General features: G+C 45.0%; 2 protein-coding genes across 2 annotated transcripts; one reads left to right on the top strand and one right to left on the bottom strand.

The window, feature by feature from the left end:
- The first annotated feature begins 38,598 nt into the window (after positions 1-38,598).
- On the top strand, positions 38,599-48,497 carry LOC142585447 (lysozyme-like). The gene is made up of 5 exons (XM_075696218.1): positions 38,599-38,774; positions 42,458-42,546; positions 44,661-44,721; positions 47,685-47,760; positions 48,393-48,497. Exons 1-5 carry the CDS (start codon positions 38,648-38,650, stop codon positions 48,457-48,459), a joined length of 420 nt encoding a protein of 139 aa, XP_075552333.1. The 5' UTR covers positions 38,599-38,647; the 3' UTR covers positions 48,460-48,497.
- A 1,254-nt stretch (positions 48,498-49,751) lies between these two features.
- LOC142585442 (solute carrier organic anion transporter family member 74D-like) lies at positions 49,752-71,724 on the bottom strand. Its single transcript, XM_075696213.1, has 9 exons — positions 70,330-71,724; positions 66,144-66,230; positions 62,971-63,156; positions 60,689-60,853; positions 58,376-58,571; positions 57,539-57,692; positions 53,191-53,366; positions 50,822-50,886; positions 49,752-50,267 (listed from the first exon to the last, which is right to left on the bottom strand). The coding sequence occupies exons 1-9, from the start codon at positions 70,979-70,981 to the stop codon at positions 49,933-49,935; spliced, it is 2,016 nt and encodes a 671-aa protein (XP_075552328.1). The 5' UTR covers positions 70,982-71,724; the 3' UTR covers positions 49,752-49,932.
- Between the last annotated feature and the right edge of the window lie 219 nt (positions 71,725-71,943).

Raw genomic sequence — 71,943 nt, 5'->3', positions numbered from 1 at the left:
CGTGGAGAGTGGTGCAGGTAGAGAACGAGCGATTTAGAGCGAACTTTTCGAACCTGGCTGAGACGATATTTCCCTGGGCTATAGGCTTGGCGTTTTTCCAATTTTTCCGATACAATTATTCTTAGCCTATTTGTTTATTTATCCCCTAATTTGGCATCTACGCATGTGTGGGGAGTGCTGTAGGCTAAGAACTAGCGATTTAGAGCGAACTTTTCGAACCTCGCTGAGACGATATTTCCCTGGGCCATAGGCTTGGTGTTTTTCCAATTTTTCCGATAGAATGATTCTTCGCGTATTCGTTTATTTATCGCCTAATTTGGCATGTATGCATGCGTGGGGAGTGGTGCAGGTAGAGGACGAGCGATTTAGAAAGAACTTTTCGAACCTGGCTGATGCGATATTTCCCTGGGCTACAGGCTTGGTGTTTTTCCAATTTTTCCGATAGAATTATTCTTCGCCTATTTGTTTATTTATCCCCTAATTTGGCATCTACGCATGTGTGGGGAGTGCTGTAGGCACAGAACTAGCGATTTAGAGCGAACTTTTCGAACCTGGCTGAGACGATATTTCCCTGGGCCATAGGCTTGGTGTTTTTCCAATTTATCCGATGGAATTATTCTTCACCTACTCGTTTATTTATCGCCTAATTTGGCATCTACGCATGCGTGGGGAGTGCTGTAGGCAGAGAACGAGCGATTTAGAGCGAACTTTTCGAATCTGGCTGCGACGATATTTCCCTGGGCTATAGGCTTGGTGTTTTTCCAATTTTTTCGATAGAATTATTCTTCGCCAATTCGTTTATTTAGCGCCTAATTTGCCATCTACGCATGCGTGGGGAGCGCTGTAGGCTGAGAACGAGCGATTTAGAGCGAACTTTTCGAACCTGGCTGAGAGATATTTCCCTGGGCTATAGGCTTGGTGTTTTTCCAATTTTTCCGATAGAATTATTCTTCGCCTATTTGTTTATTTATCGCCTAATTTGGCATCTACGCATGCGTGGGGAGTGCTGTAGGCAGAGAACGAGCGATTTAGAGCGAACTTTTCGAACCTGGCTGAGACGATATTTCCCTGAGCTATAGGCTTGGTGTTTTTCCAATTTTTCCGATAGAATTATTCTTCGCCTATTTGTTTATTTATCGCCTAATTTGGCATCTACGGATGCGTGGGGAGTGCTGTAGGCAGAGAACGAGCGTTTTAGAGCGAACTTTTCGAACCTGGCTGAGATGATATTTCCCTGGGCTATATAGGCTTAGTGTTTTTCCAATTTTTCCGATAGAATTATTCTTCGCCTATTCATTCATTTATCGCCTAATTTGGCATCTACGTAAGCGTGGGGAGTGATGTAGGCAGAGAACGAGCGATTTAGAGCGAACTTTTCGAACCTGGCTGAGACGATATTTCTCTGGGCTATAGGCATAGTGTTTTTCCAATTTTTCCGATAGAATTATTCTTCGCCTATTTGTTTATTTATCGCCTAATTTGGCATCTACGCATGCGTGGGGAGTGCTGTAGGCAGAGAACGAGCGATTTAGAGCGAACTTTTCGAACCTGGCTGAGACGATATTTCCCTGGGCTATAGGCTTGGTGTTTTTCCAATTTTTCCGAAAGAACTATTCTTCGCCGTTTCGTTTATTTATCGCCTAATTTGGCATCTACGCATGTGTGGGGAGCGCTGTAGGCTGAGAACGAGCGATTTAGAGCGAACTTTTCGAACCTGGCTAAAACGATATTTCCCTGGGCTATAGGCTTAGTGTTTTCCAATTTTTCCGATACAATTATTCTTCGCCGTTTCGTTTATTTATCGCCTAATTTGGCATCTACGCATGTGTGGGGAGCGCTGTAGGCTGAGAACGAGCGATTTAGAGCGAAGTTTTCGAACCTGGGTAAAACGATATTTCCCTGGGCTATAGTCTTAGTGTTTTTCCAATTTTCCGATATAAGTATACATCTATGCATGCGTGGGGAGTGGTGCAGGTAGAGAACGAGCGATTTAGAGCGAACTTTTCGAACCTGGCTGAGACGATATTTCCCTGGGCTATAGGCTTGGTGTTTTTCCAATTTTTCCGATACATTTATTCTTAGCCTATTCGTTTATTTATCGCCTAATTTGGCATCTACGCATGCGTGGGGAGTGGTGCAGGTAGAGAAAGAGCGAATTAGAGCGAACTTTTCGAACCTGGCTGAGACGATATTTCCCTGGGCTATAGGCTTGGTGTTTTTCCAATTTTTCCGATACAATTATTCTTCGCCTATTCGATTATTTATCGCCTAATTTGGCATCTACGCATGCGTGGGGAGTGCTGTAGGCAGAGAACGAGCGATTTAGAGCGAACTTTTCGATCCTGGCTGAGGCGATATTTCCCTGGGCTATAGGCTTGGTGTTTTTCCAATTTTTCCGAAAGAACTATTCTTCGCCGTTTCGTTTATTTATCGCCTAATTTGGCATCTACGCATGTGTGGGGAGCGCTGTAGGCTGAGAACGAGCGATTTAGAGCGAACTTTTCGAACCTGGCTAAAACGATATTTCCCTGGGCTATAGACTTAGTGTTTTTCCAATTTTCCGATATAATTATGCATCTATGCATGCGTGGAGAGTGGTGCAGGTAGAGAACGAGCGATTTAGAGCGAACTTTTCGAACCTGGCTGAGACGATATTTCCCTGGGCTATAGGCTTGGTGTTTTTCCAATTTTTCCGATACAATTATTCTTAGCCTATTTGTTTATTTATCCCCTAATTTGGCATCTACGCATGTGTGGGGAGTGCTGTAGGCTAAGAACTAGCGATTTAGAGCGAACTTTTCGAACCTGGCTGAGACGATATTTCCCTGGGCCATAGGCTTGGTGTTTTTCCAATTTTTCCGATAGAATGATTCTTCGCGTATTCGTTTATTTATCGCCTAATTTGGCATGTATGCATGCGTGGGGAGTGGTGCAGGTAGAGGACGAGCGATTTAGAAAGAACTTTTCGAACCTGGCTGATGCGATATTTCCCTGGGCTACAGGCTTGGTGTTTTTCCAATTTTTCCGATAGAATTATTCTTCGCCTATTTGTTTATTTATCCCCTAATTTGGCATCTACGCATGTGTGGGGAGTGCTGTAGGCACAGAACTAGCGATTTAGAGCGAACTTTTCGAACCTGGCTGTAACGATATTTCCCTGGGCCATAGGCTTGGTGTTTTTCCAATTTATCCGATGGAATTATTCTTCACCTACTCGTTTATTTATCGCCTAATTTGGCATCTACGCATGCGTGGGGAGTGCTGTAGGCTGCGAACGAGTGATTTAGAGCGAACTTTTCGAATCTGGCTGCGACGATATTTCCCTGGGCTATAGGCTTGGTGTTTTTCCAATTTTTTCGATAGAATTATTCTTCGCCAATTCGTTTATTTACCGCCTAATTTGCCATCTACGCATGCGTGGGGAGCGCTGTAGGCTGAGAACGAGCGATTTAGAGCGAACTTTTCGAACCTGGCTGAGAGATATTTCCCTGGGCTATAGGCTTGGTGTTTTTCCAATTTTTCCGATAGAATTATTCTTCGCCTATTTGTTTATTTATCGCCTAATTTGGCATCTACGCATGCGTGGGGAGTGCTGTAGGCAGAGAACGAGCGATTTAGAGCGAACTTTTCGAACCTGGCTGAGACGATATTTCCCTGAGCTATAGGCTTGGTGTTTTTCCAATTTTTCCGATAGAATTATTCTTCGCCTATTTGTTTATTTATCGCCTAATTTGGCATCTACGGATGCGTGGGGAGTGCTGTAGGCAGAGAACGAGCGTTTTAGAGCGAACTTTTCGAACCTGGCTGAGATGATATTTCCCTGGGCTATATAGGCTTAGTGTTTTTCCAATTTTTCCGATAGAATTATTCTTCGCCTATTCATTTATTTATCGCCTAATTTGGCATCTACGTAAGCGTGGGGAGTGATGTAGGCAGAGAACGAGCGATTTAGAGCGAACTTTTCGAACCTGGCTGAGACGATATTTCTCTGGGCTATAGGCATAGTGTTTTTCCAATTTTTCCGATAGAATTATTCTTCGCCTATTTGTTTATTTATCGCCTAATTTGGCATCTACGCATGCGTGGGGAGTGCTGTAGGCCGAGAACGAGCGATTTAGAGCGAACTTTTCGAACCTGGCTGAGACGATATTTCCCTGGGCTATAGGCTTGGTGTTTTTCCAATTTTTCCGATACAATTATTCTTAGCCTATTCGTTTATTTATCGCCTAATTTGGCATCTACGCATGCGTGGGGAGTGCTGTAGGCAGAGAACGAGCGATTTAGAGCGAACATTTCGAACCTGGCTGAGACGATATTTCAATGGGCTATAGGCTTAGTGTTTTTCCAATTTTTCCGATAGAATTATTCTTCGCCTATTTGTTTATTTATCGCCTAATTTGGCATCTACGCATGCGTGGGGAGTGCCGTAGGCAGAGAACGAGCGATTTAGAGCGAACTTTTCGAACCTGGCTGAGAAGAGATTTCCCTGGGCTATAGGCTTAGTGTTTTTCCAATTTTTCCGATAGAATTATTCTTCGCCTATTCGTATATTTATCGCCTAATTTGGCATCTACGCATGCGTGGGGAGTGCTGTAGGCAGAGAACGAGCGATTTAGAGCGAACTTTTCGAACCTGGCTGAGAAGATATTTCCCTGGGCTATAGGCTTGGTGTTTTTCCAATTTTTCCGATAGAATTATTCTTCGCCTATTTGTTTATTTATCGCCTAATTTGGCATCTACGCATGCGTGGGGAGTGCTGTAGGCAGAGAACACGCGATTTAGAGCGAACTTTTCGAACCTGGCTGAGACGATATTTCCCTGGGCTATAGGCTTAATATTTTTTCAATTTTTCCGATAGAATTATTCTTCCCCTATTCGTTTATTTACCGCCTAAGTTGGCATCTAACCATGCGTGGGGAGTGCTGTAGGCAGAGAACGAGCGATTGAGAGCGAACTTTTCGAACCTTGCTGAGGCGATATTTCCCTGGTATAGGCTTGGTGTTTTTCCAATTTTTCCGATGGAATTATTCTTCGCCAATTCGTTTATTTATCGCCTAGTTTGTCATCTACGCACGCGTGGGGAGTGCTGTAGGCAGAGAACGAGCGATTTAGAGCGACCTTTTCGAACCTGGCTGAGAAGATATTTCCCTGGGCTATAGGCTTGGTATATTTCCAATTTTTCCGATAGAATTATTCTTCTCCTATTTGTTTATTTATCGCCTAATTGGCATCTACGCATGCGTGGGGAGTGCTGTAGGCAGAGAACACGCGATTAAGAGCGAACTTTTCGAAACTGGCTGAGACGATATTTCCCTGGGCTATAGGCTTGGTGTTTTTCCAATTTTTCCGATAGAATTATTCTTCGCCTATTTGTTTATTTATCGCCTAATTTGGCATCTACGCATGCGTGGGGAGTGCTGTAGGCAGAGAACGAACGATTTAGAGCGAACTTTTCGAACCTGGCTGAGACGATATTTCCCTGGGCTATAGGCTTAGTATTTTTTCAATTTTACCGATTGAATTATTCTTCCCCTATTCGTTTATTTATCGCCTAATTTGGCATCTAACCATGCGCGGGGAGTGCTGTAGGCTGAGAACGAGCAATTTAGAACGAACTTTTCGAAACTGGCTGAGACGATATTTCCCTGGGCTATAGACTTAGTGTTTTTCCAATTTTCCGATATAATTATGCATCTATGCATACGTGGAGAGTGGTGCAGGTAGAGAACGAGCGATTTAGAGCGAACTTTTCGAACCTGGCTGAGACGATATTTCCCTGGGCTATAGGCTTGGTGTTTTTCCAATTTTTCCGATACAATTATTCTTAGCCTATTTGTTTATTTATCCCCTAATTTGGCATCTACGCATGTGTGGGGAGTGCTGTAGGCTAAGAACTAGCGATTTAGAGCGAACTTTTCGAACCTCGCTGAGACGATATTTCCCTGGGCCATAGGCTTGGTGTTTTTCCAATTTTTCCGATAGAATGATTCTTCGCGTATTCGTTTATTTATCGCCCAATTTGGCATGTATGCATGCGTGGGGAGTGGTGCAGGTAGAGGACGAGCGATTTAGAAAGAACTTTTCGAACCTGGCTGATGCGATATTTCCCTGGGCTACAGGCTTGGTGTTTTTCCAATTTTTCCGATAGAATTATTCTTCGCCTATTTGTTTATTTATCCCCTAATTTGGCATCTACGCATGTGTGGGGAGCGCTGTAGGCTGAGAACGAGCGATTTAGAGCGAACTTTTCGAACCTGGCTGAGAGATATTTCCCTGGGCTATAGGCTTGGTGTTTTTCCAATTTTTCCGATAGAATTATTCTTCGCCTATTTGTTTATTTATCGCCTAATTTGGCATCTACGCATGCGTGGGGAGTGCTGTAGGCAGAGAACGAGCGATTTAGAGCGAACTTTTCGAACCTGGCTGAGACGATATTTCCCTGAGCTATAGGCTTGGTGTTTTTCCAATTTTTCCGATAGAATTATTCTTCGCCTATTTGTTTATTTATCGCCTAATTTGGCATCTACGGATGCGTGGGGAGTGCTGTAGGCAGAGAACGAGCGTTTTAGAGCGAACTTTTCGAACCTGGCTGAGATGATATTTCCCTGGGCTATATAGGCTTAGTGTTTTTCCAATTTTTCCGATAGAATTATTCTTCGCCTATTCATTTATTTATCGCCTAATTTGGCATCTACGTAAGCGTGGGGAGTGATGTAGGCAGAGAACGAGCGATTTAGAGCGAACTTTTCGAACCTGGCTGAGACGATATTTCTCTGGGCTATAGGCATAGTGTTTTTCCAATTTTTCCGATAGAATTATTCTTCGCCTATTTGTTTATTTATCGCCTAATTTGGCATCTAGGCATGCGTGGGGAGTGCTGTAGGCAGAGAACGAGCGATTTAGAGCGAACTTTTCGAACCTGGCTGAGACGATATTTCCCTGGGCTATAGGCTTGGTGTTTTTCCAATTTTTCCGATACAATTATTCTTAGCCTATTCGTTTATTTATCGCCTAATTTGGCATCTACGCATGCGTGGGGAGTGCTGTAGGCAGAGAACGTGCGATTTAGAGCGAACATTTCGAACCTGGCTGAGACGATATTTCAATGGGCTATAGGCTTAGTGTTTTTCCAATTTTTCCGATAGAATTATTCTTCGCCTATTTGTTTATTTATCGCCTAATTTGGCATCTACGCATGCGTGGGGAGTGCCGTAGGCAGAGAACGAGCGATTTAGAGCGAACTTTTCGAACCTGGCTGAGAAGAGATTTCCCTGGGCTATAGGCTTAGTGTTTTTCCAATTTTTCCGATAGAATTATTCTTCGCCTATTCGTTTATTTATCGCCTAATTTGGCATCTACGCATGCGTGGGGAGTGCTGTAGGCAGAGAACGAGCGATTTAGAGCGAACTTTTCGAACCTGGCTGAGAAGATATTTCCCTGGGCTATAGGCTTGGTGTTTTTCCAATTTTTCCGATAGAATTATTCTTCGCCTATTTGTTTATTTATCGCCTAATTTGGCATCTACGCATGCGTGGGGAGTGCTGTAGGCAGAGAACACGCGATTTAGAGCGAACTTTTCGAACCTGGCTGAGACGATATTTCCCTGGGCTATAGGCTTAGTATTTTTTCAATTTTTCCGATAGAATTATTCTTCCCCTATTCGTTTATTTACCGCCTAAGTTGGCATCTAACCATGCGTGGGGAGTGCTGTAGGCAGAGAACGAGCGATTGAGAGCGAACTTTTCGAACCTTGCTGAGGCGATATTTCCCTGGTATAGGCTTGGTGTTTTTCCAATTTTTCCGATGGAATTATTCTTCGCCAATTCGTTTATTTATCGCCTAGTTTGTCATCTACGCACGCGTGGGGAGTGCTGTAGGCAGAGAACGAGCGATTTAGAGCGACCTTTTCGAACCTGGCTGAGAAGATATTTCCCTGGGCTATAGGCTTAGTATTTTTTCAATTTTACCGATTGAATTATTCTTCCCCTATTCGTTTATTTATCGCCTAATTTGGCATCTAACCATGCGCGGGGAGTGCTGTAGGCTGAGAACGAGCAATTTAGAACGAACTTTTCGAAACTGGCTGAGACGATATTTCCCTGGGCTATAGGCTTCGTGTTTTTCCAATTTTTCCGATAGAATTATTCTTCGCCTATTCGTTTATGTATCGCCTAATTTGGCATCTACGCATGCGTGGGGAGTGCTGTAGGCAGAGAACGAGCGATTTAGAGCGAACTTTTCGAACCTGGCTGAGACGATATTTCCCTGGGCTATAGGCTTAGTGTTTTCAATATTTTCCGATACAATTATTCTTCGCCGTTTCGTTTATTTATCGCCTAATTTGGCATCTACGCATGCTTGGGGAGTGCTGTAGGCCGAGAACGAGCGATTTAGAGCGAACTTTTCGAACCTGGCTGAGACGATATTTCCCTGGGCTATAGGCTTAGTGTTTTCAATTTTTCCGATAGAATTATTCTTCGCCTATTTGTTTATTTATCGCCTAATTTGGCATCTACGGATGCGTGGGGAGTGCTGTAGGCAGAGAACGAGCGTTTTAGAGCGAACTTTTCGAACCTGGCTGAGATGATATTTCCCTGGGCTATATAGGCTTAGTGTTTTTCCAATTTTTCCGATAGAATTATTCTTCGCCTATTCATTTATTTATCGCCTAATTTGGCATCTACGTAAGCGTGGGGAGTGATGTAGGCAGAGAACGAGCGATTTAGAGCGAACTTTTCGAACCTGGCTGAGACGATATTTCTCTGGGCTATAGGCATAGTGTTTTTCCAATTTTTCCGATAGAATTATTCTTCGCCTATTTGTTTATTTATCGCCTAATTTGGCATCTACGCATGCGTGGGGAGTGCTGTAGGCAGAGAACGAGCGATTTAGAGCGAACTTTTCGAACCTGGCTGAGACGATATTTCCCTGGGCTATAGGCTTGGTGTTTTTCCAATTTTTCCGATACAATTATTCTTAGCCTATTCGTTTATTTATCGCCTAATTTGGCATCTACGCATGCGTGGGGAGTGCTGTAGGCAGAGAACGAGCGATTTAGAGCGAACTTTTCGAACCTGGCTGAGAAGATATTTCCCTGGGCTATAGGCTTAGTGTTTTTCCAATTTTTCCGATAGAATTATTCTTCGCCTATTCGTTTATTTATCGCCTAATTTGGCATCTACGCATGCGTGGGGAGTGCTGTAGGCAGAGAACGAGCGATTTAGAGCGAACTTTTCGAACCTGGCTGAGACGATATTTCCCTGGGCTATAGGCTTGGTGTTTTTCCAATTTTTCCGATACAATTATTCTTAGCCTATTCGTTTATTTATCGCCTAATTTGGCATCTACGCATGCGTGGGGAGTGCTGTAGGCAGAGAACGAGCGATTTAGAGCGAACTTTTCGAACCTGGCTGAGAAGATATTTCCCTGGGCTATAGGCTTGGTGTTTTTCCAATTTTTCCGATAGAATTATTCTTCGCCTATTTGTTTATTTATCGCCTAATTTGGCATCTACGCATGCGTGGGGAGTGCTGTAGGCTGAGAACGAGCAATTTAGAACGAACTTTTCGAAACTGGCTAAGACGATATTTCCCTGGGCTATAGGCTTAGTGTTTTTCCAATTTTTCCGATAGAATTATTCTTCGCCTATTCGTTTATGTATCGCCTAATTTGGCATCTACGCATGCGTGGGGAGTGCTGTAGGCAGAGAACGAGCGATTTAGAGCGAACTTTTCGAACCTGGCTGAGACGATATTTCCCTGGGCTATAGGCTTAGTGTTTTCAATATTTTCCGATACAATTATTCTTCGCCGTTTCGTTTATTTATCGCCTAATCTGGCATCTACGCACGCGTGGGGAGTGCTGTAGGCAAAGAACGAGCGATTTAGAGCGAATTATTCGAACCTGGCTGAGACGATATTTCCCTGGGCTATAGGCTTAGTGTTTTTCCAATTTTTCCGATAGAATTATTCTTCGCCCATTCGTTTATTTATCGCCTAATTTGTCATCTACGCATGCGTGGCGAGTGCTGTTGGCTGAGAACGAGCGATTTAGAGCGAACTTTTCGAATCTGGCTGAGACGATATTTCCCTGAGCTATAGGCTTAGTGTTTTTCCAATTTTTCCGATAGAATTATTCTTCGCCTATTCGTTTATTTATCGCCTAATTTGGCATCTACGCATGCTTGGGGAGTGCTGTAGGCAGAGAACGAGCGATTTAGAGCGAACTTTTCGAACCTGGCTGAGACGATATTTCCCTGGGCTATAGGCTTGGTGTTTTTCCAATTTTTCCGATAGAATTATTCTTCGCCTATTTGTTTATTTATCGGATAATTTGGCATCTACGCATGCGTGGGGAGTGCTGCAGGCAGAGAACGAACGATTTAGAGCGAACTTTTCGAATCTGGCTGAGACGATATTTCCCTGAGCTATAGGCTTAGTGTTTTTCCAATTTTTCCGATAGAATTATTCTTCGCCGTTTCGTTTATTTATCGCCTAATCTGGCATCTACGCATGCGTGGGGAGTGCTGTAGGCAAAGAACGAGCGATTTAGAGCGAACTTTTCGAACCTGGCTGAGACGATATTTCCCTAGGCTATAGGCTTAGTGTTTTTCAATTTTTCCGATAGAATTATTCTTCGCCAATTCGTTTATTTATCGCCTAATTTGTGATCTACGCATGCGGGGGGAGTGCTGTAGGCTGCGAACGAGCGATTTAGAGCGAACTTTTCGAATCTGGCTGCGACGATATTTCCCTGGGCTATAGGCTTGGTGTTTTTCCAATTTTTCCGATAGAATTATTCTTCGCCTATTTGTTTATTTATCGCCTAATTTGGCATCTACGCATGCGTGGGGAGTGCTGTAGGCAGAGAACGAGCGATATAGAGCGAACTTTTCGAACCTGGCTGAGACGATATTTCTCTGGGCTATAGGCTTGGTGTTTTTCCAATTTTTCCGATAGAATTATTCTTCGCCTATTTGTTTATTTATCGCATAATTTGGCATCTACGCATGCGTGGGGAGTGGTGTAGGCTGAGAACGAGCAATTTAGAGCGAATTTTTCGAAACTGGCTGAGACGATATTTCCCTGGGCTATAGGCTTAGTGTTTTTCCAATTTTTCCGATAGAATTATTCTTCGCCCATTCGTTTATTTATCGCCTAATTTGTCATCTACGCATGCTTGGGGAGTGCTGTAGGCAGAGAACGAGCGATTTAGAGCGAAATTTACGAACCTGGCTGAGACGATATTTCCCTGGGCTATAGGCTTAGTGTTTTCAATTTTTCCGGATACAATTATTCTTCGCCGTTTCGTTTATTTATCGCCTAATTTGGCATCTACGTATGCGTGGGGAGTGCTGTAGGCAAAGAACGAGCGATTTAGAGCGAACTTTTCGAACCTGGCTGAGACGATATTTCCCTGGGCTATAGGCTTGGTGTTTTTCCAATTTTTCCGATAGAATTATTCTTCGCCTATTCATTTATTTATCGCCTAATTTGGCATCTACGCATGCGTGGGGAGTGCTGTAGGCAGAGAACGAGCGATTTAGAGCGAACTTTGCGAACCTGGCTGAGACTATATTTCCCTGGGCTATAGGCTTGGTGTTTTTCCAATTTTTCCGATAGAATTATTCTTCGCCTATTTGTTTATTTATCGCCTAATTTGGCATCTACGGATGCGTGGGGAGTGCTGTAGGCAGAGAACGAGCGTTTCAGAGCGAACTTTTCGAACCTGGCTGAGATGATATTTCCCTGGGCTATAGGCTTAGTGTTTTTCCAATTTTTCCGATAGAATTATTCTTCGCCTATTCATTTATTTATCGCCTAATTTGGCATCTACGTATGCGTGGGGAGTGATGTAGGCAGAGAACGAGCGATATAGAGCGAACTTTTCGAACCTGGCTGAGACGATATTTCTCTGGGCTATAGGCTTAGTGTTTTTCCAATTTTTCCGATAGAATTATTCTTCGCCTATTTGTTTATTTATCGCCTAATTTGGCATCTACGCATGCGTGGGGAGTGCTGTAGGCTGAGAACGAGAAATTTAGAGCGAACTTTTCGAAACTGGCTGAGACGATATTTCCCTGGGCTATAGGCTTAGTGTTTTTCCAATTTTTCCGATAGAATTATTCTTCGCCTATTTGTTTATTTATCGCCTAATTTGGCATCTACGCATGCGTGGGGAATGCTGTAGGCAGAGAACGAGCGATTTAGAGCGAACTTTTCGAACCTGGCTGAGAAGATATTTCCCTGGGCTATAGGCTTAGTGTTTTTCCAATTTTTCCGATAGAATTATTCTTCGCCTATTCGTTTATTTATCGCCTAATTTGGCATCTACGCATGCGTGGGGAGTGCTGTAGGCAGAGAACGAGCGATTTAGAGCGAACTTTTCGAACCTGGCTGAAAAGATATTTCCCTGGGCTATATTATAGGCTTGCTGTTTTTCCAATTTTTCCGATAGAATTATTCTTCGCCTATTTGTTTATTTATCGCCTAATTTGGCATCTACGCATGCGTGGGGAGTGCTGCAGGCAGAGAACGAACGATTTAGAGCGAACTTTTCGAACCTGGCTGAGACGATATTTCCCTGGGCTATAGGCTTAGTGTTTTCAATTTTTCCGGATACAATTATTCTTCGCCGTTTCGTTTATTTATCGCCTAATTTGGCATCTACGGATGCGTGGGGAGTGCTGTAGGCAGAGAACGAGCGTTTCAAGCGAACTTTTCGAACCTGGCTAAGATGATATTTCCCTGGGCTATTGGCTTAGTGTTTTTCCAATTTTTCCGATAGAATTATTCTTCGCCTATTCATTTATTTATCGCCTAATTTGGCATCTACGTATGCGTGGGGAGTGCTGTAGGCAGAGAACGAGCGATTTAGAGCGAACTTTTCGAACCTGGCTGAGACGATATTTCCCTGGGCTATAGGCTTGGTGTTTTTCCAATTTTTCCGATAGAATTATTCTTCGCCAATTCGTTTATTTACCGCCTCATTTGTCATCTACGCATGCGTGGGGAGTGCTGTAGGCTGCGAACGAGCGATTTAGAGCGAACTTTTCGAATCTGGCTGCGACGATATTTCCCTGGGCTATAGGCTTGGTGTTTTTCCTATTTTTCCGATAGAATTATTCTTCGCCTATTTGTTTATTTATCGCCTAATTTGGCATCTACGGATGCGTGGGGAGTGCTGTAGGCAGAGAACGAGCGTTTCAGAGCGAACTTTTCGAACCTGGCTGAGACGATATTTCCCTGGGCTATAGGCTTAGTGTTTTTCCAATTTTTCCGATAGAATTATTTTTCGCCCATTCGTTTATTTATCGCCTAATTTGTCATCTACGCATGCGTGGCGAGTGCTGTTGGCTGAGAACGAGCGATTTAGAGCGAACTTTTCGAATCTGGCTGAGACGATATTTCCCTGACCTATAGGCTTAGTGTTTTTCCAATTTTCCCGATAGAATTATTCTTCGCCTATTCGTTTATTTATCGCCTAATTTGGCATCTACGCATGCTTGGGGAGTGCTGTAGGCAGAGAACGGGCGATTTAGAGCGAACTTTTCGAACCTGGCTGAGACGATATTTCCCTGGGCTATAGGCTTGGTGTTTTTCCAATTTTTCCGATAGAATTATTCTTCGCCTATTTGTTTATTTATCGGATAATTTGGCATCTACGCATGCGTGGGGAGTGCTGCAGGCAGAGAACGAACGATTTAGAGCGAACTTTTCGAATCTGGCTGAGACGATATTTCCCTGAGCTATAGGCTTAGTGTTTTTCCAATTTTTCCGATAGAATTATTCTTCGCCGTTTCGTTTATTTATCGCCTAATCTGGCATCTACGCATGCGTGGGGAGTGCTGTAGGCAAAGAACGAGCGATTTAGAGCGAACTTTTCGAACCTGGCTGAGACGATATTTCCCTAGGCTATAGGCTTAGTGTTTTTCAATTTTTCCGATAGAATTATTCTTCGCCAATTCGTTTATTTATCGCCTAATTTGTCATCTACGCATGCGTGGCGAGTGCTGTTGGCTGAGAACGAGCGATTAAGAGCGAACGTTTCGAATCTGGCTGAGACGATATTTCCCTGAGCTATAGGCTTAGTGTTTTTCCAATTTTTCCGATAGAATTATTCTTCGCCTATTCGTTTATTTATCGCCTAATTTGGCATCTACGCATGCTTGGCGAGTGCTGTAGGCAGAGAACGAGCGATTTAGAGCGAAGTTTTCGAACCTGGCTGAGACGATATTTCCCTGGGCTATAGGCTTAGTGTTTTCAATTTTTCCGGATACAATTATTCTTCGCCGTTTTGTTTATTTATCGCCTAATTTGGCATCTACGTATGCGTGGGGAGTGCTGTAGGCAGAGAACGAGCGATTTAGAGCGAACTTTTCGAACCTGGCTGAAACGATATTTTCCTGGGCTATAGGCTTGGTGTTTTTCCAATTTTTCCGATAGAATTATTCTTCGCCTATTTGTTTATTTATCGCCTAATTTGGCATCTACGCAAGCGTGGGGAGTGCTGTTGGCAGAGAACGAGCGATTTAGAGCGAACTTTTCGAACCTGGCTGAGACGATATTTCCCTGGGCTATAGGCTTGGTGTTTTTCCAATTTTTCTGATAGAATTATTCTTCGCCAATTCGTTTATTTACCGCCTAATTTGTCATCTACGCATGCGGGGGGAGTGCTGTAGGCTGCGAACGAGCGATTTAGAGCGAACTTTTCGAATCTGGCTGCGACGATATTTCCCTGGGCTATAGGCTTGGTGTTTTTCCAGTTTTTCCGATAGAATTATTCTTCGCCTATTTGTTTATTTATCGCCTAATTTGGCATCTACGCATGCGTGGGGAGTGCTGTAGGCAGAGAACGAGCGATATAGAGCGAACTTTTCGAACCAGGCTGAGACGATATTTCTCTGGGCTATAGGCTTAGTGTTTTTCCAATTTTTCCGATGGAATTATTCTTCGCCTATTTGTTTATTTATCGCCTAATTTGGCATCTACGCATGCGTGGGGAGTGCTGTAGGCTGAGAACGAGCAATTTAGAGCGAACTTTTCGAAACTGGCTGAGACGATATTTCCCTGGGCTATAGGCTTAGTGTTTTTCCAATTTTTCCGATAGAATTATTCTTCGCCTATTCGTTTATTTATCGCCTAATTTGGCATCTACGCATGCGTGGGGAGTGCTGTAGGCAGAGAACGAGCGATTTAGAGCGAACTTTTCGAACCTGGCTGAGACGATATTTCCCTGGGCTATAGGCTTGGTGTTTTTCCAATTTTTCCGATAGAATTATTCTTCGCCTATTTGTTTATTTATCGCCTAATTTGGCATCTACGCATGCGTGGGGAGTGCTGCAGGCAGAGAACGAACGATTTAGAGCGAACTTTTCGAACCTGGCTGAGACGATATTTCCCTGGGCTATAGGCTTAGTGTTTTCAAAATTTTCCGATACAATTATTCTTCGCCGTTTCGTTTATTTATCGCCTAATCTGGCATCTACGCATGCGTGGGGAGTGCTGTAGGCAAAGAACGAGCGATTTAGAGCGAACTATTCGAACCTGGCTGAGACAATATTTACCTGGGCTATAGGCTTAGTGTTTTTCCAATTTTTCCGATAGAATTATTCTTCGCCCATTCGTTTATTTATCGCCTAATTTGTCATCTACGCATGCTTGGGGAGTGCTGTAGGCAGAGAACGAGCGATTTAGAGCGAAATTTACGAACCTGGCTGAGACGATATTTCCCTGGGCTATAGGCTTAGTGTTTTCAATTTTTCCGGATACAATTATTCTTCGCCGTTTCGTTTATTTATCGCCTAATTTGGCATCTACGTATGCGTGGGGAGTGCTGTAGGCAGAGAACGAGCGATTTAGAGCGAACTTTTCGAACCTGGCTGAGACGATATTTCCCTGGGCTATAGGCTTGGTGTTTTTCCAATTTTTCCGATACAATTATTCTTCGCCGTTTCGTTTATTTATCGCCTAATCTGGCATCTACGCATGCGTGGGGAGTGCTGTAGGCAAAGAACGAGCGATTTAGAGCGAACTATTCGAACCTGGCTGAGACGATATTTCCCTGTGCTATAGGCTTGGTGTTTTTCCAATTTTTCCGATAGAATTATTCTTCGCCTATTTGTTTATTTATCGCCTAATTTGGCATCTACGGATGCGTGGGGAGTGCTGTAGGCAGAGAACGAGCGTTTCAGAGCGAACTTTTCGAACCTGGCTGAGATGATATTTCCCTGGGCTATAGGCTTAGTGTTTTTCCAATTTTTCCGATGGAATTATTCTTCGCCTATTTGTTTATTTATCGCCTAATTTGGCATTTACGCATGCGTGGGGAGTGCTGTAGGCTGAGAACGAGCAATTTAGAGCGAACTTTTCGAACCTGGCTGAGACGATATTTCCCTGGGCTATAGGCTTGGTGTTTTTCCAATTTTTCCGATACAATTATTCTTCGCGGTTTCGTTTATTTATCGCCTAATTTGGCATCTACGTATGCGTGGGGAGTGCTGTAGGCAGAGAACGAGCGATTTAGAGCGAACTTTTCGAACCTGGCTGAAACGATATCTTCCTGGGCTATAGGCTTGGTGTTTTTCCAATTTTTCCGATAGAATTATTCTTCGCCTATTTGTTTATTTATCGCCTAATTTGGCATCTACGCAAGCGTGGGGAGTGCTGTTGGCAGAGAACGAGCGATTTAGAGCGAACTTTTCGAACCTGGCTGAGACGATATTTCCCTGGGCTATAGGCTTGGTGTTTTTCCAATTTTTCTGATAGAATTATTCTTCGCCAATTCGTTTATTTACCGCCTAATTTGTCATCTACGCATGCGGGGGGAGTGCTGTAGGCTGCGAACGAGCGATTTAGAGCGAACTTTTCGAATCTGGCTGCGACGATATTTCCCTGGGCTATAGGCTTGGTGTTTTTCCAGTTTTTCCGATAGAATTATTCTTCGCCTATTTGTTTATTTATCGCCTAATTTGGCATCTACGCATGCGTGGGGAGTGCTGTAGGCAGAGAACGAGCGATATAGAGCGAACTTTTCGAACCAGGCTGAGACGATATTTCTCTGGGCTATAGGCTTAGTGTTTTTCCAATTTTTCCGATGGAATTATTCTTCGCCTTTTTGTTTATTTATCGCCTAATTTGGCATCTACGCATGCGTGGGGTGTGCTGTAGGCTGAGGACGAGCAATTTAGAGCGAACTTTTCGAAACTGGCTGAGACGATATTTCCCTGGGCTATAGGCTTAGTGTTTTTCCAATTTTTCCGATAGAATTATTCTTCGCCTATTCGTTTATTTATCGCCTAATTTGGCATCTACGCATGCGTGGGGAGTGCTGTAGGCAGAGAACGAGCGATTTAGAGCGAACTTTTCGAACCTGGCTGAGACGATATTTCCCTGGGCTATAGGCTTGGTGTTTTTCCAATTTTTCCGATAGAATTATTCTTCGCCTATTTGTTTATTTATCGCCTAATTTGGCATCTACGCATGCGTGGGGAGTGCTGCAGGCAGAGAACGAACGATTTAGAGCGAACTTTACGAACCTGGCTGAGACGATATTTCCCTGGGCTATAGGCTTAGTGTTTTCAAAATTTTCCGATACAATTATTCTTCGCCGTTTCGTTTATTTATCGCCTAATCTGGCATCTACGCATGCGTGGGGAGTGCTGTAGGCAAAGAACGAGCGATTTAGAGCGAACTATTCGAACCTGGCTGAGACAATATTTCCCTGGGCTATAGGCTTAGTGTTTTTCCAATTTTTCCGATAGAATTATTCTTCGCCCATTCGTTTATTTATCGCCTAATTTGTCATCTACGCATGCTTGGGGAGTGCTGTAGGCAGAGAACGAGCGATTTAGAGCGAAATTTACGAACCTGGCTGAGACGATATTTCCCTGGGCTATAGGCTTAGTGTTTTCAATTTTTCCGGATACAATTATTCTTCGCCGTTTCGTTTATTTATCGCCTAATTTGGAATCTACGTATGCGTGGGGAGTGCTGTAGGCAGAGAACGAGCGATTTAGAGCGAACTTTTCGAACCTGGCTGAGACGATATTTCCCTGGGCTATAGGCTTGGTGTTTTTCCAATTTTTCCGATACAATTATTCTTCGCCGTTTCGTTTATTTATCGCCTAATCTGGCATCTACGCATGCGTGGGGAGTGCTGTAGGCAAAGAACGAGCGATTTAGAGCGAACTATTCGAACCTGGCTGAGACGATATTTCCCTGTGCTATAGGCTTGGTGTTTTTCCAATTTTTCCGATAGAATTATTCTTCGCCTATTTGTTTATTTATCGCCTAATTTGGCATCTACGGATGCGTGGGGAGTGCTGTAGGCAGAGAACGAGCGTTTCAGAGCGAACTTTTCGAACCTGGCTGAGATGATATTTCCCTGGGCTATAGGCTTAGTGTTTTTCCAATTTTTCCGATGGAATTATTCTTCGCCTATTTGTTTATTTATCGCCTAATTTGGCATTTACGCATGCGTGGGGAGTGCTGTAGGCTGAGAACGAGCAATTTAGAGCGAACTTTTCGAACCTGGCTGAGACGATATTTCCCTGGGCTATAGGCTTGTTGTTTTTCCAATTTTTCCGATACAATTATTCTTCGCGCTTTCGTTTATTTATCGCCTAATCTGGCATCTACGCATGCGTGGGGAGTGCTGTAGGCAAAGAACGAGCGATTTAGAGCGAACTATTCGAACCTGGCTGAGACGATATTTCCCTGGGCTATAGGCTTAGTGTTTTTCCAATTTTTCCGATAGAATTATTCTTCGCCTATTTGTTTATTTATCGCCTAATTTGGCATCTACGCATGCTTGGGGAGTGCTGTAGGCAGAGAACGAGCGATTTAGAGCGAAGTTTTCGAACCTGGCTGAGACGATATTTCCCTGGGCTATAGGCTTAGTGTTTTCAATTTTTCCGGATACAATTATTCTTCGCCGTTTTGTTTATTTATCGCCTAATTTGGCATCTACGTATGCGTGGGGAGTTCTGTAGGCAGAGAACGAGCGATTTAGAGCGAACTTTTCGAACCTGGCTGAAACGATATTTTCCTGGGCTATAGGCTTGGTGTTTTTCCAATTTTTCCGATAGAATTATTCTTCGCCTATTTGTTTATTTATCGCCTAATTTGGCATCTACGCAAGCGTGGGGAGTGCTGTTGGCAGAGAACGAGCGATTTAGAGCGAACTTTTCGAACCTGGCTGAGACGATATTTCCCTGGGCTATAGGCTTGGTGTTTTTTCAATTTTTCTGATAGAATTATTCTTCGCCAATTCGTTTATTTACCGCCTAATTTGTCATCTACGCATGCGGGGGGAGTGCTGTAGGCTGCGAACGAGCGATTTAGAGCGAACTTTTCGAATCTGGCTGCGACGATATTTCCCTGGGCTATAGGCTTGGTGTTTTTCCAGTTTTTCCGATAGAATTATTCTTCGCCTATTTGTTTATTTATCGCCTAATTTGGCATCTACGCATGCGTGGGGAGTGCTGTAGGCAGAGAACGAGCGATATAGAGCGAACTTTTCGAACCAGGCTGAGACGATATTTCTCTGGGCTATAGGCTTAGTGTTTTTCCAATTTTTCCGATGGAATTATTCTTCGCCTATTTGTTTATTTATCGCCTAATTTGGCATCTACGCATGCGTGGGGAGTGCTGTAGGCTGAGAACGAGCAATTTAGAGCGAACTTTTCGAACCTGGCTGAGACGATATTTCCCTGGGCTATAGGCTTGGTGTTTTTCCAATTTTTCTGATAGAATTATTCTTCGCCAATTCGTTTATTTACCGCCTAATTTGTCATCTACGCATGCGGGGGGAGTGCTGTAGGCTGCGAACGAGCGATTTAGAGCGAACTTTTCGAATCTGGCTGCGACGATATTTCCCTGGGCTATAGGCTTGGTGTTTTTCCAGTTTTTCCGATAGAATTATTCTTCGCCTATTTGTTTATTTATCGCCTAATTTGGCATCTACGCATGCGTGGGGAGTGCTGTAGGCAGAGAACGAGCGATATAGAGCGAACTTTTCGAACCAGGCTGAGACGTTATTTCTCTGGGCTATAGGCTTAGTGTTTTTCCAATTTTTCCGATGGAATTATTCTTCGCCTATTTGTTTATTTATCGCCTAATTTGGCATCTACGCATGCGTGGGGAGTGCTGTAGGCTGAGAACGAGCAATTTAGAGCGAACATTTCGAAACTGGCTGAGACGATATTTCCCTGGGCTATAGGCTTAGTGTTTTTCCAATTTTTCCGATAGAATTATTCTTCGCCTATTCGTTTATTTATCGCCTAATTTGGCATCTACGCATGCGTGGGGAGTGCTGTAGGCAGAGAACGAGCGATTTAGAGCGAACTTTTCGAACCTGGCTGAGACGATATTTCCCTGGGCTATAGGCTTGGTGTTTTTCCAATTTTTCCGATAGAATTATTCTTCGCCGTTTCGTTTATTTATCGCCTAATCTGGCATCTACGCATGCGTGGGGAGTGCTGTAGGCAAAGAACGAGCGATTTAGAGCGAACTATTCGAACCTGGCTGAGACTATATTTCCCTGGGCTATAGGCTTAGTGTTTTTCCAATTTTTCCGATAGAATTATTCTTCGCCCATTCGTTTATTTATCGCCTAATTTGTCATCTACGCATGCTTGGGGAGTGCTGTAGGCAGAGAACGAGCGATTTAGAGCGAAATTTACGAACCTGGCTGAGACGATATTTCCCTGGGCTATAGGCTTAGTGTTTTCAATTTTTCCGGATACAATTATTCTTTGCCGTTTCGTTTATTTATCGCCTAATTTGGCATCTACGTATGCGTGGGGAGTGCTGTAGGCAGAGAACGAGCGATTTAGAGCGAACTTTTCGAATCTGGCTGAGACGATATTTCCCTGGGCTATAGGCTTGGTGTTTTTCCAATTTTTCCGATACAATTATTCTTCGCCGTTTCGTTTATTTATCGCCTAATCTGGCATCTACGCATGCGTGGGGAGTGCTGTAGGCAAAGAACGAGCGATTTAGAGCGAACTATTCGAACCTGGCTGAGACGATATTTCCCTGTGCTATAGGCTTGGTGTTTTTCCAATTTTTCCGATAGAATTATTCTTCGCCTATTTGTTTATTTATCGCCTAATTTGGCATCTACGGATGCGTGGGGAGTGCTGTAGGCAGAGAACGAGCGTTTCAGAGCGAACTTTTCGAACCTGGCTGAGATGATATTTCCCTGGGCTATAGGCTTAGTGTTTTTCCAATTTTTCCGATAGAATTATTCTTCGCCTATTCATTTATTTATCGCCTAATTTGGCATCTACGCATGCGTGGGGAGTGCTGTAGGCAGAGAACGAGCGATTTAGAGCGAACTTTGCGAACCTGGCTGAGACTATATTTCCCTGGGCTATAGGCTTGGTGTTTTTCCAATTTTTCCGATAGAATTATTCTTCGCCTATTCATTTATTTATCGCCTAATTTGGCATCTACGTATGCGTGGGGAGTGATGTAGGCAGAGAACGAGCGATATAGAGCGAACTTTTCGAACCTGGCTGAGACGATATTTCTCTGGGCTATAGGCTTAGTGTTTTTCCAATTTTTCCGATGGAATTATTCTTCGCCTATTTGTTTATTTATCGCCTAATTTGGCATCTACGCATGCGTGGGGAGTGCTGTAGGCTGAGAACGAGCAATTTAGAGCGATTTTTTCGAACCTGGCTGAGACGATATTTCCCTGGGCTATAGGCTTGGTGTTTTTCCAATTTTTCCGATACAATTATTCTTCGCGGTTTCGTTTATTTATCGCCTAATCTGGCATCTACGCATGCGTGGGGAGTGCTGTAGGCAAAGAACGAGCGATTTAGAGCGAACTATTCGAACCTGGCTGAGACGATATTTCCCTGGGCTATAGGCTTGGTGTTTTTCCAATTTTTCCGATAGAATTATTCTTCGCCTATTTGTTTATTTATCGCCTAATTTGGCATCTACGGATGCGTGGGGAGTGCTGTAGGCAGAGAACGAGCGATTTAGAGCGAACTTTGCGAACCTGGCTGAGACTATATTTCCCTGGGCTATAGGCTTAGTGTTTTTCCAATTTTTCCGATAGAATTATTCTTCGCCTATTCGTTTATTTATCGCCTAATTTGGCATCTACGCATGCGTGGGGAGTGCTGTAGGCAGAGAACGAGCGATTTAGAGCGAACTTTTCGAACCTGGCTGAGACGATATTTCCCTGGGCTATAGGCTTAGTGTTTTTCCAATTTTTCCGATAGAATTATTCTTCGCCTATTTGTTTATTTATCGCCTAATTTGGCATCTACGCATGCGTGGGGTGTGCTGTAGGAAGAGAACGGGCGATTTAGAGCGAACTTTTCGAACCTGGCTGAGAAGATATTTCCCTGGGCTATAGGCTTAGTGTTTTTCCAATTTTTCCGATAGAATTATTCTTCGCCTATTCGTTTATTTATCGCCTAATTCGGCATCTACGCATGCGTGGGGAGTGCTGCAGGCAGAGAACGAACGATTTAGAGCGAACTTTTCGAACCTGGCTGAGACGATATTTCCCTGGGCTATAGGCTTAGTGTTTTCAAAATTTTCCGATAGAATTATTCTTCGCCTATTCGTTTATTTATCGCCTAATTTGGCATCTACGCATGCTTGGGGAGTGCTGTAGGCAGAGAACGAGCGATTTAGAGCGTACTTTTCGAACCTGGCTGAGACGATATTTCCCTGGGCTATAGGCTTAGTGTTTTCAATTTTTCCGGATACAATTATTCTTCGCCGTTTCGTTTATTTATCGCCTAATTTGGCATCTACGTATGCGTGGGGAGTGCTGTAGGCAGAGAACGAGCGATTTAGAGCGAACTTTTCGAACCTGGCTGAGACGATATTTCCCTGGGCTATAGGCTTGGTGTTTTTCCAATTTTTCTGATAGAATTATTCTTCGCCGTTTCGTTTATTTATCGCCTAATCTGGCATCTACGCATGCGTGGGGAGTGCTGTAGGCAAAGAACGAGCGATTTAGAGCGAACTATTCGAACCTGGCTGAGACGATATTTCCCTGTGCTATAGGCTTGGTGTTTTTCCAATTTTTCCGATAGAATTATTCTTCGCCTATTTGTTTATTTATCGCCTAATTTGGCATCTACGCATGCGTGGGGAGTGCTGTAGGCTGAGAACGAGCAATTTAGAGCGAATTTTTCGAAATTGGCTGAGACGATATTTCCCTGGGCTATAGGCTTAGTGTTTTTCCAATTTTTCCGATAGAATTATTCTTCGCCCATTCGTTTATTTATCGCCTAATTTGTCATCTACGCATGCTCGGGGAGTGCTGTAGGCAGAGAACGAGCGATTTAGAGCGAACTTTTCGAAACTGGCTGAGGCGATATTTCCCTGGACTATAGGCTTAGTGTTTTTCCAATTTTTCCGATAGAATTATTCTTCGCCTATTCGTTTATTTATCGCCTAATTCGGCATCTACGCATGCGTGGGGAGTGCTGCAGGCAGAGAACGAACGATTTAGAGCGAACTTTTCGAACCTGGCTGAGACGATATTTCCCTGGGCTATAGGCTTAGTGTTTTCAAAATTTTCCGATAGAATTATTCTTCGCCTATTCGTTTATTTATCGCCTAATTTGGCATCTACGCATGCTTGGGGAGTGCTGTAGGCAGAGAACGAGCGATTTAGAGCGTACTTTTCGAACCTGGCTGAGACGATATTTCCCTGGGCTATAGGCTTAGTGTTTTCAATTTTTCCGGATACAATTATTCTTCGCCGTTTCGTTTATTTATCGCCTAATTTGGCATCTACGTATGCGTGGGGAGTGCTGTAGGCAGAGAACGAGCGATTTAGAGCGAACTTTTCGAACCTGGCTGAGACGATATTTTCCTGGGCTATAGGCTTGGTGTTTTTCCAATTTTTCTGATAGAATTATTCTTCGCCCATTCGTTTATTTATCGCCTAATTTGTCATCTACGCATGCTTGGGGAGTGCTGTAGGCAGAGAACGAGCAATTTAGAGCGAACTTTTCGAAACTGGCTGAGGCGATATTTCCCTGGACTATAGGCTTAGTGTTTTTCCAATTTTTCCGATAGAATTATTCTTCGCCTATTTGTTTATTTATCGCCTAATTTGGCATCTACGCATGCGTGGGGAGTGCTGTAGGCTGAGAACGAGCAATTTAGAGCGAATTTTTCGAAATTGGCTGAGACGATATTTCCCTGGGCTATAGGCTTAGTGTTTTTCCAATTTTTCCGATAGAATTATTCTTCGCCCATTCGTTTATTTATCGCCTAATTTGTCATCTACGCATGCTCGGGGAGTGCTGTAGGCAGAGAACGAGCGATTTAGAGCGAACTTTTCGAAACTGGCTGAGGCGATATTTCCCTGGACTATAGGCTTAGTGTTTTTCCAATTTTTCCGATAGAATTATTCTTCGCCTATTTGTTTATTTATCGCCTAATTTGGCATCTACGCATGCGTGGGGAGTGCTGTAGGCAGAGAACGAGCGATTTAGAGCGAACTTTTCGAACCTGGCTGAGAAGATATTTCCCTGAGCTATAGGCTTAGTGTTTTTCCAATTTTTCCGATAGAATTATTCTTCGCCTATTCGTTTATTTATCGCCTAATTTGGCATCTACGCATGCTTGGGGAGTGCTGTAGGCAGAGAACGAGCGATTTAGAGCGAACTTTTCGAACCTGGCTGAGACGATATTTCCCTGGGCTATAGGCTTGGTGTTTTTCCAATTTTTCCGATAGAATTATTCTTCGCCTATTTGTTTATTTATCGCCTAATTTGGCATCTACGCATGCGTGGGGAGTGCTGCAGGCAGAGAACGAGCGATTTAGAGCGAACTTTTCGAATCTGGCTGCGACGATATTTCCCTGGGCTATAGGCTTGGTGTTTTTCCAATTTTTCCCATAGAATTATTCTTCGCCTATTTGTTTATTTATCGCCTAATTTGGCATCTACGCATGCGTGGGGAGTGCTGTAGGCAGAGAACGAGCGATATAGAGCGAACTTTTCGAACCTGGCTGAGACGATATTTCTCTGGGCTATAGGCTTAGTGTTTTTCCAATTTTTCCGATGGAATTATTCTTCGCCTATTTGTTTATTTATCGCCTAATTTGGCATCCACGCATGCGTGGGGAGAGCTGTAGGCTGAGAACGAGCAATTTAGACCGAAATTTCGAAACTGGCTGAGACGATATTTCCCTGGACTATAGGCTTAGTGTTTTTCCAATTTTTCCGATAGAATTATTCTTCGCCTATTTGTTTATTTATCGCCTAATTTGGCATCTACGCATGCGTGGGGAGTGCTGTAGGCAGAGAACGAGCGATTTAGAGAGAACTTTTCGAACCTGGCTGAGAAGATATTTCCCTGAGCTATAGGCTTAGTGTTTTTCCAATTTTTCCGACAGAATTATTCTTCGCCTATTCGTTTATTTATCGCCTAATTTGGCATCTACGCATGCTTGGGGAGTGCTGTAGGCAGAGAACGAGCGATTTAGAGCGAACTTTTCGAACCTGGCTGAGACGATATTTCCCTGGGCTATAGGCTTGGTGTTTTTCCAATTTTTCCGATAGAATTATTCTTCGCCTATTTGTTTATTTATCGCCTAATTTGGCATCTACGCATGCGTGGGGAGTGCTGTAGGAAGAGAACGAGCGATTTAGAGCGAACTTTTCGAACCTGGCTGAGACGATATTTCCCTGGGCTATAGTCTTGGTGTTTTTCCAATTTTTCTGATAGAATTATTATTCGCCAATTCGTTTATTTACCGCCTAATTTGTCATCTACGCATGCGGGGGGAGTGCTGTAGGCTGCGAACGAGCGATTTAGAGCGAACTTTTCGAATCTGGCTGCGACGATATTTCCCTGGGCTAGGCTTGGTGTTTTTCCAATTTTTCCGATAGAATTATTCTTCGCCTATTTGTTTATTTATCGCCTAATTTGGCATCTACGCATGCGTGGGGAGTGCTGTAGGCAGAGAACGAGCGATATAGAGCGAACTTTTCGAACCTGGCTGAGACGATATTTCTCTGGGCTATAGGCTTAGTGTTTTTCCAATTTTTCCGATGGAATTATTCTTCGCCTATTTGTTTATTTATCGCCTAATTTGGCATCTACGCATGCGTGGGGAGAGCTGTAGGCTGAGAACGAGCAATTTAGAGCGAACTTTTCGAAACTGGCTGAGACGATATTTCCCTGGGCTATAGGCTTAGTGTTTTTCCAATTTTTCCGATAGAATTATTCTTCGCCTATTCGTTTATTTATCACCTAATTTGGCATCTACGCATGCGTGGGGAGTGCTGTAGGCAGAGAACGAGCGATTTAGAGCGAACTTTTCGAACCTGGCTGAGACGATATTTCCCTGGGCTATAGGCTTGGTGTTTTTCCAATTTTTCCGATAGAATTATTCTTCGCCTATTTGTTTATTTATCGCCTAATTTGGCATCTACGCATGCGTGGGGAGTGCTGCAGGCAGAGAACGAACGATTTAGAGCGAACTTTTCGAACCTGGCTGAGACGATATTTCCCTGGGCTATAGGCTTAGTGTTTTTCCAATTTTTCCGATAGAATTATTCTTCGCCCATTCGTTTATTTATCGCCTAATTTGTCATCTACGCATGCGTGGCGAGTGCTGTTGGCTGAGAACGAGCGATTTAGAGCGAACTTTTCGAATCTGGCTGAGACGATATTTCCCTGAGCTATAGGCTTAGTGTTTTTCCAATTTTTCCGATAGAATTATTCTTCGCCTATTCGTTTATTTATCGCCTAATTTGGCATCTACGCATGCTTGGGGAGTGCTGTAGGCAGAGAACGAGCGATTTAGAGCGAACTTTTCGAACCTGGCTGAGACGATATTTCCCTGGGCTATAGGCTTGGTGTTTTTCCAATTTTTCTGATAGAATTATTCTTCGCCAATTCGTTTATTTACGGCCTAATTTGTCATCTACGCATGCGGGGGGAGTGCTGTAGGCTGCGAACGAGCGATTTAGAGCGAACTTTTCGAATCTAGCTGCGACGATATTTCCCTGGGCTATAGGCTTGGTGTTTTTCCAATTTTTCCGATAGAATTATTCTTCGCCTATTTGTTTATTTATCGCCTAATTTGGCATCTACGCATGCGTGGGGAGTGCTGTAGGCAGAGAACGAGCGATATAGAGCGAACTTTTCGAACCTGGCTGAGACGATATTTCTCTGGGCTATAGGCTTAGTGTTTTTCCAATTTTTCCGATGGAATTATTCTTCGCCTATTTGTTTATTTATCGCCTAATTTGGCATCTACGCATGCGTGGGGAGAGCTGTAGGCTGAGAACGAGCAATTTAGAGCGAACTTTTCGAAACTGGCTGAGACGATATTTCCCTGGGCTATAGGCTTAGTGTTTTTCCAATTTTTCCGATAGAATTATTCTTCGCCTATTCGTTTATTTATCACCTAATTTGGCATCTACGCATGCGTGGGGAGTGCTGTAGGCAGAGAACGAGCGATTTAGAGCGAACTTTTCGAACCTGGCTGAGACGATATTTCCCTGGGCTATAGGCTTGGTGTTTTTCCAATTTTTCCGATAGAATTATTCTTCGCCTATTTGTTTATTTATCGCCTAATTTGGCATCTACGCATGCGTGGGGAGTGCTGCAGGCAGAGAACGAACGATTTAGAGCGAACTTTTCGAACCTGGCTGAGACGATATTTCCCTGGGCTATAGGCTTCCTGTTTTCAAAATTTTCCGATACAATTATTCTTCGCCGTTTCGTTTATTTATCGCCTAATCTGGCATCTACGCATGCGTGGGGAGTGCTGTAGGCAAAGAACGAGCGATTTAGAGCGAACTATTCGAACCTGGCTGAGACTATATTTCCCTGGGCTATAGGCTTAGTGTTTTTCCAATTTTTCCGATAGAATTATTCTTCGCCCATTCGTTTATTTATCGCCTAATTTGTCATCTACGCATGCTTGGGGAGTGCTGTAGGCAGAGAACGAGCGATTTAGAGCGAAATTTACGAACCTGGCTGAGACGATATTTCCCTGGGCTATAGGCTTAGTGTTTTCAATTTTTCCGGATACAATTATTCTTCGCCGTTTCGTTTATTTATCGCCTAATTTGGCATCTACGTATGCGTGGGGAGTGCTGTAGGCAGAGAACGAGCGATTTAGTGCGAACTTTTCGAACCTGGCTGAGACGATATTTCCCTGGGCTATAGGCTTGGTGTTTTTCCAATTTTTCCGATAGAATTATTCTTCGCCAATTCGTTTATTTACCGCCTAATTTGTCATCTACGCATGCGTGGGGAGTGCTGTAGGCTGCGAACGAGCGATTTAGAGCGAACTTTTCGAATCTGGCTGCGACGATATTTCCCTGGGCTATAGGCTTGGTGTTTTTCCAATTTTTCTGATAGAATTATTCTTCGCCAATTCGTTTATTTACCGCCTAATTTGTCATCTAGGCATGCGGGGGGAGTGCTGTAGGCTGCGAACGAGCGATTTAGAGCGAACTTTTCGAATCTGGCTGCGACGATATTTCCCTGGGCTATAGGCTTGGTGTTTTTCCAATTTTTCCGATAGAATTATTCTTCGCCTATTTGTTTATTTATCGCCTAATTTGGCATCTACGCATGCGTGGGAAGTGCTGTAGGCAGAGAACGAGCGATATAGAGCGAACTTTTCGAACCTGGCTGAGACGATATTTCTCTGGGCTATAGGCTTAGTGTTTTTCCAATTTTTCCGATGGAATTATTCTTCGCCTATTTGTTTATTTATCGCCTAATTTGGCATCTACGCATGCGTGGGGAGAGCTGTAGGCTGAGAACGAGCAATTTAGAGCGAACTTTTCGAAACTGGCTGAGACGATATTTCCCTGGGCTATAGGCTTAGTGTTTTTCCAATTTTTCCGATAGAATTATTCTTCGCCTATTCGTTTATTTATCGCCTAATTTGGCATCTACGCATGCGTGGGGAGTGCTGTAGGCAGAGAACGAGCGATTTAGAGCGAACTTTTCGAACCTGGCTGAGACGATATTTCCCTGGGCTATAGGCTTGGTGTTTTTCCAATTTTTCCGATAGAATTATTCTTCGCCTATTTGTTTATTTATCGCCTAATTTGGCATCTACGCATGCGTGGGGAGTGCTGTAGGCAGAGAACGAGCGATTTAGAGCGAAATTTACGAACCTGGCTGAGACGATATTTCCCTGGGCTATAGGCTTAGTGTTTTCAATTTTTCCGGATACAATTATTCTTCGCCGTTTCGTTTATTTATCGCCTAATTTGGCATCTACGTATGCGTGGGGAGTGCTGTAGGTAGAGAACGAGCGATTTAGAGCGAACTTTTCGAACCTGGCTGAGACGATATTTCCCTGGGCTATAGGCTTGGTGTTTTTCCAATTTTTCCGATAGAATTATTCTTCGCCAATTCGTTTATTTACCGCCTAATTTGTCATCTACGCATGCGTGGTCAGTGCTGTAGGCTGCGAACGAGCGATTTAGAGCGAACTTTTCGAATCTGGCTGCGACGATATTTCCCTGGGCTATAGGCTTGGTGTTTTTCCTATTTTTCCGATAGAATTATTCTTCGCCTATTTGTTTATTTATCGCCTAATTTGGCATCTACGGATGCATGGGGAGTGCTGTAGGCAGAGAACGAGCGTTTCAAGCGAACTTTTCGAACCTGGCTGAGATGATATTTCCCTGGGCTATAGGCTTAGTGTTTTTCCAATTTTTCCGATAGAATTATTCTTCGCCTATTCATTTATTTATCGCCTAATTTGGCATCTACGTATGCGTGGGGAGTGATGTAGGCAGAGAACGAGCGATATAGAGCGAACTTTTCGAACCTGGCTGAGACGATATTTCTCTGGGCTATAGGCTTAGTGTTTTTCCAATTTTTCCGATAGAATTATTCTTCGCCTATTTGTTTATTTATCGCCTAATTTGGCATCTACGCATGCGTGGGGAGTGCTGTAGGCTGAGAACGAGCAATTTAGAGCGAATTTTTCGAAACTGGCTGAGACGATATTTCCCTGGGCTATAGGCTTAGTGTTTTTCCAATTTTTCCGATAGAATTATTCTTCGCCCATTCGTTTATTTATCGCCTAATTTGTCATCTACGCATGCTTGGGGAGTGCTGTAGGAAGAGAACGAGCGATTTAGAGCGAAATTTACGAACCTGGCTGAGACGATATTTCCCTGGGCTATAATCTTAGTGTTTTCAATTTTTCCGGATACAATTATTCTTCGCCGTTTCGTTTATTTATCGCCTAATTTGGCATCTACGTATGCGTGGGGAGTGCTGTAGGCAGAGAACGAGCGATTTAGAGCGAACTTTTCGAACCTGGCTGAGACGATATTTCCCTGGGCTATAGGCTTGGTGTTTTTCCAATTTTTCCGATACAATTATTCTTCGCCGTTTCGTTTATTTATCGCCTAATCTGGCATCTACGCATGCGTGGGGAGTGCTGTAGGCAAAGAACGAGTGATTTAGAGCGAACTATTCGAACCTGGCTGAGACGATATTTCCCTGGGCTATAGGCTTGGTGTTTTTCCAATTTTTCCTATAGAATTATTCTTCGCCTATTTGTTTATTTATCGCCTAATTTGGCATCTACGGATGCGTGGGGAGTGCTGTAGGCAGAGAACGAGCGTTTCAGAGCGAACTTTTCGAACCTGGCTGAGATGATATTTCCCTGGGCTATAGGCTTGGTGTTTTTCCAATTTTTCCGATAGAATTATTCTTCGCCTATTTGTTTATTTATCGCCTAATTTGGCATCTACGGATGCGTGGGGAGTGCTGTAGGTAGAGAACGAGCGTTTCAGAGCGAACTTTTCGAACCTGGCTGAGATGATATTTCCCTGGGCTATAGGCTTAGTGTTTTTCCAATTTTTCCGATAGAAATATTCTTCGCCGATTCATTTATTTATCGCCTAATTTGGCATCTACGTATGCGTGGGGAGTGATGTAGGCAGAGAACGAGCGATATAGAGCGAACTTTTCGAACCTGGCTGAGACGATATTTCTCTGGGCTATAGGCTTAGTGTTTTTCCAATTTTTCCGATAGAATTATTCTTCGCCTATTTGTTTATTTATCGCCTAATTTGGCATCTACGCATGCGTGGGGAGTGCTGTAGGCTGAGAACGAGCAATTTAGAGCGAACTTTTCTAAACTGGCTGAGACGATATTTCCCTGGGCTATAGGCTTAGTGTTTTTCCAATTTTTCCGATAGAATTATTCTTCGCCTATTCGTTTATTTATCGCCTAATTTGGCATCTACGCATGCGTGGGGAGTGCTGTAGGCAGAGAACGAGCGATTTAGAGCGAACTTTTCGAACCTGGCTGAGACGATATTTCCCTGGGCTATAGGCTTAGTGTTTTTCCAATTTTTCCGATAGAATTATTCTTCGCCTATTTGTTTATTTATCGCCTAATTTGGCATCTACGCATGCGTGGGGAGTGCTGTAGGCAGAGAACGGGCGATTTAGAGCGAACTTTTCGAACCTGGCTGAGAAGATATTTCCCTGGGCTATAGGCTTAGTGTTTTTCCAATTTTTCCGATAGAATTATTCTTCGCCTATTCGTTTATTTATCGCCTAATTTGGCATCTACGCATGCGTGGGGAGTGCTGTAGGCAGAGAACGAGCGATTTAGAGCGAACTTTTCGAACCTGGCTGAAAAGATATTTCCCTGGGCTATAGGCTTGGTGTTTTTCCAATTTTTCCGATAGAATTATTCTTCGCCTATTTGTTTATTTATCGCCTAATTTGGCATCTACGCATGCGTGGGGAGTGCTGTAGGCTGAGAACGAGCAATTTAGAGCGAACTTTTCGAAACTGGCTGAGACGATATTTCCCTGGGCTATAGGCTTAGTGTTTTTCCAATTTTTCCGATAGAATTATTCTTCGCCTATTCGTTTATTTATCGCCTAATTTGGCATCTACGCATGCGTGGGGAGTGCTGTAGGCAGAGAACGAGCGATTTAGAGCGAACTTTTCGAACCTGGCTGAGACGATATTTCCCTGGGCTATAGGCTTGGTGTTTTTCCAATTTTTCCGATATAATTATTCTTCGCCTATTTGTTTATTTATCGCCTAATTTGGCATCTACGCATGCGTGGGGAGTGCTGTAGGCAGAGAACGAGCGATTTAGAGCGAAATTTACGAACCTGGCTGAGACGATATTTCCCTGGGCTATAGGCTTAGTGTTTTCAATTTTTCCGGATACAATTATTCTTCGCCGTTTCGTTTATTTATCGCCTAATTTGGCATCTACGTATGCGTGGGGAGTGCTGTAGGTAGAGAACGAGCGATTTAGAGCGAACTTTTCGAACCTGGCTGAGACGATATTTCCCTGGGCTATAGGCTTGGTGTTTTTCCAATTTTTCCGATAGAATTATTCTTCGCCAATTCGTTTATTTACCGCCTAATTTGTCATCTACGCATGCGTGGTCAGTGCTGTAGGCTGCGAACGAGCGATTTAGAGCGAACTTTTCGAATCTGGCTGCGACGATATTTCCCTGGGCTATAGGCTTGGTGTTTTTCCTATTTTTCCGATAGAATTATTCTTCGCCTATTTGTTTATTTATCGCCTAATTTGGCATCTACGGATGCATGGGGAGTGCTGTAGGCAGAGAACGAGCGTTTCAAGCGAACTTTTCGAACCTGGCTGAGATGATATTTCCCTGGGCTATAGGCTTAGTGTTTTTCCAATTTTTCCGATAGAATTATTCTTCGCCTATTCATTTATTTATCGCCTAATTTGGCATCTACGTATGCGTGGGGAGTGATGTAGGCAGAGAACGAGCGATATAGAGCGAACTTTTCGAACCTGGCTGAGACGATATTTCTCTGGGCTATAGGCTTAGTGTTTTTCCAATTTTTCCGATAGAATTATTCTTCGCCTATTTGTTTATTTATCGCCTAATTTGGCATCTACGCATGCGTGGGGAGTGCTGTAGGCTGAGAACGAGCAATTTAGAGCGAATTTTTCGAAACTGGCTGAGACGATATTTCCCTGGGCTATAGGCTTAGTGTTTTTCCAATTTTTCCGATAGAATTATTCTTCGCCCATTCGTTTATTTATCGCCTAATTTGTCATCTACGCATGCTTGGGGAGTGCTGTAGGAAGAGAACGAGCGATTTAGAGCGAAATTTACGAACCTGGCTGAGACGATATTTCCCTGGGCTATAATCTTAGTGTTTTCAATTTTTCCGGATACAATTATTCTTCGCCGTTTCGTTTATTTATCGCCTAATTTGGCATCTACGTATGCGTGGGGAGTGCTGTAGGCAGAGAACGAGCGATTTAGAGCGAACTTTTCGAACCTGGCTGAGACGATATTTCCCTGGGCTATAGGCTTGGTGTTTTTCCAATTTTTCCGATACAATTATTCTTCGCCGTTTCGTTTATTTATCGCCTAATCTGGCATCTACGCATGCGTGGGGAGTGCTGTAGGCAAAGAACGAGTGATTTAGAGCGAACTATTCGAACCTGGCTGAGACGATATTTCCCTGGGCTATAGGCTTGGTGTTTTTCCAATTTTTCCTATAGAATTATTCTTCGCCTATTTGTTTATTTATCGCCTAATTTGGCATCTACGGATGCGTGGGGAGTGCTGTAGGCAGAGAACGAGCGTTTCAGAGCGAACTTTTCGAACCTGGCTGAGATGATATTTCCCTGGGCTATAGGCTTAGTGTTTTTCCAATTTTTCCGATAGAATTATTCTTCGCCTATTCATTTATTTATCGCCTAATTTGGCATCTACGCATGCGTGGGGAGTGCTGTAGGCAGAGAACGAGCGATTTAGAGCGAACTTTGCGAACCTGGCTGAGACTATATTTCCCTGGGCTATAGGCTTGGTGTTTTTCCAATTTTTCCGATAGAATTATTCTTCGCCTATTTGTTTATTTATCGCCTAATTTGGCATCTACGGATGCGTGGGGAGTGCTGTAGGCAGAGAACGAGCGTTTCAGAGCGAACTTTTCGAACCTGGCTGAGATGATATTTCCCTGGGCTATAGGCTTAGTGTTTTTCCAATTTTTCCGATAGAAATATTCTTCGCCGATTCATTTATTTATCGCCTAATTTGGCATCTACGTATGCGTGGGGAGTGATGTAGGCAGAGAACGAGCGATATAGAGCGAACTTTTCGAACCTGGCTGAGACGATATTTCTCTGGGCTATAGGCTTAGTGTTTTTCCAATTTTTCCGATAGAATTATTCTTCGCCTATTTGTTTATTTATCGCCTAATTTGGCATCTACGCATGCGTGGGGAGTGCTGTAGGCTGAGAACGAGCAATTTAGAGCGAACTTTTCTAAACTGGCTGAGACGATATTTCCCTGGGCTATAGGCTTAGTGTTTTTCCAATTTTTCCGATAGAATTATTCTTCGCCTATTCGTTTATTTATCGCCTAATTTGGCATCTACGCATGCGTGGGGAGTGCTGTAGGCAGAGAACGAGCGATTTAGAGCGAACTTTTCGAACCTGGCTGAGACGATATTTCCCTGGGCTATAGGCTTAGTGTTTTTCCAATTTTTCCGATAGAATTATTCTTCGCCTATTTGTTTATTTATCGCCTAATTTGGCATCTACGCATGCGTGGGGAGTGCTGTAGGCAGAGAACGGGCGATTTAGAGCGAACTTTTCGAACCTGGCTGAGAAGATATTTCCCTGGGCTATAGGCTTAGTGTTTTTCCAATTTTTCCGATAGAATTATTCTTCGCCTATTCGTTTATTTATCGCCTAATTTGGCATCTACGCATGCGTGGGGAGTGCTGTAGGCAGAGAACGAGCGATTTAGAGCGAACTTTTCGAACCTGGCTGAAAAGATATTTCCCTGGGCTATAGGCTTGGTGTTTTTCCAATTTTTCCGATAGAATTATTCTTCGCCTATTTGTTTATTTATCGCCTAATTTGGCATCTACGCATGCGTGGGGAGTGCTGTAGGCTGAGAACGAGCAATTTAGAGCGAACTTTTCGAAACTGGCTGAGACGATATTTCCCTGGGCTATAGGCTTAGTGTTTTTCCAATTTTTCCGATAGAATTATTCTTCGCCTATTCGTTTATTTATCGCCTAATTTGGCATCTACGCATGCGTGGGGAGTGCTGTAGGCAGAGAACGAGCGATTTAGAGCGAACTTTTCGAACCTGGCTGAGACGATATTTCCCTGGGCTATAGGCTTAGTGTTTTTCCAATTTTTCCGATAGAATTATTCTTCGCCTATTTGTTTATTTATCGCCTAATTTGGCATCTACGCATGCGTGGGGAGTGCTGCAGGCAGAGAACGAACGATTTAGAGCGAACTTTTCGAACCTGGCTGAGACGATATTTCCCTGGGCTATAGGCTTAGTGTTTTTCCAATTTTTCCGATAGAATTATTCTTCGCCCATTCGTTTATTTATCGCCTAATTTGTCATCTACGCATGCTTGGGGAGTGCTGTAGGCAGAGAACGAGCGATTTAGAGCGAAATTTACGAACCTGGCTGAGACGATATTTCCCTGGGCTATGGCTTAGTGTTTTCAATTTTTCCGGATACAATTATTCTTCGCCGTTTCGTTTATTTATCGCCTAATTTGGCATCTACGTATGCGTGGGGAGTGCTGTAGGCAGAGAACGAGCGATTTAGAGCGAACTTTTCGAACCTGGCTGAGACGATATTTCCCTGGGCTATAGGCTTGGTGTTTTTCCAATTTTTCCGATAGAATTATTCTTCGCCAATTCGTTTATTTACCGCCTCATTTGTCATCTACGCATGCGTGGGGAGTGCTGTAGGCTGCGAACGAGCGATTTAGAGCGAACTTTTCGAATCTGGCTGCGACGATATTTCCCTGGGCTATAGGCTTGGTGTTTTTACTATTTTTCCGATAAAATTATTCTTCGCCTATTTGTTTATTTATCGCCTAATTTGGCATCTACGGATGCGTGGGGAGTGCTGTAGGCAGAGAACGAGCGTTTCAGAGCGAACTTTTCGAACCTGGCTGAGATGATATTTCCCTGGGCTATAGGCTTAGTGTTTTTCCAATTTTTCCGATAGAATTATTCTTCACCTATTCATTTATTTATCGCCTAATTTGGCATCTACGTATGCGTGGGGCGTGATGTAGGCAGAGAACGAGCGATATAGAGCGAACTTTTCGAACCTGGCTGAGACGATATTTCTCTGGGCTATAGGCTTAGTGTTTTTCCAATTTTTCCGATAGAATTATTCTTCGCCTATTTGTTTATTTATCGCCTAATTTGGCATCTACGGATGCGTGGGGAGTGCTGTAGGCAGAGAACGAGCGTTTCAGAGGGAACTTTTCGAACCTGGCTGAGATGATATTTCCCTGGGCTATAGGCTTAGTGTTTTTCCAATTTTTCCGATAGAATTATTCTTCGCCTATTCATTTATTTATCGCCTAATTTGGCATCTACGTATGCGTGGGGAGTGATGTCGGCAGAGAACGAGCGATATAGAGCGAACTTTTCGAACCTGGCTGAGACGATATTTCTCTGGGCTATAGGCTTAGTGTTTTTCCAATTTTTCCGATAGAATTATTCTTCGCCTATTTGTTTATTTATCGCCTAATTTGGCATCTACGCATGCGTGGGGAGTGCTGTAGGCTGAGAACGAGCAATTTAGAGCGAACTTTTCGAAACTGGCTGAGGCGATATTTCCCTGGACTATAGGCTTAGTGTTTTTCCAATTTTTCCGATACAATTATTCTTCGCCGTTTCGTTTATTTATCGCCTAATCTGGCATCTACGCATGCGTGGGGAGTGCTGTAGGCAAAGAACGAGCGATTTAGAGCGAACTATTCGAACCTGGCTGAGACGATATTTCCCTGGGCTATAGGCTTAGTGTTTTCAATTTTTCCGGATACAATTATTCTTCGCCGTTTCGTTTATTTATCGCCTAATTTGGCATCTACGCATGCGTGGGGAGTGCTGTAGGCATAGAACGAGCGATTTAGAGCGAACTTTGCGAACCTGGCTGAGACGATATTTCCCTGGGCTATAGGCTTGGTGTTTTTCCAATTTTTCCGATAGAATTATTCTTCGCCTATTTGTTTATTTATCGCCTAATTTGGCATCTACGGATGCGTGGGGAGTGCTGTAGGCAGAGAACGAGCGATTTAGAGCGAACTTTTCGAACCTGGCTGAGACGATATTTCTCTGGGCCATAGGCTTGGTGTTTTTCCAATTTTCCGATAGAATTATTCTTCCCCTATTCGTTTATCCATCACGTAATTTGGCCTGTACGCATGCGTGGGTAGTGCTGTAGGCAGAGAACGAGCGATTTAGAGCGAAATCATCGAACCTGGCTGAGACGATATTTCCCTGGGCTATAGGTTTAGTGTTTTTTTTTTTTTTTTCAATTTTCCCGATACAACTTTTCTTCGCCTATTCTTTTATTTAACGCGTAATTTTGCCTCTACGCATGCGTTTCAAGCTCGTTTATTTATCGCGTTAATCCGCATCCGCCCCGGCGTTTCGTAATCCGTTTATTAATTGTATGAATAGGTGGAAATACTCCAATTGGATGGAAGTTATGTATATGCAACGAACCAGCGTTTCCCAGAGAAGTCTATGCGCATCACTGTTTCGTCATTTTGCTGGGCTATATGTAGGCCTACATATGTTTTTCTCCGAATGGCCAATTTTGGCAATCCATTTATTGAACGCGTGAATGGGCGGAAACACTTACCATAGCATGGATATTGATGTATATGCCACTAACCAGCGTTTTGCAGATGAGTCCGTAGACATGGCTGTTTCGTTATCTTTATTTGGGGATAGGCTTACCTGTTTTCCGGAAGTGCCAATTTTCGCCGTCCATTCATTCATCGCGTGAATAGCCGGGAACACTTCCAATAGGGTGGAGATTTACTTATACGCCAGGAATCAGCGTTTTCAAGAGAATTCAGTATACATGGCTGTTTGAATATTTTTACTGGGCATATCCTTACCTGCTTTTCGGAAATGCCAATTTTGGTAGTTTTTTTATTTCCCGGTGCATAGGCGGAAGCACTTTCACTAGTATGGAGGTTGACTTATGCGCCACGAACCAGCGTTTTCCAGAGAAGTCAGTGGACATCTGCAGCTATTGCAAGGTGTTTATTCGGGCACATACTCTGCGGCCTTGGTTATTTGTTTGCTGAACAAGACAGCAGCCAGAACTTACTTAGTGGTCCAATATAGCAGACAACTTTAGCTACCGGGTAAAATATGTTAGACACCGTAATGCTGATGAAGTTCCCAAAGAATGGTAATCGCAATTAATAGGCAAGGTTTGCGTTTTGGCAAAATTCAGTTAATCACTTATAGCATTGCTTGAATGTCGCTGAATAAACCAATATTACTGAAATTTAGCAATCTATTTCGTTCGGTAGCGAATACATGAAAGAGATCCTGATGTTCGCCCTATAGCGGATAACATTGTCTGCTCTGAAACACCTGTTGCGCTAGGTTGCGCAGCTGCGTATGAACAATGTGCATGGTTTTAGGCCCTACCTTGTCGTTATTTGGTTCTTGGAAATTTTGACAGCTCAATAAGTCGACGCAGCCACTTTTCCACACGTGCAAGTTTTCCACACACAATGGGCAGTTATTAAATAGCCCTAATTGTTCGTATACGCCGTTGATTTCGGGGCACGTCACTTTGGAGTTACTGAGGTTCAGAACGCATTGGTTCGAGGGTATGCAGCTGGTTGAGGTGGCCGCTCTTCTAACGCTTGTAACGGCAACTGTGGGCAAGAAGTTCACACGCTGCTCCTTGTCGAAAGAACTTGCCAGGAACGGTATACCCAGAGGGCAGATGGCCAACTGTAAGTTGAAATATGACGTTATGGAACCAGCGTTTTCGGAACCGACGGAATTTTTTAAAAAAGTTTTATTGTACCCTGAAGACCGAAGTATTACAGAGGGGAGTGGGTAAAAAAAAACATAACAAGTAAATGACAGAGCAGCAAATAATGGTTAGTAATTACAGCAAAATTCATTAGGTAACTGTATCCGGGAGTGACGATGTCTGATAAGGCCGAACGAAACCTTGAGTTGTCCTTGATTGCGACAACTGCGCCGGGAAGGTGGTTGCATTCCTGAGAGGTCCTAGGAATAAATGATTCGTTACAGGTTCTGGTGCGGCATTGAATGATTCCAACCTTATGGCTATGATCAATGCGAGAGGAAATGTAGGTAGGAGATAATATAACATTATCGCGCAGGTTGGAATTGTGGAAATGTATTTTATGAAATAAAGCAAGGCGAAAGAACTTACGCCGGGCTGAGAAAGGAGCAAGTAGCAAAGAGCTTTTCATGGCAGTTACGCTTGATGTGCGGTTGTAATTGCTATGAATGAAACCCGCGGCATTGTCTTGGCTTAGTTCAAGTGATTGAATAAGGGCTTAGAGGTGTGGGTCCCAAATGGATGAGGCGTACTCCATTTTACTCCTAATAAGCGTTTTGTATAGGACTAGTTTTAATGATGTAGGAGCAGAAGAAAAATTTCTGCGAAGATAACTATTGTTAATTACCTTATCGACGTGCAACGATCAGGAAAGTGAAGAGGTTATGTGGACGCCTAGGTTACGACCTCTAGGGGAGTATCATTAAGGTAATAGTTAAGGTGTTGCCAGTTACACGCATACATTTACATTTAGTTACGTTTAGTTGCATTAACTATGCGTCACAAGTTAGAGATAGCGTTCATATCGTCTTGCAAGAATTTCTTATCAGATCTGTCCGAGATCTCCCGGAGGATAACACAGCCATCTGCGAAAACGTAAATATTAGAGAAAAAAAACGTCATTGGGTAAACCGTTAATGTAAATTAAGAATAGAAAAGCGTCTATAACTCATCCTTGGGGCACACCAGACTCTACGGGATTATATGGGGACATATGAAACTTTTGCAACATATTTTACGTTTGTAAGCCTTAAAACTGCTGAAGAACACCAGTTTGAGTTTGATACGCTACACATACAAAGGCCCCCAATAGTGAGCTCTCTCAAACTCGACTTTCCTGTGTTGGTGGAGAGACATACTGCCGAGCTACGCCTCTTTGAACGCAGTGTGCGAGGCTAGATTTAGCTCCGATTGCGGCATGAATGGCGACACAACTGCACCATCTGCGCACGTGACACGTGCATGATCAAGTAGTTGCTTCTTTCCTCTACACAACGATAACAAAGTAAGGTCCGTGGGTAGTATGGTTGCAAATATTTAAGTGATGATGATGCTATACAACATGTTTTCGTTACATCGGTTTCAGCAAGTGGGCCCCTGTGATCCCTTTCAAAGGCGTTTCACGCAAAAGTACAAATTATTAATTAGACACAATTCATTACCTCCAAGTCTGGCCGAGATCGAAATTTTGCTTTCAATGCTGCTTTCCAGCCCTTGAACTCTGATAGGCGTCACGTTTTTTTGTTTTGCTTTTAATTTCAATGTGTTACCGACCGAATGTACACTGGGTTCCCGAAGGACAAAAGAAAGAAAAAAAAAGCAATTCCAGCTTGACAAACTAGCTTACAGAAAAGGTATTGTTAAGTAAATGTCCAAGACAATGTCCTCTTTCGTGCTTCTGTCGACTTAAACCTGGCTTCTTATGCAGAAGCACGGCTGCCTTCTGTACATTTGCACTGGCTTCTGTGTGGCCTTTTTATTTATGGCTTTATTAGAGCAAGAAAGCACTGAAAACAGCTACCAAACAAAGGTACATGCCGAGGGCTCATCATATGCAAGCACTCTCCTTGTCGGTGTGTTTCTCGGCGTGTGGAACAATATATTGTTCCACACGCCGCAATATCTCCAAATGTTACAGGGTGTATTTCTTAAGTATGTGCTATGCAATCAAGAGTATCATCGTTGTTAGGATTGGGGGCTCAATGCCATCGTTTGTAACCCGTTGTCAAGATTGGAGTCCGGCACGAAGTAGAAGGTAGCTGGCCCATGCCGTCGTCCAACTTATCCACGCTGAGGACGTTGATGAAGGGAAGAACTGCTTCTCATCGAGAACGAGGAATATGGACTTATTTACAGTATTTACATGCAGTTCATCAGTATAGCATGACTGCGAGAGGAAGTACGTCGGTCTAACACGACTGCTTGAGAGGGTGCCTCAGTCTAACATGACGGCTTAAGAAAGTGTCTTGAGCATCCGCACAACAGCCGTTTATAAACACTCGATCCTCCCCCAATTCCAAGGTGGCGGAAACGTTCATCCAGCCATCGCAAACACGCCGCCTCTCCGCGTTACACACACACACACGCACACGCACACGCACACGCACACAGGTTCTCGGTCCGAAACCGACATCACACGAATTTCGTAGAACTCGGAGCGGACCCTCGCACTGCGCCCGGGTAGCCATTGTCTTGTCTTGGTCGGCGCGTGGGAAGAGGTCTCCGACGACGTTCCCGCGGCAACTCCCCCACTCATAGAAGATCCGGTCCCCTTTGGTGGGTTCGGTAACAATAGTTGGCCCGCCGAACTCATTCAGTCACAACGGCGACGAGGCTAGAGCGTAACGGTGGCGGTTTCAGCACAAAGCCTGCCTCGTCAAACGCATTCTAGCTGAAGCGACGGAGAGTGGAGGACGCGCGTATTGTTCCCTACACAAAGTCGACTGAGTCACGCCATGGCTAGAGGTTTGCGGCGGCGCTCCAGGAAAAGATGACGCCCGCGGTCGCAATTGGTTGGCAAAACTTGCACTGCAGCTGGCCGTTCTTAACATCGTACAAACAGAAAGTTGTAGTATTATATTTCCCGATGTTATACTTCGAACGTGGAATATTCCAACTCCGACGATGTAATGCTCCACTCGGTAAAAAAAAAAGGAAAAGAAAACGTGCGTTTTTATTGAGCCGCCGCGGTATCCCAAACCTAATTCCTCATTTCTCAGAGGAGACGCAGGAATACTTTTGTCCTCCTAAACATCACTGCCTTCCGTTCTCCGAACCGCCGTAGTTGATCTGGAAGATGAGGAATAATCTTTATTGTAGGACAGCAGATTCGAGACCTAGGCCCCTCTACCTAGATGACTGCCTGGAGCCCTTGCGGGAGCTTCGGCCTTCTGGATTGCCTTAAGTTGGTCTTCCGGTGCACAGCTGAGCAGCGCGGTATCCTACTGCTCTCTTGCTTTGTGTATTTTATTCTGTGTGGGTGTCCGAGGACAGTTCACATGTGGAACGCGACCCACGTGGAGTGCGGCTACGGCGGCCGCATTCCACGTGGGCAAAATGCAAAAAACCCTCGCCTTTCAAAGGTGCGCGTGGAACAACCCCACTAGAGATATTTCCTCCTGAGTCACTCACACTTTTGCCAACATTCTGAAATATATTCCTTGCTTGAAGACCGCGTTGCGGCAAAACTGCCTTAGGGCAGTTACGCAAGGCTCATAAATAAATAGATCCCCTAAACTAGGGCATCTTTAGCCTTTCTCAGTCCAAGTCATTCCACTGGGGCCACAGAGGTAAATAATTTCTCCTCGCTGTTGTCTCTTTCAGGGGTATGCCTCGTCAACTCCGAAAGTGGCATGAACACGAGGGCTATGAACCGTAACAGGGACGGCAGTGTCGACTATGGACTTTTCCAGGTGAGGCATAAGCTTCAGTTTAGAGTAGGCCACCGCTGGTGTGTATTGGACATGATAAATTCAGGCAAAAAAAAATACAGGTGAATAAGTAAACAGACGATATTAGCTATAGTAGTGCAGTTATCATAGGAAAAAATGAATAGAACAAGACTCTAGCGCCTATAATACGCACGACCCTCGATGCTCCGACAGGAACTGCGTTCTTTTCTCATTTGTCTCAGTGGCCATTGCGTTCAGCTGCCATGCAGTAGGTCGCGGGCTTGATTCTCAGACGCAGCGGCCTCGTTACGCTGAGCAGCTGAATGCAGAAATGCTCGTTAGGGATCCTGCATGCATGTACAGTATGCATAATCCCCCTGACACACGTTTGCCGTGCTTTGGATGTACGCTAGAGAATCCTCCAGTGACAGTCGAAATTATTCTTGTAACTAGTGCCTCTTTATAAGATAGTAACTACGTGCGTAGCTTTAATACGTTAAGCTACGTAATTTCAGGAACGTTGTGATTCAGTGACGTAAACATGGCGCACTGCTGCGACCTGATAAAGCGTGAGACATGGAAATTGATTGTGTTCGTATACAGGGTGTCCCAGCTAACTTTAGCCAGAGATTAAAACATGCAAATGCCACGCAGCTGCACAGAACAAAGCTAATTTGTTTGCCGTTGCTTGGAGATGCTCAAACATTTCTTTTTAATTCCGTCTAATTAGATAATCAGCCTTGATTAATGAGTCAACTTCTCAAATGTTATAATTAGATGAAAAATGTCAATGAGAAAATTGTAGAGCGGCATGAAAGACTCCCGATACAGCTTTCTGTTCCTCAATACGAGCTGCATAATAGTGTTCTTCCGAGCGCGAAAGAATCCCGCCAATACACGCAAAGTGCCCCGAGAGGCCAGTCGCGCGACAATTTTGCGTGCGTTTGCAGGCTTCTTTCACGCTCTGAAAAACACTTTTATGTAGCAGGTATTGAGCAAAAGAAAGCTGCATCGGGAGTTTCAGCCTCTGTGAGTCAGCGCCAGTGTCGTGCTGATCTTTGTCAAAGTCCTTGTTCGTTTAGTGCTGTTACTTCCCAAAACATAAAAGCAGCTACTGGAATTTTTGTGAAGCAAAGCGAAAAGAGCGACGAAGCGAACAATGTCACGTTAAGACATAGGAAGAGAGCATGGTGGACCAGAGAGGAAACGGGAATAGCCAATATTCTAGTTGACATTAAGAGAAAAAAAGAAAGTGGAGCTGGGCAGGCCATGTAATACGTAGGGCAAGTAACCGATGGACCATTACAATTGCAGAATGTGTGCTAAGGGAAGTGAGTCGCAGTAGAGGACGGCAGAAAATTACATGGGGTGATATAAATTAGGAAATTCACAGGCGCAAGTCGGAATCGGCTAGTGCAAGACAGGGGTAGTCCTCGTCCAGCAGCTGACATAAATATATATATGGTGACATAGACATCGACATATGGTGATAACGATGATGTGAAGTAAAGCTTTCGTTAAGCGGTTAAATGCATGCTATACACGTGCTCATCTTCTGCAAAGAGTTTTGCACCATATAGCGATTACGTACCTGGCCAGCGAAACGGCAAGACGCGGAGACCCAGACTACGCGACCTACGCGGTCGCGGATTACAGCGCCTCAAAGATTGGCCCACTTTGCTACGACACTCTCTCCATTGCCGGCCCGCTTTAACATTGTACTATGTGCAGGGACCGGCCCTCTTTACTCACTCGGCAAGCAGTCAACTGAGCAGGCTCCCAAAACAATGGGAAAGAATGCGCATAAAGCATCGCGTTAATAATTGCTTCCGCTGCTTAATTCCGTAGAGAACAGAGCCAGCAATCTGCACTGATGCGAGTGCAGTACAGATGGGGTCACGTGGCATTCGATTCAGTTATGTGAGTGCTGTCCTGTGTGTGAGCTATCCGGCAAGATAGCAGTAGCAGCAGCAGCCGCCACTGTGCAAGCAATGCTGTCCTAGTGTTTGCTTCTCGCTGCAGTTGAGTCCGGTGAAAGCGTCGGGAAATGTCCAGTAGACGGCAGGAAAACGTGAACAAGTAGTTGACGACCATTTCTTATTGTTTTCTGTTTGCCTGCTTTCGATCATTTCTAGATTAACAACCGGTACTGGTGCAGCCCTGGTCCCCACAACCAATGCCGAGTCAGATGCAAAGGTACGTCACTTGTCTTTGTTGTCTGTATAAACATCCATAGATGTCGAACATCTAGCAAGTAAAACAATCTCGCCACGCAACAGGAACCTTCCGTTCGTGAATAAGGCGGCCCGGCGTCCCAGACGTCCCGACTTCACGGACGTCGCCCCGCTGTCCCGATGGCATTGGTTTATGCTATAGCTTCTACGACCCCGGCCGGCTCTAAGAGGTATAGCTTAGAGCACATGAACCGACCTATTGCAGTGCCATGCACCAACGCACTTGTTGAACCTGGCGTCTCTCTAAAGCGGTGCTGCACAACATACGGGCCGCGGACCGCATATATATGTGCAGCCCGCGAGCAAACTTTCGGCGGCCCGCTTCCTAATTCAGGATTCCATGGTGTGCAGGTGCTGGAATACGCGCATAGCACATGAAAAACGCGTTTTCTCGCCAAACACGAGCACACTTAAGTCCAGTCAAAGAAAATAAGTATTTCATCGGTTTCGCAGACTTTTCTCGGCAATGACAGCAGGCTCCTTAAAACTTCATATTGCAGCTAAAGCTCATTGACCTTCAGTATTCGACGCAATTAATGGGCATACACCGAGAGAATTGCTGCCCTCAATTTTATAAGAACCTCGATGAGAAAAAATATGGAAACATTGCTGATAATAACGCTAGATAGGCTTCATAAGCGCCTGCGTAATCACCTCCATCTGCGAGCAAACGTATCCTGTTTCGAGGTCCTAAAGAGCCCCATTAAGTTTTCAACAATCCACGCGACACGAGACGTGCTGAGGACAGCTGCTAGTGCGATCACACTAAATACATGGTGCCTTTTCGCAAGCACAACATCCGACCGTTCTCAGAAAAGTGCGAACAACAGAAAGCTGAGCTAGTTGGTGGGGATTCATAATTCAAAGAAGGAGTAAGGCGTGCAGACATGGACACAAGAGAAGAGAAGTGGACAACACGAATGCCGAATATCAACTGAAGGATTCTAGAGTTTTGTTTATCTTCTTTCTTTTTTCCCCTCAGTGCGTCCTTCAGCTGATAGTTGGCGTTCGTGTTGTCGACTTCTCTTCTTTTGTGTCCATGTCTTCACGCCTTACCCCTTCTTTGCATTATGAAAAGTGCGACCCGTGTGGCATTCAATTCTAAAACGAAACATTCACGCAAGTATAAAAAACAGCGCAACACCAAATCTTCACGGTCTTCGGCAGAGCTGGTTTTGAGTTGTGCAGCCCCTTTCTAGAGAAAGTCATTGAGAGAGGCAGTCATGCTCACTCCACTAAACATGGGAGCGCAACTACGGGTGCCCTGAAATAGGCAAACTGTGTCATTGAGCTAACAATACAGGTATTGCATGTACATAGCAACAAAAAAAAAGGCGGGAATGGAGGTGAAATCAATGACAACAACGACGGGGGCTCTGCGCTGGCACCCGGCGGCATGCACGTATTCGAATCCCACCCAAGGGAACCATAATACTTTATTTCTTACCGACGACAGCCGTCTATGAGCCTCATTCCAAAGTGCAGTCAAAGCGGCTTCATCATAGTTCCGAGGTATGGATGAAGCCTCATGAGGTCCTGGAATGACGCGGTGTGGCACTGGCCTCGAATGCCACCCATGACATGTTTTTTTTCTTTCTTTTTTTTTTACGCATGCAAAAGCAAAGGGGTATGGGGTTTTACGTGCCAAAACCACTTTATGGTTATGAGGCACGCCGTACTGGGGGACTCCGGAAATTTTGACCACCTGGGATTCTCTAACGTGCACATAAATCTAAGTACACGGGTGTTTTCGCATTTCGCCTCCGTCGAAATGCGGTCACACGCAAAAGCAGTGTAGCCGGTAGCGTAGTGTACTCGGACGGTGCGGCCAAGGGTTTCATTAACACTCTTCGGTTCCAGGGCTTTTCTCGCCGACAAGAGTTGCGACCGTTATTGGCTGGATCAAGAATATGTTCTTGCGTACTAAATGTGTTTATTGTAGTGTTGCGCAAGCTGTTGTTTCGTGGTTTTGGCACGTAAAACCGCTGATTTTAATGTCTTACTTTTTAAAACACCGTTTGGCCACGTTTGTTCCGTGCGGAAGCACAGAATTTTCTCTTCTTCCTTTCTGAGGTAGTCTTAAATGCGTCATGCAAATTTATTCTAGTTTCTTTTCCTTTCTTTCCTCTGTATCACCCTATCAGTGCGCATATATTTCTACCTTTTGCACGTATCATATACAATAGAAAAAGCTATGTATATGCAATCATACTCCATGGCCCGCTTGCCACGTTTACGCAACAGTCCTTGGCCACGCCATTTGTGCCCTTTTAACTGTTATGCGACATACCAAGTATAAATAAAGGTTTGTACTGAACAACTCGAGCGCACGCCACTGTCGCCATGAAATTATATCTGATAGTTCAAGACATGCACTGCGGAAAGGCTCCAACGCAACGCCTGGATAGTTGGAACCATGTGTCGAAAAAAAAATACTTCTGATTTTTCCCAAAAGCTCTGCAAATCCTGTCTTTAGCCTGCGCAGCTTACAAGAAATAATTTTACAGCTTTTCTTTTCGGTGCTACCCGGTGTGGTTGCTTAGTGATTATGGTGTTGGGCTGCTAAGCACGAGGTCGCAGGATCGAATCCCGGCCACGGCGGCCGCATTTGAATGGGCGCGAAATGCGAAAACACTCGTGTACTTAGATTTAGGTGCACGTGAAAGAACCCCAGGTGGACAAAATTTCCGGGGTCCCCACTACGGCGTGCCTTATAAGATCTTGGTTTTTACATGTAAAACCCCATAATCTAAATTTTTTTCGCTGCTTCTTTTCAAAAGCTAAAACAAAACATATTTTTTTAGACATTCGATGTTCGTATATTTGAAACATTCGGTTGGAAATTGTTCAATATTTAACTCACCCGCGCAAACGCGATCCAATCACGAGACAGAGAACCTACCTCTCGTTGACGCTTCTTTACAGATCTGCTCTCCGACAACATTAAAGCAGCAGTAAAATGCGCCAAGTTTATCTACAAAAGAATGGGATTCTCGGCTTGGTGAGTACACACTGAGTTGAACTAGCCGGTAGTGAAAAGTACTCGCTGTCTTGCTCTCTATTTTGACCCTCGAAACAAACGTTCGTAGGAACAGCGTGCTACGCGTACTTATTGTGGAAAAAGAAACCCCTGTAAGACGGATTTTCTTTCGGCTAAAATTGCGCGTCTGTCTACTTACGCGGGCCGTCCAGCCAAACTGTGCTGTTTATTATCGCCTCTCTTCTAAACCTTGCCGACTGGAACAACCTCCTGTAAATGAAGTGGCATATTGTCTATAGGTTGTAGTGGCGTAATCGTGGTGTAGTACGTTCTAGCCCGCATTGCATTTTCAAGAGAGACCGGTTTCCTGAACTTGGGATGACATATCCCAGTGACATTGCAAGAGACACTCAGGTGGAGCAATTATACGGCGGCCATCGCCAGGCTAAAATCGCCTGTTGCTACAACCCGCCACCACTGTCTTCGGCGGCAATGTTCGGGTCTCTCTCGGGGGGGAATATGATGTATTTTAGTATTTACGGAAACACTCTGACGCCACGACGCCACTCTGGAAGGTTTCGTTGAGGTTTGTATCTCGTTATTCGATCAACACTAACGAGCAAATGTTCCTCCTTTCTTTGTTCCACCAATAGGTACGGCTGGCAGGCGAAATGCCGGGGAAGAAATCTGGGAAGATACAATAGAGGCTGCAGGTTCTGAGAAATAAACAGTTTACTCTTCTGTTCTGTTTCGGCTAAGCTCAGCCGTTGGCGGGTTCTTTTATTAAGTAGGTCTGCATCACAGGCCGACAGCAAAAAAGAAACAAAAACACGCTCGTAGCATGTGCTACTGCAGCATCGGCACGCAATACGCACGAAGGCTTTCAAGCATCATCACAACAAACAGCAAATAAGCCACGTTCAATTAAACTAACCCGGCAACAAATATGTACGCCTAGCACGGCCCTCGTAACTGCGTTACCTTCGCAAACGTCACCAAACATCGAAAAATTATATCATATACAGATTTCTGCGCATGACGGTACCGCAGAAGAGCAGGATCAGCCGCGATCAGCAGCAATCACTCACAGTGGATGGAAACCAGCCTTGAACGCCATGGCATCGCCGTACAGGCCGCGGCAGAAAGGGCCGGTGACAGCATGGCCGGCGTTTTTCGGAGACCGCCGACTGCGATTCCTTATCCGCTTCGCTTGCCAGGTATGCAGATCTCTACTTACCGTAAGACGGTAGCTTTGTGGAGCGTGGAACCACATTGCATTTAGGAACGGCACAGGTTAAGCAAGTAAAATCACCAAACGGTGCCCACTCCCTGTGTCACATACAGCAGCGCCAACTATTGAGGGATGCGGATGCGACGACGTCAACGAATTCGACGACGGCACACTTCGCCCATGCCTTTGCTTTCGCGCGTGATTTATATGTGCAAGCAACATGCTGTAAGTTGCCGAACCAGTGGCGATTAAGTCGCTAGTGTTCGAACTTCACCGTTTCGAGCTATTTAACGCGTCGGTTTGACTAGAAGGTACAAGATAACCGCGTAACCTTTGCCTTCAGCATCTGCGATAGCAGTGATGGCACTCAGTGAAATCTTCAGCGCGCTTTCACACGAGCGTGGGCCACCCCTCTGCAGTGAGATGCATGCATAAGCGAACCTCGAATTCCAACACCCATGTCGCACGTGGGCCACGCGAAAATCCACCGAGCTAGCGCGCAAGCGACGTACGAGTCAGGCTTATGGTGCAGGAAATGAAAAAGCCAATTCTCATTCGTCGGAAGATAAGAACGCCCATGACAGCATGATGAACATGCTTGTAGAAACGCCTGCGACGACGCCGGTCTATGATGTTAGCGGCCCGGAAAATAGAAAACGATTTCCTAGACAATGTCTTGAACAGAACGCGCAGCTATAGAAGTCTATGCATACTCTCGTATTTCCGCACCACTATCGTCCTCACAGGAACGCCCTCCGCCAAAGCGTCCCGATGCGCAAAATCAATTATACCTCTTATTCCCTGTACCTTGACATGACAGTTCACCAAGTGAACACGCTTGACAGTTCATGTTATCGCCCTTCACGACAGTTCATGTCGTGACAGTTCACGCCACCATAGTTCACGCCATGGCAGTTCACTAAATGTCACAGTCGGCAGGGCTTCTGGGCACACGTCGGCGGTCAGTTGCGGATGAGTCCCTTCGATCCTCGCTTGACGTCCGCATTTTTCTGCTTTGTGACGCCGTTCCTGGGAGGCTCGCGGTCTGGCGCTCCGAAGTTTGGGACCTGCAGGTAGGTTTCTCCGTAGAAGTCCTTCAGATCGCCCACCACAGCCGCCACGGCGATTGAGAAGAGCCCGGACAAGAAGAGGAAGCCAGCCGACGTGCCCAAGTAGGAATGCCGCAGCCGTCCCAGGTCGTAGAGCCAGCAGTTGCCGCTGGTGCCGCAGGCGCTTTCCCACACCTGGCACGACCCGTCGATCACGGCACCGTAGATGAGCGGGTAAGGGATGTACGCTGCAGTCATCACGTGACAGAGTTTGAGGAACGGAAACAGAATTTGTTATAGTAGCGAAAGTAACCTGCCTTTAACGTGGACCTTTTCTATGCCACTCGCTCCAACGAAAATGCGCCCGATGTGCGTTTTAGTAGGGTTCAAGAATTGGCGAAGTTTCGGAATACACAAATATTCGAAAAGCCAGAGTCACGCATACCGACTCGAATACCAAGTAGCCTTCTGTTTAATTTCTATAATAAAGAAAAGAAAGCCAGGTGGCGGAAAAGATAATATAACCTAGCTATATCCTCTAGGATACTCATTTCGACATTACTGTGGCAGCTTTTGATGAATAAAACTTCGAACATCATGGCAATTTATGCAACCATGACATGCAGGTCTTCCGCGTGAACACGCATATAACGCAAGGTAAGATTACTTGCGCCAAGAGCCAAAAAAAGAAGTGCGATCTGTGTAGTATACGCACAAGGAAATCTGGTAAGTATAACCTGTCTTTGGAATCGCGTTTGCGCAACTGCGGGATTCGGTAATTATATAGGAAGGCAGCACTTACAGAGAAGATTCGCCAGCGCATTTGCCAGTCCAAGAGCGATGGTCTTGTCGCTGGGACTTGTGCTCCTGGATTAAAATAGACGACAAAATGACGATCATTGAGCAGCCGCCAGCGAGCATTAGTAATGCTCTAATCGCGACATCAATCTCTGTACCGCAGAACTCACTGACGCAACAATAAGCGCGATTGGAAAGCACGACGCACGATATTGCCTTGCCAACGTGACATATGTAGGCTATCCCAGCTAACGTTAGCCAAGCTGTTAACCAAAAAAAGAAAGAATTTAAAAACAAGATGCAAGATAGAGTCATAAGACCTAAGGTGTTATGGTCGTCAGTGGTCTGAAAACCAAACACAGTATTGTATGATTGTGTCTTGCACCGTTCTTTTTTTCCTTTTTTTCTGAACAGCTTGGCTAACGCTAGCTGGGACACACAGTATACTATCATGGTGGAATGAAACACCTGCAAGAAACTAAAAAAGTAAATTTGTGTCTCCAGATAAGACAGTATGCGTGACGTTATAGTGCGATTCATTCATATACGCTGAGGTTTAGGCCTAGGGCTAGAATGCTTTGAGCGCCCAGGTATGCTATGATCACGGATCCCAACTTCAACAAAGCGTCGTTAGCCTACCGACAAGGCTTGCCATGCTACCCCAACTGAGATATCGAAAAGAGAAAGATGGAGAAAAGAAAGACGCGCTTTAATACTAGTTAGGTGGCTTGATCCCTCATCCACAAGGAGGTGTTCTACTTTGTTTCCTCTTATTGACGTTTTATGGCGTAATACTATATGCGTACGCCAGAAGGCACGCGAGTATGCCAACAATATCACGTGCTCGTGATCTATATGGTATCAGAATCCAAAAACGCACCGTGGCAACGTCTCCGCGAAACATTTAGCCCAACAATCCCAACGTATAGCCCTGTACGTCCAGCGCAGTACAAAGGGCGGAAAACAGTTTTACGACATTAGTGTACTGACAACTGCCGAGTACGAGGGTTCGCTGCATGGTATCAGACACCAAAGTATACACGGAGCTGAGTTGGCTAGCCATGCAGCTTCAAGAATAGTTCTTATGCGCTGAACATTACGTAATATAAGTGCGAGTGTGATTGCTTAACAAATGTTGCGAATAACGTGCTCGTTGACCTGGAGCGAATGCTAAATTTAGGTTGATCCGAAGGGTGCGGCATCTCAAGATTGTCGCCCCATCTGGTGACACAGATCGCTTAAGGATAAGAGTTTGCACCCTCTCAAGTTATTTATTTCAAGGTCAACGGGAAGTCTTCGCTCTTAATTGAGTCTTCTTTCTTTTTTTTTTTTTTTCTCGCGACGGTCGCGAGTATTGCGCCGTTGTTTCTATGCTCGAGAGCTCGAAATGGTCGCTTACACATCGTGATTACACGGCAAGATCTTCTGTCACACATCTTACAAATTCTGGAACCGAGATATTGCTAGGCCAAAAAAAAGCGAAAGGTGTGCTTTTACATTTGCTGTCGCGAAAAGAAAATTGAAAATAAATTCTGCCTACTTAAAATGAAAAAAGAAATGCCGCGAAACCGCCAGTTACACCTCAACACTCCATTGCTTGAAACGCTACTGACCAACAAATTCTCCTTCATACTGTGAAAAATACGTAAGTAAACAAATGGTAATAGTATTCTGTGCGACATGGCTCTTTGTGCAAATCTATGCAAGGCCTTCCCGTTTTGTTTTCTTGACTCCCTCCCACTTTTCTTCACCGCGTTTGCCCATTCTGCAATGCAGTGCACGCAGTGAACTCTAAGGGGTTCTGGTTAAGTTCCCTTCTTTCTATATTCATTTATTCCGTTTTTTTTCGATGGTAATGAAGTGCATTTTCACGCCAGGCCTCCAGCCAACATTTCCCCACTGCATAACAATCAGAAAGCTACAAACGTTTCTGCAATTTCACGTCTTAGCTACTACAGCCACTTTTCGCCCTCTCTCTCTCTCCCACTTCTCCCTTCCCCCAGCGTAGGGTAGCCAACCGAACTCTTCACTGGTTAACATCCCTGCCTTTCTTATTAACCTCTCTCTGTCTTTCACTCCAATGCGCCATCTTTACACAGCGTTCTCATTAAACTCTAAACGCATCCTGGTAATATCAAAGCAGACAAACATTGCGGCAGACTGCGGTAGGCGCAGCTTCAATGACACTGACCTACAGGTCAATCGTTCCATATATATGACAATGTGCGGTCAGATAGAAACTAGATAAAATCACATTAGCGATTAATGTGTCTTTCTCATAAAATTCCACGCACAATGCCATTGCGTTCCCTCCTTGTTGGCAGACAGCACCGTACATTCGAAAAACGCTTAAGGCATCGCATCGGTGCTTACCGCAGCATGAAGAGTGTGTGGCTCACGGACGTGGACACGCCCATGAATTGGACGAGTGAGACTATAATGATGAACTGCACAAACATGGGGCAGGTTCCCTTGCAGAAGCCCACCACGGCGTTGCCCGAGAAGAAGTCGCTGTCGTCGAACGTTTTAAGGCAGTCGCAGTTAGTAAGCTGAAAAAAAAACACCGCAATTAATTCGTTAAGAACTTCCAAGTCCAAGAGCGTGATGAATAACTGTGTTTCACCTTGAGCGATAAACAAAAAAAAATTACCGACGATTACGTTACTTCCTAATGCGAAATTTGAGCGCAGCAAATAAGCTGTTTCACCTTTTGGATAGATTGAGGCAAAGAAATCGAGCAACACATGTATGCGCTATCAAATAATTTTTTTTATTTTTCACACGTATTCCTTTAACAAAGACTCCACTAACAGTTCTTGACAGTCATGAAGGAAGCTTTGTGGTCGGAGAAATAGACTGATATATGTTCGACTTGGTACACCAATGCTTGATTCTCAAAGACGAGATCTATACAAGTGCCTCGCGAGGTTGTCACAGCCGTGGGGGAAGCAGAGGCTAAGCGCCGCCGCCGAGAAGACCCTGCTGTTCGCGCCGCCGAAGCGGAGGCTCATCGCCGCCGTCGAGAGCAACCAGCAGTAAGCGAGGCTGAAGCAGAAGCTCATCGCCGCCGCCGAGAAGACCCTGCAGTTCGCGCCGCCGAAGCGGAGGCTCATCGCCGCCGTCGAGAGCAACCAGCAGTAAGCGGAAGCGGAGGGGGGCGGCGTGTACACCCAGCGGCAAACGATGGGGGCAGAAGCGCGCGCAGCAAGCGGACAACACGATAAAGGGAGGAGGGAAGAGATAGCAGCGACTGACTGATGCCGCTGACGGCGATAGTGAGTCAACCCCAGCTATCCGCCACACAAGAACAGGGGGGGGGGGGACCCTTTCCTCCTCTTTCTGCATGGCGGCGACGGTGTTCTATGCAGTCACGTTATCTTGACTCTCTAGCGGCGTCAGCGGCATCCAGCGGTATCAGTCGGTCGCTGCTAGCGCTGGGGGGATGAAAGGGGGGCGGAGCTGGTTACGAGGCCGACGACGACGCCGACGACGACGACGACGCGAAACCCAGGAACGGACGCCAAAGAGCTGCGCTCTAAAATTGTCTCTCCTCCCGTTATAGCAACAATAAATGAATACAGATACACTGATGGCAAGTGAAGTACGGCGTCCAGGAGGGCAACACCGGGCAGGGCAAACGTGCTGCATCCTGTGCATTGATTGCGTTGATATGCAGAAACGAGCGCAAATATTGTTAGTTGCATGTGCGCGTGTGTAATCGCTTAATTGTTTTAAATTTTATCACTAGGAAGTAGATATTTACTAAACCTTGTAGCTCCTAATATATGTATGTTGGCTATGGGCCCACACTAGCCTTCGGGTATACGGGTCCAACAGCTTTCTGCACAATTCATGTAAGAATGACAAATAAAGCAAATGTGTTGACAAAAAAAGTACGCTTCTCCACTCATGTCTCCATTCCTTCACCATCACGTAAGGAACTGATTGAGCCCACCGAGTTACAAGGTATTCGATGTTTCTCGCGTAGTACGCTAATTATAAACATGGGCATAAGTTAGGACGGTGAGCTTCCTTCGCCCTGTGCGAACGTCTACGACACATCGGCGTTTTTGTGACTGCGTGTGTGCTTGCTTCGCCCTGTGGTGTCGTTCCCTCACTAATTTCTTTACCTTTTACCCTGCCTCCCTCAGTGCAGGCTAGCAAGCCGTACATTCCCTTTTGGTTAACCTCCCTGTGTTTCCGTTTATTTCTCTTTATCTCGCTGTGCACTGAAAACATCAAAAATAAATTCCACTTGATAGACGATAAACACTTTTTTTGTGCGTCTGAACGGGAGGAGGAGGGGAATGGAAGAGGGGAGTTTTTTTCTTACAGCAGCGCTTCCTCAGGTTTTGTAGCCTTTGAAACCTTGTAGGGGTGCTCACCATCCAAAAGACCGCGTGCCGACGTGGCATGAGCTAGCAGCTTAAGGCTGCGAAAAGTGTCACTCCTTGACCTTGGGCTCGCTTCAAAAAAGAGAGTGCCTGTGGTTTTCCCGGTAGTGACGGAAGAGCTGCTTGTTTTTATTCGGACCTTTCATTCGCGGTTTAGCCCTTTTGTCCCTCTCGAATTTCTGGACTGCCCGCAACTGTCAACGCATGACCCGCATAGACATGCGACCAGAACATGTGACGTCGCAGTCGTACATGCCCTCCTGTCATTACCCGGATTGTTCAGGAAAGTGAATGAAAAGAACACTGTATGCGAGAAATCGGTGGTTGTAGGAGGAGTTAGCAATTGGGCTTTCGAGAGATAAAGAAGTTGAGAGCCCGCTGTAACTTTGAACGTGTTTAGCATTACTATAATTATTTCTTCCCGCGCCGGAGATTGCTGCGTGAACCGTTATTGGCACGAACTTGATAGCTGAGCGTGCTAAGCACTCGGTTCAGGGTAAAAGAGGCACGCGCCTAAGGCCATGTGGTCATCCATGTTTCATAAACTCGTCCCATATAAGGACGGGTGCCTGTAGGACGTTTGCCATTAGAATGCACTGCCTTCTATACATCAGGACTGAGGACAGCGAGCTTCATGTATGACTTATAATGAAGGTGAGGCCAGCTAAGTTCTGAAAAAGTGCCGAGCGAACGGCGATTTTTTAGTGTCACGTGCTTTGTGTGACCGGATTGTTGACATGGCGAACAAAGAGTTGCAGTTTCGCGCGAAACGCGAAGCAATATGACAACTGTAGCCGGCGCAATATTGCATGCAGCAAGCATGCACCTGGCTTGGCGAATACATCTTAGTTCCTCTCCAGCTCGGCAACGAAAACAAAATTCAGGCAGAACGCAGCCACAGCCACAGCCGAGGAGCTCGAAGTCCGCAAGCGGTGCCGAAGCCGCTCGCTGTCTCTATGCGGCGCAGCAGAGTGCCTCGATCTCCTCTCCCGCAGCTCAGTACAGAGCGGCGGGCGAGGAGGACATCGAGGCAGCCTACAGCAGAGCTAAGCCCGCGGCGTTCGCGTGGAACAGATGCGGGAAACGGCACGTGCACTTGACGGCGAAAGCGCGTTTTCTTTTGCAGCCGTTCGTGACAAATTCGAGCCACCGCGGAAGCGCGTCATGTATGAGCCGTGCACTGGAGCCCGCCTCCTCTCACGCGATCTCCTCAGAGAAAGATAAGATCGCCGAAAAGCCACCCTGGCCGTTATGGCTACCGGCGTGGTGGCCCTGCGGGGTCGTGGTTGTGCACAGGGTTGATTGAAATGGCGACGCTCCATGAGGGAATAGACGGTAGCGAACACGGTTGGCTCAATACCTTTGACACCACGCTCTCTATGCAAACGAGAACCCTCGAGTCCCTATCTCTGGAAATAATGTGCACCTCTTCACTTCTACGTCAAACGCCCGGCAATCCTTGAGGGCCTCTCAGCGGAACTGCACAGCAGATGCTGAGCAAAGACGTCGACTGCTCAGGACAATGAATGATATCGGCAAGCACTTACGCGGAGAATATGCGCAAGCTCAAACTGTGCTTATCAGTCCTCGACGGGGCGAATATGCAGAGAATCCACTTACGCCTCTCCCGACATATATTCCTAGCTGTTACAGTGGGCGTGGCTTCTGGCGAAAAGAAGAATATCGCTTTTCGTAATGTCATCAGCACTGGGGTGTTTGGCTTCGCTGAGTAACTCCCGGTCAAAATCCGGGAATTCGTCTGGCACTCATCCATTTTGTTCCAGCTTTGCTGTGATCACCAAAAGTATATGGTGTCTTGTGCAAAGAACGTCCACACCTGCTTAATCCGGGATAACTTTCTCTACGAAATTGAGAAGCATGGCCGCCTTGTTGCATCCTATGAGCCGCCTTTCGTGCACGACTTCATCGCCGATAAAACTTTAATCTCACTCCTACTCCTACATTGTCTTAGGCTTTATTAATACATCAGTACCGTTTCGGGGGTTCCCCTGGCCAGATCCCTTGAGTTTTTTGTCAAAGACACGTAGAGGTCTGCGGACTGCATATATGTATAAACCCGGAATTTGCCTCATATATTGCCACATCCTATATGGTCCCCTCGGGTATGTGCCAGGCGATGAGAACGACGCTGAAGTAGCGCGCAAGTGGAAAAACAGAGACGACAACGACGTCGCGTTGATTGCTCTGATAAAGTGCTTCCTTACGTCCTCTACGCCGGCTTTCCCGTCTTCTACTAGGCTGCGACAATATGTGCCAATTGTAGTGTGCTACTGTGTCAAGTTTTGTAGATCGATAATTAAAATTACCTTAGTGAGGTTGGCTCCGAACTCACCGGCCGGCATTTGGCAGCCAGCAAAGCAGGGTGAAAAGTACACGGTGCCCCCTACAGGTTCACACACAGGCTGGTAGCTCTGAAGAGTGCAGTCACACTGGTCGTTGCACTGGTTGTAGAGGTCAAGCCTGGAAACAAAATTTCGGGCTGAGAGATTAGTACATTGCAGAACCATTAACATTTCCTTCATCTCTTCAAGACATGAAAGAACTATCCTTATTATTTAATACTTAACTGGTTTGGTTTGGTTATGATACAGATAAGATTAACCTTTGGTGGTCAGCTGGTTCTAATTTCACGACAACTAATCGGAAGTTCGAGGATGCAAACATGAATCAGGCACCGACATACCCTACCACACCGCGCACCAGTGTACTCGGGGATGGCGTCATATTTCGTGACTACGTGACTGGCTGAAGCAATGTCAATGGATGCTGCTAACCAGTTTCTGTAAGCATAAAGAATGCTGCTATTTCTGATCCTAAGCATTCCTTTACCAGGCGTAGCAAGCAAGAAGGCGGGCAGTGTGCTTGCATTTAGTTAGAACTTACTGTACTAAGAATAAACATTCCCACGGCTGCTTTTAAAAAAATGTAGATAGATGAGTGAGCTAGAGCTGTTTGTGTCTCGAATCGATGGGGGCAGCAGAATCGACGCAAAATTCTTTCACTCTAGCGAATCATACTTGGAAAGCCGCACACTCGTTTAGGGAGGCTTACAAAATTTAGAAAATCAAGTTTTCTTCGTTTCCATTAACTAGCATTAGCCCCCAAAGCCACTCGACTTTCACCGACAAGAAGCGCGCACTCACTTTCCCTGGACGAGCGAAACTCCTGGCATGGTGCCGTACTCGCACTTGATGAGCATCGCCACACCAAAGCCGCAGGAAACGGCGAAGATGACGACCACATTGTACCAGGCCAGCACCCGGGGTGCCGGCCTCAGGCGGTGTATCAGCAAACCGGAGACCAGGAAACTCGCAGTGTTGAACACGGATGATACCAGCCCTTGAAGAGACCGAAGGGCATGCTACAGAATAGCATCGCTGGCAACACAACATGGTGAACAGAAAAAAAAATAAAGCTCAAGGATTGAAAGCGACAGAAAAAAAAAATTTGTACAAATTGGGTTGCCCAGTCCGCACTTAATATGGTGTCGATGTGGTCCGAAAAAACATGTTTTAAAACCTGAGCGACAAGCGTAGAAACTATTGTAGACTATATACAGAACACGCGTATTGTACTCTAGCTTGACACGAGAAAGCTAACGAGCATAGACGTACTGACGCACTAAACACGATGCTGCCTGCGCACGAACTGCAGTTGGCAGGCGTTGCCCATTTGTCTACCGTACACGTAGGGACGTGGATGTGGAAGCAAACAAAAAACAAAAAGAATAAGGATTCAAATTCATCACATGCATTACACAATGATCAGCGTGCCTATGTTCGGGCGCCTCAAGACTGATGTCGTCAGGAACTGCGGAAATACAATAAAATCCCTGCATGTTCTTACTCCCCATGCATCTCTTTCTCACAGTCTGTGTGCTAACCTGAGTCATACTCGAACTTCGTGTGTCTGTGCCTAGCCACAGCAGTATCTCGTCCGAAGGACCTCACCAGAGTATTCGGCACAATTTTTGCTTGGTTTGTGTTATTTACTAATATTTACTAATTGAACTGAAGTGCTTTAAGGCACCTACCATTAGATGTATGTGTGAAGTTCCCGAGATGGGCTACCGTTACATTCTCGGGAACTTTCATTCCCGAGAAGGCAAAAGTTGCTTGTAGAGAGGCGAATGTGGCGAAATTAAGGCAGCATTTTGTCAAGGCGATGCCCCCCCGCGACCTCTTCTCTAACTTACGTCGTAGAGAATCCTAGCGCGTTCCAAAGCTAGGCCAGCTGACTTGCGCAACATGCAGCAGGACTGATGGAAAAAGAAATGATGTTAAAAGCTATTGCGTTGCGGGAGAGCTGGCAGCGCGAGGTGAGAAAAAAAAGCAAAAGTGTACAGACAACGATTGAGTTAATGCGTGCACTCTATGTACACCGGCACGCTCCTGCAAGTCAAGGTCAGTGTTTCTTTTTTTTTTTTCAAGAACTATATATTGACCAGTACCACCGGTTTTTCGATAGCCATTTGACACGGCCGCTATTCGTGCTGACAAGACCCCTGCTTGTGCAGGCGAGCTCAGTGCGCAATCAACAGCAGCTGTGTGCACCATACATTGCGCCACGGTGCGCTGAATGGGCGTGGATGCGGTAGTGTGTTCTCGGCGTTCGGCTGCGCTCACATAATAACAAATGGCGCGATAAGATGTAGCGAACAATACAACTTCGCTCGAGATAGAAACGTAACAAGCCTGCCAGCTGCAAACCAAAACTAGAATCGCAATACTTTGTCAACAGATAATCTTAGTCTGTGCAACACCACTCTCTAAATCTGGTGCTTTGTTTAACGCGCATTGGCTAATCGTAAAATAAGATTGTATGGTCGATAGGATTGACATGAGAAAGAGCAAGGTCGACCAGAAAGCACGTTACGCTTGATAGTAAACGCGAAGACTGAGGCGACCTTTCAAACATTGCAGGTTGAGCAGGCTAAGGATAAAGCCACACCACGCGTTCACAATGGTGCGCGTGCTTGCTTGTGCACATGCCTGATCGGGATTACTCGCGCCCTAAAGGTAACAGCACGTTGTGTGCACCCACTCCCAGAGTTATTAAAAATACAAATGTTTCAGTTATATTGTCATCTGAACGGATTGGGGGATCTTTTATTGTTGCTTATAATATAACGCCATTCCACAATGCAACTTGAGTGGATGCCGTGCAATCGTGCATAGTCATCTCAATGCTCTTCCTTCACTGAAGAAAAACCAGCGAGAAACCCAACGTAGAGAAGATAAAAGGCAGCCAGCTTTCGAAGCTTGTTGCTCTTTCTGCTCTGGAATTCGTGCGTGCGTCTGTCTGTATGCATAGTGTGCCACCCCTTTCCAGCCATTTCTTTCTCGACGATCGTGGAGGCATGCACAAGATTGTTGTGACGAAATGTCTCGTTATCAGCTCATCTGCCTTCTTCTGATCAGTGCCTGGTCTCTGCAGGCTTAGCGCCGGCGACTCACCAGCGAATGCGCTCGCTCTGGCCGCTGAGTTTCGGAACTGCACTTCCATGTACTTGGCCGAGAACATTGTGTAGCCTTGCAGTCCGCTCACCATCAGCATCGACACGAACAGCTGGAGTACGTAGACGCGCTTGCGCAGCAGCCGGGACAGCGACTTGCCGATCTCTACAAAAAAAAAAAAAAAAAAACAAAGGATCACGTGACAAACTCCGGAAATGTCAAAGAACAAGGCAATTCACCGAAATATTTAGAAAAGAAACTCGAAGTGAGAATAGAGCTGCCCGAAATAGTACACTAACACACAAAAAAAAAACAACGCGGTGGACGATCTACTTTGTTCTGAACAGTTACATGCAAATACAATAGACTTTAGTTGATTCGACCTTGACCTATTACGCTAAACATGTTCGAATTGTCCGATTTTCAAATAAAAAAGTACTTAGAATGCAAGGATACATTCCGGCACTTTTGAGCATGGTCAAAGCATTATCCGACCCGAAATTAACGATGAACGAGCCAGTAGCCTTCCATAACATATGAGTAAGGTGACTTGAAACACTCAAAATTTTTGTTCACGACGTCAACGGCCCAGCGGCTATGCAAAAAACACTAAACATTTCCCACGAGATAAAAATTACAGAGAGAAATCTACGTTGTATACATTCCCATGTTCTGTTGGAATCCACAAGTCAGGGATAATCGTTCGTGAAAACAAATTCGGTTGCTACAGCTAGCACAACGCAAGAAAAGCTATAGGTTGCGCCGTCTCAAGCTTGTCAACTTCTCCCTCAATGTTCACATGTTCACAGACGTTCACGGAAAGCGAGAACTGCGAAAAAGCTTGAACACTTCGCAGCCTGTGCAATCAGCCTGGAATTGAAAGGTACAATTGAAAAAAAAATGCACTCCTCAGTTGCAAACTTCATAGTATGGTCGCGAACTTTAATATATCCGAATATTTAATACTTTCGCAATTTCTTGACTCTGAGAAGCCTTTACCGCAGGTGAACACTTACTGAAGATTATTTCGCAGTTGCAATGTTGACGAAGACCTCCACCATTCAGCCATGCAAACTGCATTAGCAGTGACTTCAAACCCCAAGAACAACGTTAAAGGACGCTTTGAACATACGCCAAGACCCGTGCGCATGTCTTCAGCTGCGGAACATCTTTGCACCATGGCGGTACTCTGCCTATAGCCCAAATCCCAATCTGCGTAGCGTACTGAAACGGCGCTCCTTAAGACCTTGCCGTACACTAGATCTCAAGCAGCCACTGTAAACTTCATCGCGGTCGCGTCTATAACATGTGCCGAGTCTGTGTGTACGTTTCTGCTTGCATGTGTGTATACTCCTTTCTTTGATTCTCACACATTTTTGTCCTTTGTTGTGTTCATCTGAAGTGGCATGCCAAGCTCTTAGCTTGGCTAAACACTTCAGTCATATCTAAGAACACTCCCTCTCGACTGCATATGCATGGAGGATGGTCAAAATTCAGAGCGGCTGCTTTGAGCATTGATACACGATGGCCCCTCCTTGCAAGCGAATGCCCATTTAGTTCACTGTTAATACTTGCCACTTAAAGGGCAACCGCAACGAAATTTCACCTTGGCTAAATTGGTTATGAAAGAGTAGAGTATACAGGATGATAATTTCAAAGCTTCTTGGAGTTTTTAAGGATTGTCTGTTGCTGAAAACATAATTCTACTGCTTCAGTTAGATTATACAGAGAGGCGCACGCACATTGCACGAGGACATTGCACCCCATACTACAGAACCAATCTTGTGAAAGCTGCAGAGCTGTCAAGTGCTTCATTTTCTCATTAACAGCTTTTTTAACAGCACTTAGCAGGCGAAGCGTGTTGATTAGCGCATGTGACGTAAATCCCAGACCATCGCCTCTTGCACTGCGGGAATCCCCTTATCTCGGAGGTCATGCGAGGAGCTGTGCTGCAGTGCTCGGTATCACTTCAGGCAAGCGGCAATAGCCACGTCCGTCGTTGTCTTTCTTTTTTTACAGTTTCAGTATCAGAAACGCAATTTTTGCGAGCTTTTAGCGACGCACTCGCTTGTATTTCAACCCTAAAATCATGCACGGAGATCACCGTATATACGTATACGCTGTCTGAAACGCGGCTTCATTATTTGGTCCGCACTTTCGCTAAAATTGACCCTTTAAAATCATCTTTATCGCATTCTTGTCATTTCGCTTGTTCAGAACACTTAAGATATATTCCCGACTGCACGTGCAGGTAATCATAGGAACAGTGGCGAGAGACTGACCCGAAAGGTGGCTGGAATCGGCGCGTTTCTTGAAAACCAGCGGCGGGTCGGGCAGTCGGGCCGGCATCACCTTGGGAAACAGCAGCACCGGTACGCTGGCCAGGAGCAGCAGGCAGCCCCAGAACACGTAGCCCAGCCACCAGCAACCTATCCATCGCGGGTCTGTCGTCGGAATGTCGGGACTCACTGCGCCGAGGCATATGCGCAATCGCCAGGGTCGAGAACGTTAAGCTAGTTGGTCCTATCATGCACATAACCTTTAAAACTTAGCAGAGCTACATTTGGCAGTTCCAGAAGCGCGACAACAATGTACACGGAAGAAACACATATAAACGCACCGATCGACAACTTCCAGCCGTAATATAATTTGACTAAAGCTCAGATTACGCTTTACACGTACATGTCCCCGCAAAAGTTTTCGGAATTCGGAAACTATAGAAGAAAGCTCCGAAGCATGGCGATCTCTGCAAGAAAGCTTCGGCTGAGTGTGTTGCGGGTGGCCAGGCGGACATCAGCAGCAAGAGGAATTTCAGAGAATTTCGCAAATTGAGTAAAATGCGCTAATAATTCTTTTAATTATTACTTTAGTTCAAGTGATGTGGTTGTGATGTTCAAGCCGACGAGTATAGTGAAGCAGTGTCCGCGCAGCGTAAACCCTATATGCAGCACCACTTTCACGACATGCGGCCCTAAAATGCGCTACGAAATACGTGGACGCTCCAGTTAACAGTTTCCCCCCAAAAGAAACGTGCATCTAACAGTTCGGAACGAGCGTAACTGGAAACGCGAGGGATTTTCTAAGCAGATTTAGGGATGCGCATGCCGAAAGCGGCGCTAAAGTTGAGAAATTTCTGTTAAGCAGACATGGTTTCACTACTGCCTGGCTCCGACTTCGCAATTACAACACGTGCCATAACGTTACAAATTAAATAAATATATTAGCATATTTAGTCAATAAAAATTATCGTTGAAACATTTTTTTTTTGCTGCTAATGTCTACCTAGCCACGTATATAGCCAATCCGCAAAAGCGGTATGGAGCCAGATATCAGAGTTCCTTTTACAAAAGAAACAGCTGGCATATTCTGAATGTATTGGCCTATCTGCAAAAGCGGTATGGAGCTAGATATCAGAGTTTCTTTTAAAAAGAAACAGCTGGCATAATGCGAATGCCCTTGCGCCTTAGGCTACAGTATGACCGGGGCGCCAAGCTGGCGAGCAGCCATTGCACTTACCTGGCATTCGTTATACTTTTTTACCTCAGTGAAGCATACGTACAATCGTGTGCACTCCTTTGATCACTTGTAGCGCAGCCGCTACTCGATTGAGAACGGCGTGTCATCGATTACCCGCCGCGGTAGGCGCCAGTGGATATAAGGCGTTGCGCGGCTGAGCGTGAGGTCGCGGGTTCGACCCCGGCCGTGACAGCCCCATTCCGATGGCGACGGAATGCAATAACGCTCGTCCATACCGTGAATTAGGTGCACGTTAAGGAACCTGGGGTGGTCAAACTCATTCCGCTGCACCCCCTCCCCCTCGACTACGACGTGCCTCACAATCAACTCGTGGTTTTCGCATGTAATGCCGCAAGATTTATTTCTTTAGAGTCCTTAACTGTAGCCTTAGCAGATTATAAATGACAAGTTAGGATCGAGCACCGCCATTAAGGAACCGCGTGACTAGCTCAAGTGCAGCAAGAGCATCATGAAAGGAAGCATGGAAAATAATATCTCAAATCATATCTCCAATCATAGCTGCGTCTGAGTGAAGTGAACAAATATTGAAGACGGAAAAAGCAAAACACGATAACACTATCACACGTCTTCTTTTGTCTTTGATGTTTGTCACCAAAGGGCACCTGTGATTGCAACGCAGGAAGATAGTTGTCCTCCACAGCGTGAAACAATACTACTCCTTTCGCTGCCCGTCTAGGCCATGCTCGGACAACAAGCACAAAGATGTGTATTGCAAACATCATAACGAACACCCCGATAATCACATTTATCGGCTCAACCTTACGCGGCACGACCACTACGACTGCATAGCCTGTCTCATCAAGGTTGTGAAGCGCTGTGGAAAAAAAAAAGACATGATAGCTATAAGGAAAAGCACAAGAGCTAAAAAAACATGTCCACACCGACAAAGTGAATTAGGAAACATAGATGGGCCAGTTGGTTGCTGACTTGATGAAAAGTTGTTAAATCGGGGCGTGTAAGGTCGGCAATTGTCCTCCGTGCATTCTCTTTTTTTCCCGTACTTACACGAGCCAATTTAACCATGTTCCATCAAGCGACCAAGTGAAGCTAATATACAAACGAACGTGGCTTTTCTCGCGGCCCTATCCTTGCAAAAAAAAGAAAGAAAATGAAAAAAAAAGAACGGGGAAAACAGAAAAACTTGGCATGGTCTATAAACCTACGCGCGCCGACGTCGATCAGAAGAGGTGCGCCAAAGTTATCGCCTCCGAGAACGAATGAATGTTTAGCTTCTATACGTATAGGTCGATGGAGCGCGCTGCACTTTTGCATGCTGAACCTATTGGCTGGTAACTTGTATCATGCACGACAGAGCTCTCCATTTTCACTGAACTGTCGGCGCTTCGGCTGTCGGTTGTATCGCCGGCTGTCGTGATTGGCCAAATCAGATTGGCAGGTCTTGACTGCACCGCATGGCACGGCCTTAGTGGGACGGCGTACAGAGAATTCCTGGACGCTGCTAAATATAGCCCAGTAGGCATATTCCTTTATGTTCATACGTCAGCCTATGTGCACAAAGTATAGATGTACTGAAGCAACGTGTATCAAAATATAACGAAGATACATCTTTTCTTGCTTAATTTCCAGGCCAGAACTGCAGTGCTCCTCCGTGAAAGTAAATAGCACCGGTAAAATGAAGCGATTCCTCTCGTTCGATTATTTTTCTATCATATCCCCCACTGCTGACGGCCAGCTTATACCGTTGATGAGGGGGGGGGGGGGGGACGAAGCGCTGCTCTGACCAATGACGAAGCGCCAGAAGATAAAGCATCGGAATAAAATGATTACATTTCCCGGCCTCGGATGCGTTTGTCAATTCAGATCTCGCAGCCTCTCTCTCTCTCTCTGAAGTGAGACCAGAAACAAAAGATTGCGCACAGAAAAAATATGTCGACATAGCGTTGGTGTACAAACTTACGGAAAGGGTCTTCATAAAAAGAGAGGCTCAGACTGGCGCCGAGAAAACCCAGTGCGGGTCCAATGGATCTGAGAGCGAAGCTTCCTCCTGCATAAACAACCAAATGAAAAAAAAAAGAAGTCATGTTCATCCTGCCCTGAAAAGACAACGGTTCCAAAGTGCGCTCCGCGAGCCTGTAGTATTCTAGCAATTATAACACTTATTTCTTCGACACTCTACGTGTAATAGCATTTTGTTTAATTAAAATGAAAATAAAGGAAAGAAATTTAGTCACGGCCTAATGGCAACGGCTACTCTTTTTCACATAGCAATAATAATAAAAATGATAAGATAAGAAACGATCGACGCTTCTCACACAAACTTTAGCCATGTCGATCCCTTGCCGCGACTTTCTACGTAACGTTTACAGCCATGGTAAGCAACCCATGGTAAGAACCGCGGTAGTTTCCTGTTCAAGAGCGGTAATTCAATGGCCGCACGTACGAACGCGCAGCGTAACCGGTATGAAAATAGTTTTCTCAAGTGCAGTTTTCGTAGCCTAAGCTTGCACTGGACGCAGGAGACATTTGACGATATCGTAGCCAGTGTAATCGGACAAACGATGGAAGTTAGAGAGATTTCATCGAACGAAATGATAATGCGTCTTACTCTTTGTAGGTCTTCACTGTCCTTTCTCAATTCCAAAGCGATCAGGTATACAAAGTTACGCTTCGCGATGACAATACAAACGACATAGGAGAAGCTGATTGCTGACCAAGTTGTAGATGCTGTTAGGCAATGAAGAGACATAGTTTCCGCGGCTTCCTTTTTTTTCCCTTGTCCATTTATTTCTCGGTACAGCTCTCGCGTTATTGAAATGTGCAGCCCAAGAAGTCGCTAGAGAAAGAGAATAACTACTTCTCTAAGGTCAAACTTTCGCTGCAACTGAACACATAAGTATGAAAACCTCATTATTCAGTTTATATAAACATCACAGAGGAAGCGTATGCCAAGCCATATTTAATTCCCTGAGTAATATTGCGCGCGCACACACATACACACACACACACCCGCACGTGCACGCACACGCTTTTTTGATGGACTACTGCGCGAACCATAACAGTGTTTACAGGAATCACTTGCTATGACGTTCACGCACCTTCCAATAGCAACGAAATAACTTTCTGCCACGATATTTGGAGTCACTGCCCGTAACTATTCAGGTAAAAGCAGATGAGGGTGCATCAGAATTCTACCGCTATATCTACGTCCCATTCTGTCCTACGCTATATGCTTCTTTGTATTTGCATTTTTTTTATTTTATCCACCAAGGTTGCTACGCGGCACAATGTGGCAATGAAATTTGCACGGAGATCCGTTTCATGCAGATACTGCAACAGCGAGTAGTGAAGTGCATTGTCCATGCATCGCTCAATATCGACGGGTCGGTCCCGTTCCAAACTTGACATCTTTGTGTGCTTTTCGCGGTCCGGCTTTGTCCCACGCAAAGTCCAAAATTGATGACGGGCATGCCAGGCAGAAGCAAGCGTGGAACACTTCGGACAGGGGACATTCTCTTTATATGACACGCCTCAAGACCTTATACGTCATGCGCTGAACCACACCACGACGCCACCGATGCAGTCCAATAAGCCTGTATCATGTTTCGGTCGGCTCGGCGAGAATAGTCAGCAGCATCATTGCTTCGCTAAGATCAGTGCTGTGTGTTTGCCGCTTCCGTGTGGCTTTCCGCTCTCACCAATATACACACTGACCGCAACCACTCGATAAGGCCATTCCCGTTTACGTCGAACCTGAGCAACAGCCGCTCAACTTTTCCGGTCGGTCGGTTGACTCGACGAGACAAAGTCACCCGTCTATATCGAGCTAAAGAGGAACAAGAGGCGTAACAAAGGCTGATTTTCCCTTTGTTCGTCCACGACAAAACATACGAACGCCGATAGCGTTCGAGAGCCCATGCTGCGTCGATATTTCTTTTCTTTATAGGTTTGGTGCAAAGGGAGTCAGATATAGCACATCTTGAAAGGCGGAGAACAAAAGCTCGGACATATTGCCACGGCCAACGACAAATCGTGAGTACCGGTCATGTAGCAAGGGAATGTCTGATTGAGTGTTCTATACACTTGCCTGCAAATGTATATAGACCCGGCGATGCGCAAAATCATACCGCTTGATTAATGCGCTAAACCTCTTTTGCGCACTATAGTGCAGCATTACATGACTACATATGAGTGTCCGGCCATAACGTTACGGTGAATTTATTGTCGTCAAGTTAAATATTAATATTCTCACTTTTATGACGTTAGAAATTTGAAACAAAAGACACTGCCCAACAGCATTGAAGAATAAGCGCGTGTACTAGCCCAAAAGCGGCCTTTTTCTGGGCTAGTGTCACTCCTACAGCTGTGGATTCAGTACATATAGTTTTCTGTATCTTTTTCCCTCACGGGGGCCTACAGAATATAAGTACTCCAATATCGTCGATGCTACGTGACAACTGGAATAAAGTTGTACATTTACATTTTACCGTGGACCTTTGCACTGAAAAAAAAAAACAGCAGCAGACCAGACAGCGCAGGTAGGTTAATGACAACATTACTTAACGTCTACTTCGTGTGCCCAGATAGTGTTTGGATGATGCTAATCAAAGAGATCGGGAAAAGAGCCTAGTGCCTCGGCACACCTCTCACACGACGGACAGGGAAAATTCAGCGACGATAGAGGATAGTGTTTCCAGCACGGGTGGTCCACAAGATTTCCAGAAGTATTGCAGCACATGCTATCCGCCATCAAGCGTAATGCATCCTGTTATACGTTGCACCCCCCCCCCCCTTTATTTTATATAGAAGACAAAGACCCAGCAACGCCGGACCAACGACTGTGCGAAGTGGTTTCACGTGAGTTGTATTACAGAATAATTTGTCATATGGCATCATACATAAAAACTAGGGGTGCGCGAATAATAATTTTTGATACCAAATGGAATGCGAATAGAATAGTGCCAGAGCCGAATCGGATCGAATGTCGAACACTTTTCTAATAGTTTTCGAACAATGAACTGCCATTTTCACAATTGATTAAAAATATCTTCACATATCCTAGTATTCATAAAAAAACGTTAGCAAGTTTGTATCATTACACTGCACGTCATGAAGCGTTGTTTGTTAAAGGCAGAAATGTAGCATCGGGAGCAAATAAGCAGTTAGTTCGCATACACAATTCTTTGGAGAGCTCGAATTATCGCTGCATAGCCCTATATTGTGCCAATCCGTCATGAATGTTACAGTACTTTTGCTCACACTTTATGTTTAATTGTGCACAGTGGACGCTTTAAAACATTCGAAAACTATTCGAAATAGATACGTATTGACGAATAGTGATTATTCGACTTTTTAGAAGTTCCGAATATTCGCACACACATAATAAAGATCTACACGGTTTCACATGAGCACATGCGACTATCTGTCATGGAGATTACCGTGGTAGCGTTTTCTTCTTCTTCTTCTTCTTCTTCTTCTTCTTATTATTATTATTATTATTATTATTATTATTATTATTATTATTATTATTATGCTCTTTTGATTTATGGCTACAAGATAGGCAAGCCGATCCTTTCTAACAACGTGCACAAATCAAACATGACATCCTTTTCAGAGCCCTATATGTAACCTAGATGTTTCAAAGGACGGGATATCGAAGCAATTAGTCGGACAGACGGAAACAGCACAAACTAGAAACCGAGGAAATAAGTCCACACTGCCTACAAAGGCGTTCTATTATGCGTACTCTTTTGCCAAGCGCTGGATTGCAGGTTTACACTTCGGTAATGACGAACTTCATACGAGAAAACAGTGCCATGCCTATAGCGGGCCTGCGAGTTCGTCCGCGTCACAAACGTTTTTTGAAGAGCCTGTGCTCTGACTTGTACACATTATTGAGAGAGAAAAAGTTGAGTCTACGTACTGCATCGACAGCCTCAACGTGAGAATAACAGCTGTTTGCTAGCGACGAGGAGCGGACTGAGTACAAGTTCACAGATACTACAACAGTGCTCACTGCCGACGTCTTATCGATGCATGTATTGCTGCTGTAAAAGCACCAGTCAAAGTCAGGCGTTTCTCAGCATTACCTTCAGCATAGCCTTCGCACAAAGTAAACGATCCAAACCAGCAGGCGCAGGACTTACCGAAATACAACGGTGAGCTCTTTTTCTTGACGCTGTCGTCAATGTAGCTGCTCCCGGCTACATGAAGGACGCTTTGACCGAATCCATTCAAAAAGGACGCCACGAACAGAATTATGAACGGCAGGTAAGTCTCCGCTATCTGGGTCGTGCAGTCGGGACTCACGTTCATCCCACCGCCGCCTCCAGCAACACCGCAGAACGCGAGGCTGGCAAAGTCCGCCGGCTGTCTGCGCTCGCCTTCGTCGGCGAGCAGATGGGTCGCCGGCCCGAAGATGACGTAAGGCAGGGCCACGGCCAAGGAACTGCACCCGACGACCATCATGCCCAGCGAGAGAAGCTTCGGCCGGCTGATCCAGCTGGCGACGTAGCCCAGCGGAATGTCGAAGAATATGGGGCTGATGCTTTCGGCGACGAGGATGATGGCGATCGACTTGGAGGACAGGCTGAACCGGCGCTCCAGCGTCGACAGGGCCCCCATGGTGTAAGCCTTGTAGGCCGACTGACACATCGCCAGCAGGTTGAGGAAGAAGAACAGGCACCTCGGCGAAGCGAACGTTTGCAGCCACTTGGGACGCCACGAACCGAGTCCGCACTGGAAGTCGCGAACGTGCGTCCGCATGGGTCTCGTTTCCGCTTCGTCTCCGCTGGTCATATTCTACTTCGAAGTTTCCTCTGGCGAATGATACGTGGTGGCTCACTTGTACAAACTAACGGAGTCGTACGTTGAAAGAAATTCTGTAGATACGGTGCCGCGGTGTAAGAAATTACTTCTTAGTTGAGAACTAAGGATCCCGGAAGTGGAGAAAAATTTCCTACAGGTCGGTGCTCGCAAGTGCACTCAAACAGTGAGGCTACTTCGTGCAATCGCCCGAAATTTATGGTCACAGAAACAGGATCGCTTTGGGACACCAAAACAACGTCAGCGGGCTTGTTCTGACTTGTCGGTGATTATCAAGCTTTTCAGCCTCATGCGCGGCGACGTCCACAGGTTGCGCAGAAATTCTTGAAAGATTAGAAAATCACCTGGCGCTTTCAAAAACAAAAATGTTGAACTATCATATCAAAACAAGATCATTTAGTCAAAGACAGAAGCTTCGCTGTCTACGCTGAACCGGACCCCCCCAAAAGCAACTACACAGCGAAAAAAAAAAGGGGGGGGGGAGAGGGAGAACAGGAAGCGGCTGCGATCACACAATCTTTACGCGCAAATGTGCTTTGCGGCGGAACCACACACCTAGCGTGACGTAAGCGTAACGTTTGAAGTGTTAAATCTTACGTTTTGTCGCACATGTTAGGTACAGTGTTGCGAACCTAGATGCAAAGTGTAACACACCCAAAGTCCTGATGCATCGACGCGTTCCCCAGGTTGGTTCTAGGCGGAGACTGCGCCCCGGCGTGCAGCTTACGTAGAGCAATGCACCTTATCGCACATCAGTCTGGAGTGGACGCGACGGAGGCGATAAAGAGTGTGTGTTCTGGATGTCGAAAAAAATGTGAAAGATAAGCAACGAAAACGCACGGTTAATGACAACGTAATAATACGCACAGCTTTAGCAACGCAAAGGTGAGTAGCCTCAAGACAGCATGCGGTCTGCCTGTTTCAATTCAAGCTTT

The sequence above is a fragment of the Dermacentor variabilis genome, chromosome 6 (genome assembly GCF_050947875.1).
Source record: "Dermacentor variabilis isolate Ectoservices chromosome 6, ASM5094787v1, whole genome shotgun sequence".
NCBI classification, from domain to species: Eukaryota; Metazoa; Arthropoda; class Arachnida; order Ixodida; family Ixodidae; genus Dermacentor; species Dermacentor variabilis.
The sequence above is the reverse complement of the archived record's forward strand: the minus strand, read 5'-3'. Positions and strand labels throughout refer to the sequence as shown.

Coding starts and splice junctions, on each gene's coding strand:
- LOC142585447 (XM_075696218.1), top strand. CDS start 38,648: ATGCAGCTGGTTGAGGTGGCCGCTCTTCTAACGCTTGTAACGGCAACT. Junction 38,775..42,457: donor CAGAGGGCAGATGGCCAACT/GTAAGTTGAAAT, acceptor TGTCTCTTTCAG/GGGTATGCCTCGTCAACTCC. Junction 44,722..47,684: donor ATGCCGAGTCAGATGCAAAG/GTACGTCACTTG, acceptor GCTTCTTTACAG/ATCTGCTCTCCGACAACATT.
- LOC142585442 (XM_075696213.1), bottom strand. CDS start 70,981: ATGACCAGCGGAGACGAAGCGGAAACGAGACCCATGCGGACGCACGTT. Junction 53,367..57,538: donor TCGGAGCCAACCTCACTAAG/GTAATTTTAATT, acceptor TTTTTTTTTCAG/CTTACTAACTGCGACTGCCT. Junction 50,887..53,190: donor CACACACTCTTCATGCTGCG/GTAAGCACCGAT, acceptor ATTTTAATCCAG/GAGCACAAGTCCCAGCGACA.